A 60,296-nucleotide genomic window follows, 5' to 3' on the forward strand; every position below is an offset into this window, starting at 1 on the left:
AGATTCCTTTCAAAGCAGTCAGACTCAAAAGGGTCCTCGCAAACAACAGAATTTCTATGAAAGGGGAGTGTTTCTAAAGTGAGACCTGTTCCCCAAGTTGTGTAGCCACTATTTAGCAAGTCATTTACATTACTCAGTTGTTGGCAATGGAACACAGAAAAAATGCTTTTCCTTATTATCACATGTATTATTTTTGCAACCATAAGCTTTGCACTCCAGCATGTTTCAACAATATTTTGTACATCCAGCTACATTGCGGTGTCAGAAGCAGTGATCCAATCAAGAGACAGGAAGCCTATCAATGATACGATATCATGCTGACCTTCGACACGGGCAATGTGGCTGTGCCCTTTAGTGAGCTCAATTAATGAATAAGCGTAATGATTATCTTGTGTGTTATCACCATCTGGTGGGTGGAGAAATTTGTACTCCTTGAATGCAATCTTACTGTATTATCTTGCTGAATTTGGTTGAGCTACCAATGTTTCCATATGTTGGTATTTTAATTGTAATCAGACCCAAATGTTGCATTTTCACTGATGCTTTTCTCTTTGTAAATCATTCTGAGGTTTAGATGTCTAACAAAAACAAGCCTCAGTGTGGGATTGATATTTATGGAAGGATGATTGTTGTATTTAGTTAATATTGTGCCTCACTGCCTTCTACACATTTTCTCACCATATTTACTGAAGTCCAAATGTTTTTAAATTAAAAATTAAAAAAGTGCCGCTCTCGCTTTGACAGTGAACTGAATGTAAAAAAATGCATAAAATATTACATTTGAACAATATTTATATACATATAAATACAAAGTAGAAATGAGCATTGATGTCTGTGTGAATTTTAATTTTGTATAAAGTCATTTGTAACACTTAGTTAAATGACAGAAATAAACATTTTTGTCATTCCTAATATCTCAGTCATCTTTTCTCAGTGGTTACATGCATTACAGAGTTTCCAGTTTATTGATTCTGATTGAAAATCAGATTAAATTGGATTAAAATCATGAGAACATAAGAACATCATATCTGAAGCACACACACACTTTATTAGGAATGCCTTCACACCTGCACATTCATGTATATCTCTAATCAGCCAATCATATGGGAGCAGCACTATGCATAAAATGCAGATACAGGTCAAGAGCTTAACTTAATGTTTCCATCAAACATCAGAATTAAGAAGAAGTGTGATCTCTGACTTTAACTCTGAGATGGTGCCAGATCAACTCATTTGAGTATTTCAGAAACTGCTCATCTCTTGAGATTTTCACACACAACTGTCTCTCGAGTTTAGACAGAATGGTGTGAAAAACCAAAACATTGAGTGAGTAACAGTTCTGTGGGTGGAAACGCATTGCTAAGAGACATCAGAGGAAAATGGCCAGTGCCAAGTTTCCCAAAACCATCATTGCACAAAGATCATCGTTAAATGGTAGAGTGCACAGCACAATGAATGCTCCCTCTCCTACAACCCCGATTCCAAAATAGTTGGGACAAGGTACAAATTGTAAATAAAAACGGAATGCAATGATGTGGAAGTTTCAAAATTCCGTATTTTATTCAGAATAGAACATAGATGACATATCAAATGTTTAAACTGAGAAAATGTATCATTTAAAGAGAAAAATTAGGTGATTTTAAATTTCATGACAACCACACATCTCAAAAAAGTTGGGACAAGGCCATGTTTACCACTGTGAGACATCCCCTTTTCTCTTTACAACAGTCTGTAAACGTCTGGGGACTGAGGAGACAAGTTGCTCAAGTTTAGGGATAGGAATGTTAACCCATTCTTGTCTAATGTAGGATTCTCGTTGCTCAACTGTCTTAGGTCTTTTTTGTCGTATCTTCCGTTTTATGATGCGCCAAATGTTTTCTATGGGTGAAAGATCTGGACTGCAGGCTGGCCAGTTCAGTACCTGGACCCTTCTTCTACGCAGCCATGATGCTGTAATTGATGCAGTATGTGGTTTGGCATTGTCATGTTGGAAAATGCAAGGTCTTCCCTGAAAGAGACGTTGTCTGGATGGGAGCATATGTTGCTCTAGAACCTGGATATACCTTTCAGCATTGATGGTGTCTTTCCAGATGTGTAAGCTGCCCATGCCACACGCACTAATGCAACCCCATACCATCAGAGATGCAGGCTTCTGAACTGAGCGCTGATAACAACTTGGGTCGTCCTTCTCCTCTTTAGTCCGAATGACACGGCATCCCTGATTTCCATAAAGAACTTCAAATTTTGATTCGTCTGACCACAGAACAGTTTTCCACTTTGCCACAGTCCATTTTAAATGAGCCTTGGCCCAGAGAAGACGTCTGCGCTTCTGGATCATGTTTAGATATGGCTTCTTCTTTGAACTATAGAGTTTTAGCTGGCAACGGCGGATGGCACGGTGAATTGTGTTCATAGATAATGTTCTCTGGAAATATTCCTGAGCCCATTTTGTGATTTCCAATACAGAAGCATGCCTGTATGTGATGCAGTGCCGTCTAAGGGCCCGAAGATCACGGGCACCCAGTATGGTTTTCCGGCCTTGACCCTTGCGCACAGAGATTCTTCCAGATTCTCTGAATCTTTTGATGAGATTATGCACTGTAGATGATGATATGTTCAAACTCTTTGCAATTTTACACTGTCGAACTCCTTTCTGATATTGCTCCACTATTTGTCGGCGCAGAATTAGGGGGATTGGTGATCCTCTTCCCATCTTTACTTCTGAGAGCTGCTGCCACTCCAAGATGCTCTTTTTATACCCAGTCATGTTAATGACCTATTGCCAATTGACCTAATGAGCTGCAATTTGGTCCTCCAGCTGTTCCTTTTTTGTACCTTTAACTTTTCCAGCCTCTTATTGCCCCTGTCCCAACTTTTTTGAGATGTGTTGCTGTCATGAAATTTCAAATGAGCCAATATTTGGCATGAAATTTCAAAATGTCTCACTTTCGACATTTGATATGTTGTCTATGTTCTATTGTGAATACAATATCAGTTTTTAAGATTTGTAAATTATTCCATTCCGTTTTTATTTACAATTTGTACTTTGTCCCAACTTTTTTGGAATCAGGGTTGTAGCTAAGATGCTCTTAGCATTAAGAGGCTTTTGGGAAACCTACCACAGATTGGTTTGAGCTGCCAGGAAAGATGTAAAAAGTCAAATAATCAGTCTTTACAACCATAGTGAGCAGAAACCCATCTCATAATGCAAAAACATTGAATCTTGAGGTGGATGAACTATACCATCAGAAGACTACATCAGGTTCTGCTCCTGTCAGCCAAGCACAGGAATCTCAGGCTATCATGGGCACAGACTCATCCTAAATGGACAGTTAAAGATCAGGGGGGAAAAAAAAAATCACCTTGTCTTTTTGCAATCTTCAACTGTCCAGTTTCAGTGAGTCTGTGCCCATGATAGCCTCAGACTCATGTTCTTGGCTGATAGGAGGGGAACCTGATGTGGTCTCCTACTGTTGTAGCCCATCCACCTCAAGGTTTGATGTGTTGCATGTTCCGAGATGCTTTTCTTCTCACCACAGTTGTAAAGAATAAAGAGTAAAAAGTGCTTATTTAAGTTACAGTACTATAGACTTTGTGAGCTCAGACCAGTCTGGTTGTTCTCCTTTGATATATCTTTTTAGAAAGGTGTTTCACCTTGCAGTCTGTCCTTGTACAGGATGTTTTTTTTTTTTTTTTAAATCCACATGAAAACCCCCAGAGATCAACAGTTTCTGAAATACTCAAACCAGCCCACCTGGCACCAAGATTCAGGCCATGTTTAAGGTCACTGAGAACAAATTTTCCTCATTCCAATGTTTGATGTGAATATTAACTGAAGCTCTTGACCTGTATTTGCATGATTTTTTGCAATGTGCTACTGCTGTAAGATCGGCTGATTAGCTAACTACATGAATGCACAGGTGTTCCTAGTAAAGTGGACAGTCAGTGTAGATTTACAATAATCATCAGTATGTTTCTGTAATTTAGGAGTATATTCTTCTTATTTCAAACAAACTTCTCAAAAATGTCTATATATTTAAGACAGCTTTCTATATGTGCCTTAGTAAGTACATTAAAAATTGCAGAATGTTTCTCAAGTCTGTCTATATGGTAATGCTGTTCTCTATTTTGCTTGGGCACAGATAGAAATACGTTGGTTCAAGACCCTTATTCTGTTTCTGAATTTCCTCCTCAATGTTGTTCAGATCCTGCCTAAAGTTGTCAATCATCTTTTGGGCTGCCGGCTCAGTGAAGTACTGTTCTTTGTACTGTCCCAGAGGTACCTGAGCATGAGAGATTGGGCAGAAAGGAGATCAACTAAAAACAGAGAAATTCTAAAAAGAAGGTAAAAATACTCAGCTGTACGTATAACATATAGAATTGAACAGATTAAGTAAGTAAGTAATAGTAATTGTGCTGGATTCCATCATTCCATCCAGTTTACTAAAAACCTACAGCCAATATCCTGTGCTTTATTTCTACATGTTATTTTGAGCCTGTTTTGCAATGACATCTTTCTGAAACCAATGGAGCAGACCACTTGAAGTGTCGACTCACTGCATCTGGCTGACTTCTTCCTAAAAGCCATGTGATTGCCATCTCCACACATGACTGGCTGACATCTGGGAGTGTGGTCATGATCATCTCCATTGTGACACTGTCCTTGTCTGTGGGTGGAGGCTGGCGCATGGTGCAAGGCATGTTGGGCACCCATGAACAAAAGTCAAACTAGAGAATAGTGGAAAATACACAAAAGGTCAATCTGAACAAGATGAAAATGTGCAAGAGTGTGTTATTAAAAAGGGACCCACTGGCCAAAATGTAAAATTTAATGATCAGTACATACACTTGCTTACTTGCCTCTTACAGCAATACACAGTTGCAGCTAGAGCTTTCTTAGTTTGGAAGACCACAAAGCATTAAAGGTGGGGAAACATCTCTCCTGCCCAATTACCCTCAGCACTGGAGGCTTCAGGGCTGTGTTCAGAGCCCCCTGCTGTACTCTCTGTACACTTATGACTGCATAGCCTCATCAGACACCACCACCACTGTCAAGTTTGCTGACAACACTGTTGTGGTAGGCCTGATCTCCAATAAAAATGAAGAGGCCTACCTGGAGGAGGTCAGAAACCTGAACTGATGCCAGGACAACAATCGCCTCTGAAACATCAGCAAGACAACAGAGCTGATCATGGACTTCTGCACAAAGCAAGTGAAGAACTACAAGCCCCTCTACATCTATGGGATCCCAGTGGAAAGAGTGGATAGTTTTCGGTACCTGGGCATTCACATCACGCAAGACCTGTCATGGTCTTGCCACATCAGTGCCCTGGTTAAGAAGGCCCAACAGCATCTCTTCCACCTAAGATGTCTCAGAGACTTCCATCTTATGCCGAGAGTACTGAGGAACTTTTACTCCTGCACCATCAAGAGCATCCTGACAGGAAATATCTCCACCTGGTTTGGGAACAACACCAAGCAGGACAGACAGGCTCTCCAGAGAGTGGTGCAATCAGCTGAGATCATCATCCACACCAAGCTCTGTGACCTGCAATCTATCTACACCAAGCGGTGATGGACCAAAGCCAGGAAGATAATGAAAGACCTCAGCCATCCCGACTATGGACTCTTCTCCCTGTTAAGGTCAGGGAAGTGCTTTTGCTCCCTTAAGGTCAACACTGAGAGAATAAGGAGGAGCTTCTTCCCTCAGGCCATTTGGTCTCTTAACCAGGACAATAACTAGGTCTCGTCACCACTTCACCCTCATCCCCCCATTTCTTTCACCTCTTCATGCAATTTCATTTCACTACAGTGCAATATATACACATTTCCATTGCAATTGTACAGGACCTCTCTGTGCAATTTAATTTTACTGCGGTGCAATATATATGTCAACTGTCAGTGCATCTTTTTTGGTGAGATATTATTCTGTATATATTCTGCAGAGTACTCTATTACATTTTATTTTTAGTCTATTTATCGCATTCTATTTTACTCTTTCTCTTTTTACTAACTTTCCTTTTTTAACTCTCTTTATTACTTACGGAGCATTGCATGAAGTATTTCACTGCACTTCATACTCTGTATGATTGTGAATGTGACATCATTTGAATTTGACTTCTGAGACACATCTACTGTTTAGGGTGGCTATTTGTTTGCAGGATAGTTTGATTTTTATTTCCCATAACTGCCACCTACAGCATGATTGGCTCAAGTAATTATACTATAACACTATAAATAAGTTGCTTGCTGTGGGATTAGATATTGTAGTAACAGAACACTGGTGGATGAATACAATAATTGCGCAATGCTGAATTTTGCCAAATCATTTGGGGTGATAAATACAGTATTATATATTAATGGAAATAGTAGTCAGTGTTAGTTTTATGTTGATACTTCCCTTTATGGTTTATTATACATGGGTACTTGGTTTAGATCTAATTTCATAAAAGAATACAACAATGATATATCACTCACCTGTCCATTGTTGACTGCTGCATGTTGTGCAGTGCTGATGAAGATGATCACACTCAAAAGTGTGATCAGCTCTTGTTTATTCTTTAGTTCATTAAGTAGCCCTGTCACACATTAATTATAAGAATAACGTTAATTGCATTGCATAAGGATAAATGTAATCAGAGCTTTTGCATGTAGTACAATGTTACATTTGAGATAATTTAAATGATCTCATGTCTGGTCATAGAAATAATTGATTATGAAATATTTAATTGTTTTTCATAATAATTTGTTGTTTTTCATAATTAGCCTTGAGCACTGAACCACCACTACTCCACAGGTGATAGCATGATACCAGTATTATACAATAAGTTTCATAAGAACAACTCTGTTTCCAAAAAAGTTGGAATGCTAAGTAAAATGTAATAAAAACAGGATGCAATGATTTGCAAATCATGGAAAACCCATATTTAATTGAAAAAAAAAATCCAGAAAAATGGGGATATTTTCCAAAATCCCATTAAAAAAAACATGCGATTTTTTAATTCGCATGAATATTTATTTAACAGACAAAAGTACAAAGAAAATATTTTTGATAGTTTTACTGGCCAACTTAATCGTATGTTGCAAATATAAACAAAGTTAGAATTTGATGCCTGCAACATGCTCAAGTTGGGACAGAGGCAAAATAAGACTGAAAAACATATTTATAGGATATTCAAGTAACACAATTTTGTTTCCAATAATTTTATTCCACAATAAACAGGTTAACTGTTAACAGATGAGGGTATCATGATTGTATATAAAAGGAACATGCACCAAAGGCTCAGGTTTTGCAAGCAAAGATGGGTCGTGACTCATTTGTTTGTGCCAAAATTTGTGAGAGAATTGTTAGTCAATTCAAAAATAACATTTTTAACCAAGATTGCAGAGAATTTAAATCTTTCAAAATCTATCGTACATCCATCCATTATCCGTAACCGCTTATCCTATGCAGGGTCACACAACTTGGAGCCTATCCCAGCTGACTGTGGGCAAGAGGTGGAGTACACCCTGGACAAGTCACCAGGTCATCACAGGGCTGACACACAGAGACAAACAACCATTCACATTCACACCTACAGTCAATTTAGATCCACCAATTAATCTAACCTGCATGTTTTTGTACTGTGGGAGAAACCGGAGCACCTGGAGGAAACCCACGCAGACATGGGCAGAACATGCAAACTCCAAACAGAAAGGCCCCTGTTGCCACTGGGCTCAAACTCAGAGCTTTCTTGCTGTGAGGTAACAGTGTTAAGCACTACACCACCACGCCACCCAGTTTCAGGTACAATTTGTGTAATTTTATAAAGAAATTAGATGGCAAGTTTTATTGAGCATCCTGCAGAATTAGCCACAGTTCTTCTGTAGACTTTGACTGTTACACTGTGCCACCCTCTACAGTACATAATATTCAGATAAAGATTCAGGAAATTAGCAGACATCTCGGTGCATAAAGGTCAAGATTGGAGACCACCTTTGAACATGCATGACCTTTGAGCCCTCAGGTGGCACTGCCTGAGAAACTATCATGCTAAAGTGACAAATATATCCACATAGGCTCGGGAGTACTCCAGAAAACCGTGGTCACTTAGAACATTCAGAAATGCAACTTGAAACCATATTACACAAGGAGGAAGCCATTCATCAATTCTATGCAGAAACACTGCTGATTTCTCTGGGCCCAAACTCATCTCAGATGGACTGAAAAACAGTGGAACCGTGTGCTGTGGTCAGAGGAGTACACATTTCAGCTTGTTTTCGGGAAAACTGGATGTCGAGTTCTCAGTGCCAAAGGTGAACATGACCATCCAATTTATCAGAGAAAAGTGCAAAAGCCAGCATCTGTGGTGGTGTTGGGCACATCAGTGCCCATGGTATGGGCGAATTGCATGTGTGTGAAGGTACCACTGACGTGGAGGCATATATTGGGATTATAGAGAGACATATGCTGCCATCAAGGTGACATCTCTTTGTGGGAAGTCTGTGCTTATTTCAACAGGAAAATGCCAAGCTGCATGGGCTACAGCAGTGTGGCTTCATAGACACAGAGTGCATGTGCTTGACTGGTCTGCTGCCAGTCAAGATCTGTCTCCTATTTACAGTAGAATGGATGGCACATCACAAAGAAGAGAATCAGACAACGGTGACCATGAACTGTTGAGCAGCTGAAGTCTTGTATCAAGCAAGAATGGGCAAAAATTCCAGTTGCAAGACTGCAACAATTAGTATTCTCTGATCCCATACGATTAAAAAGTGTTATTACAAGGAAAGGTGATCAAATATGATTTCTATGAAAGACTACAAGGGCAAATCATGCAACAATTTAAGGATAATGTTCCTCAATGTGTAACTGCAAAGATTTTGGGGATCACATCATCTACGGTACAAGATATCATTAAAGGATTCAGAGAATATGGGGAAATCTCTGTACGCAAGAGACAAGGCCAAAAACAAATATTGGAGTCCAGTGATCTTCGGGCCCTCAGGCAGCACTGCATTAAAAACAGACAAGATTTGCAAGTGGAAATTGCTATATTTTCTCAGGAACACTAATGAAAACTATCATCTGTGAACATAGTTTGTCACTGCATCCACAAAGGCAAGTTAAACCTCTACCATGCAAAGAAGAAATAATATATATATAAATATTATCCAGAAATACCACTGCGTTCTCTGGGCCCAAGCTCATTTATGATGGACTGAGGTAAAGTGGAAAACTGTACTGTAGTTTGATAAATCAAAATTTGAAATTCTTTTTGGAACTCATGGATACAGTGTCCTTGAGCCTAAAGAGGAGAAGGACCATCCAGGTTGTTATCAGCTCACAGTACAAAAGCTAGCATCCATCATGGGATGGAGTGCATTAGTGCAAATGGCATGGGTAGCTTGCAAATCTGGGAAGGCACATTAATGCTGAACAATATATCCAGGTTTTGGAGCAACATCTGCTGCCATCCAGATGATGTCTTTTTCAGGGAAGGCTTTGCTTATTTCAAACAGACAATGCCAAACTGCATTTGGAATATATTACAACTACATGGTAAGACAGTTTGGGTTCTAAAAGTGGCCTACCTGCAGTCCAGACCTGTTTACCACTGAAAACATTTGGTGCATTATGAACTGAAAAATACGATGAAGGACACCCCATACTGTTGAGCAGCCAAAATCTTATCAGGAAAGAATGGAACAACATTTCACTTTCAAAACTATAGAAATTGGATTCCTTATTTCCCAAATGTTTACAGAGTGTTGGTAAAAGAAGAGGTGATGAAACACAGTGGTAAACATGTCTCTATCCCAACTTCAAAATTCAAAATAAGCATGCATTTTTCAAACAGCAACAAAATATCTTAGTTTCAACATTTGATATGTTGTCTTTGTACCATTTTCAATGAAATAAGGTTTCCATGATTTCCAAATCATCGCATTCTGTTTTTATTTATATTTTGTGAAGTGTCCCAACTTTTTTGGAAACTGGGTTATATTTGGGCTGACACAATCTTCATAATTTTGGCTTTGTATATGACCACATGTATGGATTTGAAAGGAAGCATTTAAAATGATTCATGTGATTGAAGTCTAGACTTTCAGTTTTAATTCAAGTGGCACAGCAAAAATATTCGATTCACCATTTCGGGATTACAGCCATTTTTGACATAGTCTCTCTATTTTCACAGGATATACTATCCTGTCCAAAAACAAACCCAAGATCTTCTTGAGTCAGTCACAGAACCTCAACCCAACTGAGTATGCTTGTCATTGACTGAAGACAAAATGGGTGGCAGAAAGACCAACAAACAAAGAGAAACTGAAGGCAGCTGCAGTAAAGGCCTGGCAAAGCATCTCAGGGGGGGAAATTCAGGCCTTGGTGATGTTTATGGGTTTCAGGCTTCGGGCAGTCATTGACTGCAAAAGATTTGCAACCAGATATTAAAAATAATCCTTATAATTGTTACTTTGTCCACTTACTTTTGAGCCTGTGGAAATGGAAGGACTGTAAAAAATGGCTGTAACTCCTAAACAGTCCATGCAAGATTTTTGTTAAAGACCTTGAATTAAAGCCAAAAGCCTATACTTCAATCACATCCTGAATGCTTTATTTCAAAGCCATTGTGGTGCTGTACTGTGGCAAAGTTACTAAAATTGTGTCCCTGTGACCATATATTTTTAGTTCAGGCAACTAACCAAAGTGAGGGACATTTAAAAAGCCTTCCTCAACCACATCCTTAATCCATGCCTGAAGTTCTGAATCCTGAACTACGTCACTGTCACTTCCATAATACAGAGACACTATGCTGGAGACAAACCTGTAGGTGGGACGGAAAGAGGAGCTATCAAGACTTGTGAATTCAAAATGAAGCAAACAAAATGCAGAATATGGTTAAACTTCATTTCAGTGTCTAATAATGACAGGAAATAGTAGCGCTAGTGCATTGCATTGTGCCTGGACTATTACTTTTCAGTGGCATCCCAGAGCATCAGACCGTGGTCTCTGTAGAAGTATTTTTTGAGTTTGGTAACACCACGGTCGATGAAATCCCAACGGGGTTGGAGAGAGTGGTAGGTCAGGACCTGGAACTCCTTTTGAGACAGCACCAGCAGCCCATCACCACCTGTGGACACCACCTGCCAGGAAAACATTCCTCCTTATCTACTACTGATCGACAGGGTGTACAAAAAGTCAGGAACCAATGGGAAATATGTTGAAGAAATATCTTAATCCAATTACAGTGGTGCTTGAAAGTTTGTGAACCCTTTAGAATTTTCTAGATATCTGCATAAATATGACCTAAAACATCATCAGATTTTCACACAAGTCCTAAAAGTAGATAAAGAAAACCCAGCTAAAAAATTAGGCAAAAATATTATACTTGGTCATTTACAACCCCGATTCCAAAAAAGTTGGGACAAAGTACAAATTGTAAATAAAAACAGAATGCAATGATGTGGAAGTTTCAAAATTCCATATTTTATTCAGAATAGAACATAGATGACATATCAAATGTTTAAACTGAGAAAATGTATCATTTAAAGAGAAAAATTAGGTGATTTTAAATTTCATGAAATCAACACATCTCAAAAAAGTTGGGACAAGGCCATGTTTACCACTGTGAGACATCCCCTTTTCTCTTTAACAGTCTGTAAACGTCTGGGGACTGAGGAGACAAGTTGCTCAAGTTTAGGGATAGGAATGTTAACCCGTTCTTGTCTAATGTAGGATTCTAGTTGCTCAAATGTCTTAGGTCTTTTTTGTCGTATCTTCCGTTTTATGATGCGCCAAATGTTTTCTATGGGTGAAAGATCTGGACTGCAGGCTGGACAGTTCAGTACCCGGACCCTTCTTCTACGCAGCCATGATGCTGTAATTGATGCAGTATGTGGTTTGGCATTGTCATGTTGGAAAATGCAAGGTCTTCCCTGAAAGAGACGTCGTCTGGATGGGAGCATATGTTGCTCTAGAACCTGGATATATCTTTCAGCATTGATGGTGTCTTTCCAGATGTTTAAGCTGCCCATGCCACATGCAATAATGCAACCCCATCCCATCAGAGATGCAGGCTTCTGAACTGAGTGCTGATAACAACTTGGGTCGTCCTTCTCCTCTTTAGTCCGAATGACACGGCATCCATGATTTCCATAAAGAACTTCAAATTTTGATTCATCTGACAACAGAACAGTTTTCCACTTTGCCACAGTCCATTTTAAATGAGCCTTGGCCCAGAGAAGACGTCTGCGCTTCTGGATCATGTTTAGATATGGCTTCTTCTTTGAACTATAGAGTTCTAGCTGGCAACAGCGGATGGCACGGTGAATTGTGTTCACAGATAATGTTCTCTGGAAATATTCCTGAGCCCATTTTGTGATTTCCAATACAGAAGCATGCCTGTATGTGATGCAGTGCCGTCTAAGGGCCCGAAGATCACGGGCACCCAGTATGGTTTTCCAGCCTTGACCCTTATGCACAGAGATTCTTCCATATTCTCTGAATCTTTTGATGATATTATACACTGTAGATGATGATATGTTCAAACTCTTTGCCATTTTACACTGTCAAACTCCTTTCTGATATTGCTCCACTATTTGTCGGTGCAGAATTAGGGGGATTGGTGATCCTCTTCTCATCTTTACTTCTGAGAGCTGCTGCCACTCCCAGATGCTCTTTTTATACCCAGTCATGTGATTGACCTATTGCCAATTGACCTAATGAGTTGCAATTTGGTCCTCCAGCTGTTCCTTTTTTGTACCTTTAACTTCTCCAGCCTCTTATTGCCCCTGTCCCAACTTTTTTGAGATATGTTGCTGTCATGAAATATCAAATGAGCCAATATTTGGCATTAAATTTAAAAATGTCTCACTTTCGACATTTGATATGTTGTCTATGATCTATTGTGAATACAATGTCAGTTTTTGAAATTTGTAAATTATTGCATTCCATTTTAATTTACAATTTGTACTTTGTCCCAAGTTTTTTGGAATCAGGGTTGTATTTATTGAGGAAAATGGTCCAATATTACATATCTGTGAGTGGCAAAAGTATGTGAACCTTTGCTTTCAGTATCTGGTGTGACCCCTTTGTGCAGCAATAACTGCAACAAAACATTTTCGGTAACTGCTGATCAATCCTGCACACCGGCTTGGAGGAATTTTAGCCCATTCCTCTGGACAGAACAGCTTCAACTCTGAGATATTGCTGGGTTTCCTTACATGAACTGCTCACTTCAGGTCCTTCCACAACATTTCGATTGGATTAAGGTTAGGACTTTGACTTGGCCATTCCAAAACATTAACTTCATTCTTCTTTAACCATTCTTTGGTAGAACGACTTGTGTGCTTAGGGTCATTGTCTTGCTGCATGACCCAACTTCTCTTGAGATTCTGTTCATGGACAGATGTCCTGACATTTTCCTTTAGAATTTGCTGGTATAATTCAGAATTCATTGTTCCATCAATGATGGCAAGCCGTCCTGGCCCAGATGCAGCAAAACAGGCCCAAACCATGATACAACCACCACCATGTTTCACAGATGGGATAAGGTTCTTATGCTGGAATGCAGTGTTTTCCTTTCTCCAAACATAACGCTTCTCATTTAAACCAAAAAGTTATATTTTGGTCTCATCCGTCCACAAGACACTTTTTCCAATAGCCTTCTGGCTTGTCCACATGATCTTTAGCAAACTGCAGACAAGCACCAATGTTCTTTTTGGAGAGCAGTGGCTTTCTCCTTGCAACCCTGCCATGCACACCATTGTTGTTCAGTGTTCTCTTGATGGTGAACTCATGAACATTAGCCAATGTGAGAGAGGCCTTCAGTTGCTTAGAAGATACCCTGGGGTCCTTTGTGACCTCGCCGACTATTACACGCCTTGCTCTTGGAGTGATCTTTGTTGGTTGACCACTCCTGGGGAGGGTAACAATGGTCTTGAATTTCCTCCATTTGTACACAATCTGTCTGACTGTGGATTGGTGGAGTCCAAACTCTTTAGAGATGGTTTTGTAACCTTTTCCAGCCTGATGAGCATCAACAACGCTTTTTCTGAGGTCTTCAGAAATATCCTTTGTTCGTGCCATGATACACTTCCACAAACATGTGTTTGTGAAGATCAGACTTTGATAGATCCCTGTTCTTTAAATAAAACAGGGTGCCCACTCACACCTGATTGTCATCCCATTGATTGAAAACACCTGACTCTAATTTCACCTTCAAATTAACTGCTAATCCTAGAGGTTCACATACTTTTGTCACTCACAGATATGTAATATTGGATCATTTTCCTCAATAAATAAATGACTAAGTATAATATTTTTGACTCATTTGTTTATCTGGGTTCTCTTTATCTACTTTTAGGGCTTGTGTGAAAATCTGATGATGTTTTAGGTCATATTTATGCAGAAAAATAGAAAATTCTAAATGGTTCACAAACTTTCAAGCACGACTGTATGTTGCGCACAATCCACAAAAGCATGATAGAAAAAATGTGTACGGGACAAGGGTCAACATATAGAGCATATGTTGTAAATAATAAACCCCAAATTAAGCAAATGTAATTTCACTCTCGTTGGTTCTGACTTTTCAGACACCCTGTGCTTACCTAGCTCATTCCTTGACTATGTAAGCAGTATTAAGTAAAACCTGGCATTTAAATGGATCAAAAATACCAAATGTTTTCAAGTAACTTCAGTCTATATATTGTCTGTAGCTGAAGCTCACCCTTTTGAAGATGCCATCAGGAGAGATGAGCTGTGAGCGTGCTCGGCAGTTTATCTCCAGAGTGTACTTCAGATGAGGATTGAGCAGCTGTAGCAGAGACAGAGGGATGGAGAAAGAGAAAGACTTACTGCCATTCCTGACACTTTTAGCTTTAAAGAAAGCTAATCTATACTTTCCCACTAACCTTCTTTATAGGGTGGACTTCAGGGAGGTGACGCAGTGTGGCCACACAGAACACCTCCGCTATGAGGTGAGTTCGCAGCAGGTGCGATAGCACCTGGAAGACCTGAAATTCAGCATGACGGACCCACATTTTAGCCAATAACCAAGCCAGAGGTGAATCATTAGGGAGGAAGATGGGTGTGTCCTTGCTAGCGTTCTGTTCAAGCTGAGAAAAAGGAAAAGGGAAAGGAATGAACTGTTTCATGAGGCATATTTTCATCAGGCCTCTGCTGAACAGATTTGGTGAAAACATTACCTGTATAGCGATAGGAATGAGTCCGTTGTCTGGATGCTCATATAGTAAACACAAAGGAGCTGCTATATGCTGCTTATTTCCTTCAATCACATTCTCAGGGACACCATCCAGTATAGCATAGTCAACAAGGTATACATTCCCAGCCTTCACAGAGAGAAAGAGAGATTCTTATAGTTTTTAAAATACCAGGACAGATGTGTTACCTATAGTACTGGTACATGGATGGATTATTGCTAATTTTTCTGTCTGGTTAAACTCATCACATTACAGCAGGTTTTGTGCTAAACCCAACTCACTGAGCCTGATAAAATCATGGCATGCAAACAGGGGTGTTTCCAAGATGTGAAAACATCTGGGGCTTTTAAGGATGTCCCCTCCCTGCACCATTTAAGAATTTTTAAGATGCTGTGTGATGACCAAAATGAACCAACGTGAATTCTTATTCACAAAGTACACGAACAAATCATGTGTAGGTGGGGGGTACCATTTTCTGATTAGCACCTTGTTTACCTTTACCTCTTGTTCTGTCTCTACCTGACACACACAATTCAATTAATTTCTATTCAATTCAGTTCAATTCAATTGTATAGTACTTTTATCAATGGACACTGCCACAAAGCAGCTCTACAGAAATATATGAATTCCGAATATAAATTTTACACACACACACACACACAGCTCTGGGTGTGTGTGTGTTCACTGCTTCAGATGGGTTAAATGCAGAGGATGCATTTCACTGTGCTCGAGTGTGCATGTGACAAATAAAGGTTTCTTCTTATTATTATAGTTTTATCCGTAATGAGCAAGCCAGAGCTGACAATAGCAAGGATAAATTCCCTGAGAGGACGTGAAGAAAAACCCTTGAGAGGAACCAGACTCAAAAGGGAACCCATCCTCCTTTGGGTGATGCTACAGAGTGTGATTATAAATAACTCACTTCGGTAACTGTGCTATATGGTTAAAAAATGTGATCATGTAACCAGGAAATTTATTATAGTTTTAATATGAAGTCTATTTTGATGAAATTATCATCTGTTCACTAGAGGTTTTTGTGGCAATTCCATCCATAACCACTTATCTTGTGCAGGGTTGCGGGCAAGCTGGATCCTATCCCAGCTGACTATGGGCGAGAGGTGGGGTACACCCTGGGCAAGTCGACAATTCATTGCACGGCTCTTTTGTGGCAATTGCAGTTCTAAAAAGTTATCATAGCAATTGTAATCCTAAGCAAGAGCAAAACTGTATCTATTGCAGTCCAAAGCCAGTTTCTCTCTCTCTTTCTTTCTCTCTCTCTCACACACACACACACACACATGATCCTGGCTCTGCTGAATTTGCAGTGCAAACACTGACAACAATAAAATGCCATAAAACACAAAACTCCAAAGAACTGATGAAAAATAACTGAAATCTTTCACTAAACCTTTCATTAATGCCACTTACCCATTACAGCACATCAGTCAGTGTAGACACCAACTAACTCCTTCTTTTATAGGGCACTATTTATTTAAAACAAAATTCTTAATCAGTTGGCATGTGCAGTTTAATTAAATAAGCTATTTAAAATTGACAACATAATAAAAATGCACAGCGGCTAGCGCTGTCGCCTCACAGCAAGAAGGTCTGGGTTCGAGCCCGTGGCCGGTTTCCCCCACAGTCCAAAGACATGCAGGTTAGGTTAACTGGTGACTCTAAATTGACCGTAGGTGTGAATGTGAGTGTGAATGGTTTTCCGTGTCTATGTGTCAGCCCTGTGATGACCTGACGACTTGTCCAGGGTGTACTCCGCCTTTCGCCTGTAGTCAGGTGGGATAGGCTCCAGCTTGCCTGCGACCCTGTAGAACGGGATAAAGTGGCTAGAGATAATGAGATGAGATAAAAATGTACTGCATGGCCAAAAAAAGTCACCATTTGAATTTAAATAACTAAATACTTAAGAGCCTTTGATTTGATAATTACTTCAGTGATTAATATGATTCATCTGGCACCAATTCTTTTAAGCCAAACTGATGCCGTGAGTAGCTTCTAATTTGTTCAACAACAATATTGAAAGACGTATACCATGGATGTGGAAAAGAAGGGATGTGTTTCAGGAGGGTCAAATTATTGGCCTGCATCAAGCAAAGAAAACAACAAAGGAAATTGTTGAAACTACTGGAATTGGGTTAAGAACTGTCCAACTCATTATTAAAATCTGGAAGGATAGCAGTGAACTGTTCCCAGAAGAAATGTGGTTGGAAAAAAAAAATCTTAACTCACTGATCAGAGATCACATAAAGTGGTGCTTGAATGTTTGTGAACCCTTTAGAATTTTCTATATTTCTGCATAAATATGACCTAAAACATCATCAGATTTTCACACAAGCCCTAAAAGTAGATAAAGAGAACCCAGATAAACAAATGAGACAAAAATATTATACTTAGTCATTTATTTATTGAGGAAAATGATCCAATATTACATATCTGTGAGTGACAAAAGTATGTGAACCTCTAGGATTAGCAGTTAATTTGAAGGTGAAATTAGAGTCAGGTGTTTTCAATCAATGGGATGACAATCAGGTGTGAGTGGGCACCCTGTTTTATTTAAAGAAAAGGGATCTATCAAAGTCTGATCTTCACAACATATGTTTGTGGAAGAGTGTCATGGCATGAACAAAGGAGATTTCTGAGGACCTCAGAAAAAGCATTGTTGATGCTCATCAGGCTGGAAAAGGTTACAAAACCATCTCTAAAGAGTTTGGACTCCACCAATCCACAGTCAGACAGATTGTGTACAAATGGAGGAAATTCAAGACCATTGTTACCCTCCCCAGGAGTGGTCAACCAACAAAGATCACTCCAAGAGCAAGGTGTGTAATAGGTGACAAGGTCATAAATGACCCCAGGGCAACTTCTAAGCAACTGAAGGCCTCGCTCACATTGGCTAATGTTAATATTCGTGAGTCCGCCATCAGGAGAACACTGGACAACAAAGGTGTGCATGGCAGGGTTGCAAGGAGAAAGCCACTGCTCTCCAAAAAGAATGTGGCTGCTTGTCTGCAGTTTCTAAAGATCATGTGGACAAGTCAGAAGGCTATTGGAAAAATGTTTTATGGATGGATGAGACCAAAATATAACTTTTTGGTTTAAATGAGAAGTGTTATGTTTGGAGAAAGGAAAACACTGCATTTCAGCATAAGAACCTTATCCCATCTGTGAAATATGGTGGTGGTCGTATCATGGTTTGGGACTGTTTTGCTGCATCGGGGCCAGAATGGCTTGCCATCATTGATGGAACAATGAATTCTGAATTATACCAGCAAATTCTCAAGGAAACTGTCAGGACATTTGTCCATGAACTGAATCTCAAGAGAAGGTGGGTCATGCAGCAAGACAATGACCCTAAGCACACAAGTCGTTCTACCAAAGAATGGTTAAAGAAGAATAAAGTTAATGTATTGGAATGGCCAAGTCAAAGTCCTGACCTTAATCCAATCGAAATGTTGTGGAAGGACCTGAAGCGAGTAATTCATGTGAGGAAACCCACCAACATCTCAGAGTTGAAGCTGTTCTGTCCAGAGGAATGGGCTAAAATTCCTTCGAGCCGGTGTGCAGGACTGATCAACAGTTACCAGAAACGTTTAGTTGCAGTTATTGCTGCACAAGGGGGTCACACCAGATACTGAAAGCAAAGGTTCATATACTTTTGCCACTCACAGATATGTAATATTGGATCATTTTCCTCAATAAATAAATGACCAAGTCTTTTTTGTCTCATTTGTTTAACTGGGTTCTCTTTATCTACTTTTAGGACTTGTGTGAAAATCTGATGTTTTATGTCATATTTATGCAGAAATATAAAAAATTCTAAAGGGTTCACAAACTTTCAAGCACCACTGTAAATGCTTGATAAAGTCAAATTGTCATAAAATTGACAGTTGACTGCTATGAGCATTAAGATTGGACTCTGGCGCAATGGAAAAAGTCATGTGGTCTGATGTGTCCAAATTTACCCAATTCCAGTTGTGGTCTGTCAGTTGTCCAGAAGACAATTGTGGTAGAGAGAGAATGGTCGAGCATCGGCTGTGAACGACGAGGAGTCAGGTTGAACCAGTAGGTAATATGTGATGAACTGCTACTGTGTCTAATTACTGGCTGTCAATTAACCTGTGTCTCTGTGTATCTTTTTGACAGCCAGGAACAGGAGAGAAAGAGAGCTATGACACCCCATTGCGTGTATGTATGTTTATGTTTCATTATTAGGTCACTGAAAAGTGTGAACAATAAAAAGAACACACCTGTTCTGAAGCCTGCTCCCAGTTCCTCTGTTTCCCAAAGTCAGAGAGTTGTTACAATGATCATCGACACTCTTCACGAGGAATACTTTTATGTCATGCACACTGTGTAAATTGCATGAATTATTGGGGATCAATATGATTTGTACTAGTGTTTATCATCTGCAAACAGATGGGTTGTTTGAATGATTTCATGAAACACTTAAAAACATAATTTGTACGTTCGTTCACGGGGATGCTAAAAACTGAGACAGGTGGCTAGACCCTCTGTTGTTTGCTGTGCGTGAGGTCCTACAAGCCTCCACTGGGTTTTCCCCTTTTGAATTGCGGTATGGGTGCAAGCCCTGTGTTGTCTTAGACATCATTATAGAAAATTGGGAAGCGCGGTCTTCTCAAAGCAAATATGAAATTCAATACGTTCTTGACCTGAGAGCAAAACTCCATGCACTGATTCACATAACCAAGGAGAATTTGTTACAAGCCCAAGAACATCAATCTCACCTGTACAACAGAGGGACATGGCTAAATGAATTTGCACTGGGAGATAAAGTCCTCATTTTACTGCCCACCTCAAGCTCAACATTACTTGCCAAGTTGCAAGGGCCTTTTGAGGTCACATGGCAAATTGGGAGGCCGTCTATGATGTCAAATGTCCAGATAGGGGCAATACATGTCAAATTTACCACCTTAATCTCCTGAAACTGTGGAGAGAGGAGGTTCCTGTGGCTTTGGCAATGGTAGTTCTGGAGAGGGCGGAGCTGGGACCAGAGGCACGCTGGGCTCACAGCAAACCCAAAAAAGTGTGCAGTTGGATGGGTGGAATTACGCTATCTGGGCTTCCACTTGGGTCGTGAGCAGATGCATCCCAACATTGATAAGACTGGAGCAATTGCGGCCTGCTCGAGACTTAAGACCAAAAAGGGGTGAGGCAGTTCCTGGGGCTGGCTGGCAATTATAGGCGGTTTGTGCCTAACTTTTCGGACTTCACCAGCCTGCTGGCTGACCTCACTAAAAAGGGGGCACCAGATCCATTCAAGTCAATGGAGCCATGTGAACAGGCTTTTGCTCAGGTAAAGCCAGTTTTGTGTGGGGGCCCACTGTTGCATTCTCCTGACTTTTCTTTCCCTTTTATTTTACAGACTGACACATCAAACAGATGGCTGGGGGCTGTTTTGTCCCAGGTAGTGAAGGGGGAGGAGTGTCCGGTGCTGTACATCAGCCACAAGCTCTCCATGCAAGAGCAAAAGTAGAGCATCATTGAAAATTACTTTCTGGCCATCAAGTGGGCAGTCCTCACTCTCTGGTACTACCTGCTAGGATGCTCATTCACCCTCTGTTCCTACCATGTCCTGCTCCAGTGGCTCCACTACATGAAGGATGCCAACATGCCAATCACTCATTGCCAACATGCCAATAACTCCCTTGTCATTGCAGGCTGCTTGCTTGCATGTCTGTGTTTCCGGCTGGATCATATTAAATTTTCAGGCATGGAGCAGCGATCTTGCAGAGGCTTCATTTGCAAATCCCAAGCTGAGGCACGGGCTTACCGACCTGAGAATGTGCACTTTCGAAGGGGGAGGCTTAGAGGGAGGTGCCTGTAAAATTTGGCTTCATTTTGAGCTCTATTGGCTGAGTTATTAATTTTTAAAGCCGGCTGGATCATGTTCAATTTTTAGGTGTGGAGCAGAGCTTTCGGGGGGCTTTCATTTGTGAACACCGGGCCAAGGCGCAGCCCTACTGACCTGAGACCATGCTCAATTGAAGGGGAAGGCTTAGACGGAGGTATCTGTAAAATTTGGCTTCACTGTTAGCTCTCCTGGCCGAGTTGTTAATTTTTGAAGCCATGTGGATCATATTAAATCTAACAGTGTTTGCTTTACAAAAAATTTTCTGCTTCAGTCAAATACTATTGAGAATTATTTTTCTAACAAATGAATACCTGAAACACAAAATAATTGATAGTGAGTATGAAAAAGGCTTTGGATGAAATTTCTCAACTATCAGATGAAGTGGCATTGGACGAAATGGTCATTGGATGAAGTGTCTTGATCCCGTACCAGAGTTTTACACGTGCAGCAGCTAAAAGGATTGAATGTATAGTAATTTTGGAGTTACTATAAATTTGTTCATTGGGATTTCTTTTGAGTGATATTAATTCCAGATCTGGTAATATTTTCAAAGTGAATAATCAGATGTTGCCCTGCTTATGCAGGTATTTTATTATTATTATTATTATTATTATTACTCGCCTGTTCCCATGTTTCAGCATCCACCCCATTCAGGGAACTATTACAATAAATAAACACAGCTTTGGATGTAAATAAATGTTATATTGAATAAGGTTGTCGAAACAGTGTCACAGGGAATGCCCGTTGTAATCAATGCTATAGTGAAATATTAGTGTGGAACTTTTTTTTGGCCAGGCAGAGTATAAAAGTGACGTCATGCCAGTTGCTTGAGTTGAAGTTTATCCAGGTTCAGATTTGTGAGATAGTGAGGAAGATTTTCTGATTATGATGTCAGAAATTCTTTTTTTTTCTCTTCTGTTGGGAAAAAAAAATACTTCTGATTAGAATTTCTCCAAAAGTTTCAGCATCCATGTGTCAAGTGCACGAGGGAGACGGATGTATGTGTAGAAGTGTTTTATTGAACAAAGTGCGATCTATACAAAAAGTGCAGGCAAGGTCATAAACATGAAAACAGGCAAATGGTCAGTCGAGGCGCAAACAGGATGTCTGAGGCAAAACGAGAATGAGAACTAGAAATGGAACAGGAGTTGAGACACCAGAAAAAACAAAAACAGGAAAAAAGGCTAGGTAATGTGCACTGAACATGGTGTAATACTTTGCATTGTATTTGCATCACCGCAGTCCTTAAATAGCCCAACACATAGTTCTCTAATTGAGTTCAGGTGTGCTTTGTTCATGGAGCATGTGATGGAGCTTACTCAGCATGCACGCAGCCTGAGGCATGCCTTCTTGTGCACGCGCCACAGTGCGCAGGACTGACAGAACCTCCGGGAGTGAAAATCCATCCTACTTGGCCCTGGTGGGGGTTTGGGATCAGGCTCAGGCTCTGGACACGACTTGGGTTCTTGGCTCAGAGTAGGCCTGACCTCAGGACTTGATGTGGACTCTGGACTGGGCTCAAGCTCTGGAGACGACTTGAGCTCTGGAGATGGCTTGAGCTCTGGACTGCAGTCAGGTACAGACTTGAGCTCTGTAGATGGCTCTGGACTGGACTCAAGCTCTGTAGACAGCTCCAGGCTGGGCTCAGGCTCTGTAGATAGCTCAGGCTCTGTAGATGGCTCCGGACTGGGCTCGAGCTCTGTAGACGGCTTGGTCTCTGGACTGAACTTAGGCTCGAGCTCTGTAGACAGCTCGGTCTCTGGACTGGACTCGGGCTCGAGCTTGAGCTCTGTAGATGGCTCAGTCTCTGGACTAAACTCGGGCTCGAGCTCTGTAGACAGCTCGGGACAGGGCTTGGGCTCTGGAGACAGCTCGGGACAGGGCTTGGGCTCTGGAGACGGCACTGGTTCCGGAGTAGACCCGAACGCTGGCTCCGGCATAGACGCTGGCTCCGGCACTGGTTCCGGAGTAGATGCAGATGCTGGCTCCAGCGTAGACACTGGCTCCGGCCCTGGAGTGGGCCCTGGCACTGGAGCAGGCTTTGATGCAGGCTCTGGCACTGGAGCGGGCCCTGACACAGCCTCTGGCATGGGAGCAGGCGCTGGCGCTGGCTCCGCCTCTGGCACGGGAGCAGGCACTGGCACAGGAAAAGATGCTGGCACAGGTTCAGCCATGGATTCAGGTGCTGGTTCTGGCTGAGAAACCAGCTCAAAAGAGGCAGCCTCCTCTGCTGTCTCTATATCAGCCACTGAGGGGAGCTCTGGGGCAACGGTCTCCTCAGCTGAGTTGGCCACTGGAGGGAGCTTGGGAGCGATGACCTCCTCAGCTGAGTCAGCCACTGGAGTGGTTGTCTTTAGGAGGCGCTCTAGAGCAACGGTCTCCTCTGCTGCATCAACCACTGGCCTGATTGCCCCTCCCCAAAAATTTTCAAGGGGTTCCTCCTTTACTAAGGATTCATATATAAACTTGAGCATGGCAAAGAAAGTCTGAGAGTTACGAAGGCATGGGTGTTCCACCCGAATCAGATAGTCCACCCATCTGTGTGCTCGCCCACCAATGAACGTCAGGATGAGACTTACCCAGATGGGTTTGGGTGGCTTGGGCTCTTGGAAGTCATCATAGAGGACCCCACACTGGATGTGGAATCCACATGGGTGATATTCTCCATTGTAGGGCATAGGAGGGTGAGCATCGGTACGTTGGTGGAAATATGAGGTTTGTAGCAGGGACAGGGAAACCCGGAAGTGGCATGGAATCACGTATTGAAACAAATCTGCTACATCCATAGTACGGTGAAGTATTCTGTCAAGTGCACGAGGGAGGCGGATGTATGTGCAGAAGTGTTTTATTGAACAAAGTGCAATTTATACAAAAAGTGCATGAAACACACACAAAGCAAACAGTCCAAATCAGTAGGCAAGGTCATAAACATGAAAACAGGCAAAGGGTTGGTCGAGGCGCAAACAGGATGTCAGAGGCAAAACGAGAATTAAAAACGGGAACAGGAGTCGAGACACCAGAAAAACCACAAACACAGGGAAAAAAGACTCGAAATGCACACTGAACGTAGCGTAATACTTCGCATTGTATTTGTATCAGCACAGTCCTTAAATAGCCCAACACATAGTTCTCTAATTGAGTTCAGGTGCGCTTTGTTCATGGCGCACGCACAGAGGCGGGCCTTCTAGTGCATGTGCCACAGCGCGCAGGACTGACACCAAGCAGGTTTTTTTTTTTTGTAATTAATTTTTTTTTTTGGGGGGGGTGAAAATGGGAAATGTGAGCAGTTTCCACCAATATCTCTCAGAAGTGCAGGATTTGCCGGCCACTTGACATCATTACAGGGAAAATTTTTTTTTTTTTAAATGGTCAGGCCAAAATCAGGATCTCCCGAATCTCCTGATGGCCCATCTGGGCCTGATGGTGCTGCAGGTAGGTGCCTCCTCACAGCTCCAGGGTTCCCTAAGGCTACATCCACATGACAACGGCAACGAGATGTTATTTAAAAATATATCGCATCCAAATGGGCAACGATCAGTAAAATATCAAGTCCATATGGCAACGCAACGCTTGCTGAAAACGAAGCAATACACATGCCACACCTCTAGGGGCGCTGTAAGATGGTCCCTTCGGAGACACCAGAACAATAGAAGAAGTAAGGATGCATGCGCATAAACTATTATGCGCGAGACTTCATATTAGCCACAAAGTCAGGAAAATCTGTTTGTAAAATTACATTATAATGACCAAATACAATGAAAAGTATTTTTCCAGTCTCACCTGTGAAAGGTAATCCCATGTGATCTCGTTTGGACGGCAAACCTGTTGGTACAGTTAAACGTAGCTAATCTTTATTCTCCACTTTGACCTATCCAATATGGCGGCAAGGATGACGTATGATTCTACGCGGAAGGCGGCGTCTTTAATGGTCCGGAATAAATTGAATGCTACACGTTGATGGATTAATTTGTTGTTTCTCACCTGTGAAAGGTAATCCCATGTGATCTCGTTTGGACGGTAAACCTGTTGGTACAGTTAAACGCAGCACATGAATCTTTATTTTCCGCTTTGACCTATCCAATATGGCGGCAAGGATGACGTATGATTCTACGCGGAAGGCGGCGTCTTTAATGGTCCGGAATAAATTGAATGCTACACGTTGATGGATTAATTTGCTCTTCTACGCCCTTTTTGAGGAATGTATTGTAGGACTTAAACCAACATATGAAGAGGTGAGATCGCTCCTTTTTTTCCCTATTTTTGCTGGCGGGATTGACTCTGCCCTAAGGGCAGAGTCTCTCTCTCTCTCTCTCTCTCACTTTGCACCATTACACAATAAATATTCACAGTGAAAATATTTTGTAAGTGCGTTTCATGAACCAAGTTATAGGATTTGTTGACAACTCGCATCGAGTTCGTTACACTTCTACCCGGCGTGAAGCACTCACAGTCATGTGGTTGTGACGTCATCGTAAACAAATCCGTTCTACTCATCCAGACGACTTTGCAATGGCAACGTTGCCAGATCTTTCCACTCTGGACCCCGTTCTCAAAAAGATTGCGTTTTGGGCACCCAAAACGCCGGTGCCGTGTGGACGCCAGGCCTAAACGATAAACAATTGTATCGGAGTCACCTGAATCCGTTGCTGTGTGGACAGGGCCTAAGTTTAGGGTACCACAAATGAAATGTATGTTTCTTCAATTTATTTCAGTCATTGCCTTTAAAATTGTTGCAGTAATCCATATCATCTGATTGTTAAACACCACTAGCTGTGACTGTGAGTGCATGGTGGCCCTGTGCTGTACTGAAGGATTCAGGGTGACCAGGAGAAAGTGGATACTGAAGATGAGTATTAATTTTTCAAAAGGTGTATGAAATCATTGCAGAAATTATGCATGACACTTCACCTTGAGCTCTTTGTCCAGGGTGGTGTTGGGGCTTAAGAAGGCCTGCACCATGTGTCCAGAGACAGGAAAGTTGGAGGGTAGTTTCTCGCACCTCTGGATCATCCGTGGATTTGCCCCATTCAGGAACTGATGGCCAAAAAACCAGTCCTCCTTCCAGTGTTCCATAACATATTCTAAAAACAGTCATAAGGCATTTATATTCAATTAGATAGTATTATTATGTGTTATTTACAGCTGAAGCATGAGGTTTAAATACAGTGATGCTTGAAAGTTTGTGAACCCTTTAGAATTTTCTATATTTCTGCATAAATATGACCCAAAACATCATCAGATTTTCACACAAGTCCTAAAAGTAGATAAAGAGAACCCAGTTAAACAAACGAGACAAAAATATTATACTTGGTCATTTATTTATTGAGGAAAATGATCCTTCTTCTTCTTCTTCTTTTGGCTGCTCCCGATTAGGGGTCGCCACAGCGGATCTTTCGTCTCCATTGCTCCCTGTCTTCCGCATCTTTCTCGACCACACCTGCCACTTTCATGTCCTCTCTCACCACATCCATGTATTTCCTCTTTGGCCTTCCTTGTTTTCGTTTGCCTGGCAGCTCCATCCTCAACATTCTCCTTCCAACATGCTCTGCATCTCTTCTCAGGATGTACCCATACCATCTCAGTCTCATCTCTCTAAGCTTAATTCCCAAGCTCTCCACATGTGCTGTCCCTCTGATGTGCTTGTTCCTTATCCTGTCCAACCTTGTCACTCCCATCACAAACCTTAACATCCTCAACTCCGCCACCTCCAACTTTGCCTCCTGTCTCTTCGTTAAGGATACTATCTCCAATCCATACATCACAGCTGGTCTCATTACTGTCTTATACATCTTACCTTTCACTTTTGCTGGGACTTTCCTATCATAAATCAAATCAAATCAAGTTTATTTGTACAGCGCTTTTAACAATAAACATTGTCGCAAAGCAGCTTTACAGAATTTGAACGACTTAAAACATGAGCTAATTTTATTCCTAATCTATCCCCAATGAGCAAGCCTATGGCGACGGTGGCAAGGAAAAACTCCCTCAGACGACATGAGGAAGAAACCTCGAGAGGAACCAGACTCAAAAGGGAACCCATCCTCATTTGGGCAACAACAGACAGCCTGACTATAATATTAACAGTTTTAACATGTATAACCCTCAACTGTCCTCATGGGGCCATCCTTCACAGGAGTGGGGCGATAAAACTCCGACCAGACACAGGGCACCAGGATGGATCAAGCAGGTCCGAGGGGCAGAAGAGGCCAGCATCTCAATCCCAGGATCAACATGTAACTCAGAGGGACAGATTGGGGGGGGGAAGAGAGAGAGAGAAAGAAAACACATTGTTAGGTATGCCCTAAAAATGACTCCCAAAATCCTTCTCCAACTGTTCCACCCTGCCTGCACTCTCTTTCTCACCTCACTATCGCAGCCCCCATTTTCCTGCACAGTTGATCCCAGGTATTGAATTCACCAACTAACTTTATGTCTACTCCTTGCATCTTCACTACACTCTCATCCCCATTCTCATTGATGCACATTTACTCTGTTTTGCTACTGCTCACCTTCATTCCTCTTTGTTCCAATGCATACCTCCATCTCTCCAAACCCAACTCAACCTCCTTTCTACTTTCACCACATATCACAATATCATCCGCAAACATCATGTTCCATGGTGACTCTTGCCTCACTTCGTCCGTCAAGCTATCCATCACTATGGCAAACAAAAAAGGACTCAAAGCAGATCCTTGATGGAGTCCTGACCTTGAACCATTCAGTTGTTCCAACTGCACATCTCACTGCTGTTTCACTGTTCTCATACATGTCTTGCACCACTCTAATGTACTTCTCATTCACTCCACTCTTCCTCATACAATGCCATAACTCATCTCTCAGCACGCTATCGTATGCCTTCTCCAGGTCTACAAACACACAATGTAGCTTTCTCTGGCCTTCTCTGTACTTCTCCATTAACATTCTTAAAGCAAAAATTGCATCCGACGTGCTCTTCCTTGGCATAAACCCATAGTGCTGTTCACAGATTGCTACCTCTCTTCTCAATCTCGCCTCCAATACCCTTTCCCATAGCTTCATGGTGTGGCTCATCAATTTTATTCCTCTGTAATTATTGTAGCTCTGTACATCTCCCTTATTCTTGTATACTGGGACTAGCACACAGTTTCTCCATTCATTTGGCATTTTCTCATTCTCTAGGATCTTATTAAACAATCTCGTTAGGAATTCCACAGCTGTCTCACCCAAACATCTCCGAGCCTCAATCGGGATACCATCTGGTCCGACTGCTTTCCCAGTCTTCATTCTTTTCATGGCTGCCCTCACCTCATCCTTACTAACCAACTCTGCTTCCTGATTTGCTGTCTCCAATGAATCTGACCTTTTCTCTCTTGGATTCTCCTCATTTAATAAATCCTCAAAGTACTCTTTCCACCTTCTTAATACACTTTCTTTGTCAGCATATTTCCATTTCCATCTTTCATCACTCTTACCTGCTGTACATCCCTCGCTTCCCTGTTTCTCTGCCTAGCTAGTCTGTACAGGTCTTTCTCTCCTTCTTTGATGTCCAGGTTTTCGTACAACTCCTGGTATGCATCTGCTTTCACCTTCACTACCACTCTTTTTGCCTTCTGTCTCATCTCTCTGTATAACCGCCTGCTTTCCTCGTCTCTCTGATCATCCCAATTCTTCTTTGCTAGCCTCTTCTCTTTTATAATTTCCTGCACTTCTTTGTTCCACCACCATGTCTCCTTGTCTTCCTTCTTTCTTCCCGATGACCATCCTAGGCAAGGCAAGGCAAGTTTATTTATATAGCGCATTTCATACACAGTGGCAGTTCAATGTGCTTTACAGAGGTAAAGGGAAAACAGTAAACAATAGAAAATAAAATTACATAAAATAAAGGGGGAAGAAGAGAGAAAAATAAAAATAAAAATAAGAATTAAACAATAGTAGAAATAAAATAATAAAATGAAGTAAAAGTTCAGTAAAAAACAGCAGAATAAAATAGAATAAAAGTTAAGTAAAGTTTAAAACATGACCACCCTAGCACCTTCCTTGCTGCTTCTCTTACTAGTACAGCAGTAGTATTCCAATCTTCTGGCAGACTTCCATGACCACTCAATGCTTGTCTCATTTCTTCCCTAAACTTCTTCTGATGTTCAACCTCTTTTAGTTTCCACCACTTAATTTTCGGCTCCACTATTTCATGCTTCCTCTTTTTCACTTTCAAGCTCATCCTGCACATGACCGCTTGATGTTGTCTAGCTACACTCTCCCCTGCCATCACTTTACAGTCTCCAGTCTCCTTCAGGTTACCCCTTCTGCAGAGTATGTAGTCCACCTGTGTAGATCTTCCTCCACTCTTAAACGTCACCCTGTGCTGCTCTTTCTTCTCAAAGTATGTATTGACTATTGTCAAATTCATCCTCTTTGAAAAATCAACCACCATTTGCCCTTCCACATTTCTCTCTCTCTTACACCATATCTGCCCATCACGTCCTCATCTCCTCTGTTTCCCTTGCCAGTATGTCCGTTGAAATCTGCTCCTATCAGCACATGCTCCTCCCTCCATATGTTTTCTACCACTTCATCCATCTTTTCCCAGAAAGACACTTTCTCTTCAGACTCACATCCAACCTGTGGAGCGTACGCACACACAACATTGGTTACCAGGAATCCTCAATTTATTGAGGAAAATTATCCAATAGGGCGGCACGGTGGTGTAGTGGTTAGCGCTGTCGCCTCACAGCAAGAAGGTCCTGGGTTCGAGCCCTGGGGCCGGCGAGGGCCTTTCTGTGCGGAGTTTGCATGTTCTCCCCGTGTCCGCGTGGGTTTCCTCCGGGTGCTCCGGTTTCCCCCACAGTCCAAAGACATGCAGGTTAGGTTAACTGGTGACTCTAAATTGACCGTAGGTGTGAATGTGAGTGTGAATGGTTGTCTGTGTCTATGTGTCAGCCCTGTGATGACCTGGCGACTTGTTCAGGGTGTACCCCGCCTTTCGCCCGTAGTCAGCTGGGATAGGCTCCAGCTTGCCTGCGACCCTGTAGAAGGATAAAGCGGCTAGAGATAATGAGATGAGATGAAATTATCCAATATTACATATCTGTGTGTGGCAAAAGTATGTGAACCTCTCAGATTAGCAGTTAATTTGAAGGTGAAATTAGAGTCAGGTGTTTTCAATCAATGGGATGACAATCAGGTGTGAGTTGGCACCCTGTTTTATTTAAAGAACAGGGATCTATCAAAGTCTGATCTTCACAACACATGTTTGTGGAAGTGTATCATGGCATGAACAAAGGAGATTTCTGAGGACTTCAGAAAAAGCATTGTTGATGCTCATCAGGCTGGAATAGCTTACAAAACCATCTCTAAAGAGTTTGGACTCCACCAATCCACAGTCAGACAGATTGTGTACAAATGGAGGAAATTCAAGACCAATGTTACTCCCCAGGAGTGGTCGACCAACAAAGATCACTACAAGAGCAAGGCATGTAATAGTCAGTGAGGTCACAAAGGACCCCAGAGTAACTTCTAAGCAACTGAAGGCCTCTCTCACATTGGCTAATGCTAATGTTCATGAGTCAACCATCAGGAAAACACTGAAGAACAATGGTGTGCATGGCAGGGTTGCAAGGAGAAAGCCACTGCTCTCCAAAAAGAACATTGCTGCTCATCTGCAGTTTGCTAAAGATCATATTAACAAGCCAGAAGGCTATTGGAAAAATGTTTTGTGGATGGATGAGACCAAAATATAACTTTTTGGTTTAAATGAAAAGCGTTATGTTTGGAGAAAGGAAAAGACTGCATTCCAGCATAAGAACCTTATCTCATCTGTGAAACATGGTGATGGTAGTATCATGGTTTGGGCCTGTTTTGCTGCATCTGGGCCAGCATGGCTTGCCATCATTGATAGAACAATGAATTCTGAATTTTACCAGCAAATTCTAAAGGAAGATGTCAGGACACCTGTCCATGAACTGAATCTCAAGAGAAGGTGGGTCATGCAGCAAGACAATGACCCTAAGCACACAAGTCGTTCTACCAAAGAATGGTTAAAGAAGAACAAAGTTAATGTTTTGGAATGGCCAAATCAAAGTCCTGACCTTAATCCAATCGAAATGTTGTGGAAGGACCTGAAGCAAGCAATTCATGTGAGGAAACCCACCAACATCTCAGAGTTGAAGCTGTTCTGTCCGGAGGAACGGGCTAAAATTCCTCCAATCCGGTTTGCAGGACTGAACAACAGTTACCGGAAACGTTTAGTTGCACTTATTGCTGCACAAGGGGGTCACACCAGATACTGAAAGCAAATGTTCACATACTTTTGCCACTCACAGATATGTAATATTGGATCATTTTCCTCAATAAATAAATGACCAAGTCTAATATTTTTGTCTCATTTGTTTAACTGGGTTCTCTTTATCTACTTTTAGGACTTGTGTGAAAATCTGATGATGTTTTAGGTCATATTTATGCAGAAATATAGAAAATTCTAAAGGGTTCACAAACTTTCAAGCACCACTCTAAATGTTTCTATTTACAGATAATATTTATTACTTTACTGTAACTTAATTGTAAGTTGAAAAGAATGCAGTTATTTGGCATAAAAAAGGGTATTGGACCATAAGTCAAAAGAAACACTAACAATACTCATCTTGTTGATTACACAAATGCTTTTCTAAATATTTTTGCGACAGTGAAGTTGATTAGAAATCACTTGTATATAACAGGGTTTAAAAAAAAAACAGCAACTACACCGGTAATGGGACTCCGTAATGTCCAAAATATTTGTTTAAAATCATCCAGATCTTTCCATGACTTCCCAATCCAGAAAACCATCTTCTTCAGAGACAGCTCCAAAATCCTGAGGGTGATTAAATTAAAAACATAATATGTACAGATGTGCATGACACACATGCTTTTATGACTGCTTAAATGTAGATGCTCACGCATATTGAAGTGATCCTTCAAAGTCACAGCGCTTCTCATTGGCAAAGCAAACATCCTGGGGTAGGTCTGCCACTGAGTTGGCATCTATGCATTTGGGAATTCCTGAATCCCAGGTTTTCCATCTAACAATATAATACAATAAAATAATCTAATTTAACACAAATAAACATCAGTAACATAAAGAAAACAGCAAACAGAAGTTGTAAAATAGGTCAGGTATGTCATTAAGATCCATAAACAATTATTTTAAAACATTTCTACAAAAGTTTCCAACCTCTAACTGAATACAATAGAAGTCAGAATTAAGTGACCATCAACATATTACATTTTTTCACATAATTTTCAGATATAATGGGAAGTAACACATGTAAGAACCCACTCTTCTGCAGCAATTCAAAAACAGAAAAGATCCTGTAGTAGCAGAAGTTCTCAGTTGCACAGACCCCTGTATAAGAAAACTGCTGATGGCTTTGCACCAACTGACTTTCATTTCATGTATGCAGACAGACAGTCTTGTTTCTGGGCAGGACTCTGGTGATATCAAAGGCATTTCATAACTTTGAGTTCTACGCAAACAGTTTTAGTGGGCTTCCTTTCCACTTGCCAAATTTCTTTTTGTCTAGGCCCTCCACATAGGGTCCTTGAATACAGTCATACCCCTGGGTAATGCTCCAATGAAATCCACACCAAAGGGCTATCAGACAGACTTTGAGTTTCAAGTTTAAAAGGGGGGGAATATGCCATATCCAAACAGAGCAGATAAGAAAGTAATATAATCATAACCTTTCAAAGCTGCTGAGGCAGGTAGACATGTCAGGAAAAAGAATGTACATATAAAAAATAAACATCTTTGTGATTTTCTTCATATGAATGTAGTGCCTGCTGGCACACATCATAGAAAATGCAAGAAACAGTAGCTTGACAGGTTAACCAGGCACATTGCATTTTGCATCAGTGCTCCTGATACCATGTGGTTTGTGCACTAATTCTCCTGCTTAAGCCAACTGATACACGACTTACAAACTCTTTCAAAATCTCAGAATTGCTACCTTTTCAACACAACTTTAAATCACTTGCAATCAGTTGTTTGGTGTTGTAGTGGAGTGCACACTAGATCATCACTCATAGAAGTGTTACACACTGCATGATCTTTCACCTTGAGCGATTGCCACCGAAATTAGCTAGCGACTGGGAAATTGGGGCCAAAACTGTGTAGTATGCATTAGCCCTTCCTGATGTTGCATACTGATTACTGACTGATACCCTGCCCCCATCCTCTCCCAACTATTTTCCAACAGTGTAAGTGCCCATTCACTAACTCCAAGTAAACTCCAGATCCTATTACTACCAGAATGCAAAGTCCTTATTGCCACTCCACAAATACTTCTAGAGCTGTAATCATCACACAATGCAAATAATATTATAAAAAATGACAATGCACAAGATAAAATATCTTTATAAAGTATATAAAAGTAATGTGGAATTGAGGGAAACAAAATAAACTACAGGATAAACAGAAGGTGTACTCAAAAATCCAAAGAGATTTCAACCTTCTGGAAAAGATTTCAGTAAAAAAAAAAAAGCAACAGGAGAAAATGGGAGAGAGTGAGAGAGAAAGAATTTTCAGTGACATTCTGATATAAATAATGCTGTGCCAAGTAATTTATCTCTCCAGTAATAATGCATTTAGTTAGATTACAACTGGGGTAGCACCATATGAATCAGCGAAAATGCTCACTTTGTATTCTTTGTAAATTTCTAATGATTCTGTACCTTGTATATATTATTTGCGATCCATCTAAAATAAGAAAAGACAAAAGTATGTGCTAGCATGTTTGACTGTAAGTAAGCACCTATATTGTGAGTTCTTTTAAATTGTGAAGAACAGGTAGCTACATAAGCAGTGTTGTGTACTGTTGGGCTAACTGTGACCTGTTAGTTGTGTACTATATTGCTAAAAATGGTCTCAGTAACTGTCCTCGAGTGTAGAGCCTCCAATTGTGTAAATGCAAAAGGACAAGTGGTAATCTATCCATCCATTATCTGTAGCTGCTTATCCTGTCCTAGAGGGTCACAGGCAAGCTGGAGCCTATCCCAGTTGACTATGGGCGAGAGGCAGGGTACACCCTGGACAAGTCGCCAGGTCATCACAGGGCCCTGCACATAGACACAGACAACCATCCACACTCACATTCACACCTACGGTCAATTTAGAGTCACCAGTTAACCTAACCTGCATGTCTTTGGACTGTGGGGGAAACCGGAGCACCCAGAGGAAACCCACGCAGACACAGGGAGAACATGCAAACTCCTAACAGTGGTAAACTATGCAAAATACAGACATCTAGTGCTGGAATATACACACCGGAAAGTTTTCTGTCTCTCCTGCAGCTGTGCCTTTCTATGAGTCAGCTCCTGAGGCAGGATCTCATCACACAGCTTTTTCGCTGTTGAAGAAGTGAGAAAGAAGCCACCCTTAGGAATCTTAAGCTTGAATTGGGGTGAGATAAAATCCTCACTGGGGCAGATGCTAGGACTGACCTGTGCCATCACGGACTTCTACTTTACTATCCCCCACTAACCAACAGTAGCAGGGGAAGGTTTGTGTGTTTTTCCCTCCTGGTGGTGTGACTTTCACATAATTGCAATACCAGTTATCTTCCACAAAGTACTTCTGTTTCTCCAAGCGTACCAGGAGCACACGACCTAGAGGACCTGAGCTCTGGACAATGTATTCATCACCCTGTAGAAGAAAGAAATAAGAGAAATACAATTTGTGTATAATAATGAGAAACAATGCCTATTAAAAAGAAGCAATTTCATGATATAGTTTAACATGGATAAAAGACAGGCCAGTTTCCAAAATTGTACAAGTTCAAATCCCAGGACTCAATCCCAGACACTGTTGAGCCCTTAAGAAAGTTTTGATTGCTCAGTTAGATGCTTGGGTTGTATCCTCAATTGTATGTTACTCTTAATAAAAGCATATGAAAAAAAAAGTAAATTTGCTACATATTCTGTACAATCATTTCTCTACACTTACTGTGCCTCTACACAGATCCAAGCCTGGGTTGTCCAACATCGTCTTCTCACTCTCTCCATTCTCCCCCACCAGGGTTATGTAGACATAGTTATTAGTACCCGAGTACTCTAAGGTTCCTGTAGCCACAGTCACTTTGTATTCCATCTGCACACACAATTCACATCAACTCTTGCAATAGGAAATGACCACTATATTACAATTTCTCACAGCTGCTGATTTCAATTTTAAACGATTGATTTCAGAATTTCAAATATATGTTTTCTCACCCAGAAATCCTAAAGCTGCCATGTCTGTGCAAACCTGCAAATCTGGATCTTTTACAATAGCATATTTATACATGCCTGGCTGCATCCTTATGGTATGTTATGGTATGTTCCTTATGGAGAAATGTTAAAATGGAGCAAAATTTTGGAAATGCTCTAGAGAGAATGTTTATCAATGTTCGACTTATGAATGGGCAAAAAGACATTTTTATCGATCATAAAAAATAAATCAATAAATGCATGCAACTGAAAATGTAGTGTTTTATATTCTGGGGGGAAAAACTCATTAATTTTGCATGTGCAGTATGAAATTGGTAGTGCTACTTCTGTTGACATGAGAAATTCTGCTAAATATGTAAATGATTTCATATTAATTTGCATCCAGCTCACTAGCTAGAAAAAAAAGTTTTAGAAGTACATGCATTCACAATCATTTGATACCTTTTAAACAATTAAGAAACAGCCATTTCCTCTTTGGAGGCACCACTACACCAGCATCAGAAACAACAATAGTTGGTGCCTTTTATAAATACTTGGTGCTAGTTGTATATTTCTACCTGGGGTTATTTTTGTATTTTGGAAATAATTATATACAAGGGTTTATGAATAGTCAGGAACTAATGGGAATTAAACTACATTTATTTGATTTTTGTACGTATTATACAGAGATTCTCGGCTCCCGGTTGATATAGTTTAGAAAGAAATCAGCTCACAGTTAAGGTGAAGGAAGAAAACAGCCACACTCATAAGCAGCTTTACACACATGGCCACAAACAGAGAGTGACTTTTGTTAGTTACACAATTTCTTTTTATTGTTCACACTTTTCAGTTCAGGGTGGCATGGTGGTTAGCGCTGTTGCCTCACAGCAAGAAGGTCTGGGTTCAAGCCCCGTGGCCAGCAAGGGTCTTTTTGTGCAGAGTTTGCATGTTCTCCCCATGTCCACGTGGGTTTGCTCCAGTTTCCCCCGCAGTCCAAAGACATGCAGGTTAGGTGAATGGTTGTCTGTGTCAATGTGTCAGCCCTGTGATGACCTGGCGACTTGTCCAGGGTGTACCCCGCCTTTTGCCCGTAGTCAGCTGGGACAGGCTCCAGCTTGCCTGCGACCCTGTAGAACAGGATAAAGTGGCTAGAGATAATGAGATGAGATGACTTTTCAGTGACTAATAACAAAACATAAACACAATCCACATATACACACACGTGTGATGGAGTGTCACAGCTCTCTCTCTCGTTCCTGGCTGTATAAAAGAGACACACGTTAATATACAGCCAGTAATTAGACACAGGTACACTTTGTCACCGGTTACGTATTGGTTCAACCTGACTCCTGGCCATTCACAGCCAATGCTCCACCACACCCTCACTGCCACAATACCTTCTTAAATTAAAGCATAGTAATCAATATTTACCTTGTAAGCCTTGTTAGTGAACACTTGTGGGTTCTTTTATCCTGTCTCAACCGCTTCCTTTCTCTGGCTTTTGTGCAATTTGTATGTTATTTTTAGGTCAACTTTCCCCAACTTATATATCTTTTCTCTCAAGTTGTTCCTCCTTTCAGTCCTCCCCTTTCTCTCTGTATGACTACACATGTAATTGAGGAAGATTGAGGCACTGCCTAAAAGTGTAGCTCCCATCTGTTTCTGGGTTGTAGAATTTTCTTATATCATAGCCAGCCTCTTTTGTTTTATTTCTTTACCGTTATAGTTACTATACTGTTTCCTTATGTTGCACAAAATGTCGGGCGACAACAGCGACAAGTTACTCACTACTATACTGTCCCGACTACTACTCTACTTCACTGTTCACTTCATTAGTTGTTGGCTTTCCTGTGGTGGCAGAAACACACAGGACCAAAACCATCAGAAAACAACTTGATGGGTTTCTTTACCGTATGTTTCCACACCCTATACCCATGGGGCTCCGTTCTGCTATAAACATAGTGTGAATTAAAGGTGTGAATACAGTGAATTGTGCAGCATTTCTTTATTTAGGTTTTACTCTAGCTGTTTAAGCTATAAGTCACATTATGAGCTGCAAAAGAGGGTTTTTTAAGCTACTGTGTGAGTCCCTTTTGGAAAAAAAAAATCAATCAGTAATATATTTGGAAATGAAGCATAGCCTTATAATAAATCGATACTAACTACTCACATATAAGGCTCATTATATCACAGGTTTTTTTTCCCTGGTCTTTCTTAAATTTGTAGTTAAATCTAAGAAATTATTTCCACCATTTAAAGTTATAAAACTGTACATTGTAAAATAAAAGGCCTATACAGTCCTGTGCAAAAGTCTTAGGCCCCTTATTTTTTAGTACAAATTTTTGTTGTAGATTTCTATTTTATGACTTCTACATTCATTATTGAGTCTAAATGTTACAAAAACTTTCTAGAGTCCAAATTTTATTTTTTTCCCAGCACAAAATTAAATGTTACAAAAAAAACCCTGTATCTGAGCAGCATATTCCATAAGAGAGACTTTTCAGATTAAAAAAAACATAATGAAGGCTACTGGGTTTTGCTACAAAATGAAGAAGCGAGTGTGAGAGTCAAAGATGAACTGTGGCTGGTTCTGTATACTCGGACTTGAAGCTCCCCACCGACATCTGGTTTGTATACGCGGACTTGAAGTGAGCCATCCTGCAGTGTGTCGGCTGCTCCCCAGAACAACACCATCAGTGCTTCCAGATGCTGACATTAGAGGAGGTTGACCGGCCTTTTGCATTCAGCCAACATCTCTGGGACGCCTGCCGGAAGTGGCTGAGACTGAACGACCACAACGCTGAGGGAATCCTTGACCTGGCGACACTGGAACAGTTTGTCGCGTGACTTCCAGAAGGAATGGCGGAGTGGGTCCAGTGTCATCACCCAGCATCATCACTGGAACAATCCATCAAATCCACATTCACTGGATATAAGCAGTCGCATGCAGTGATTGGCTACTCTACTACTAGACAGGGTTTTCCCCAAAGTGCGGATACGTGACACTCCTCTGCACTGCGTGACATCAGCGCTGCGCTGTCACTTACAGACCAAAAAAAGAAAAAAAAATCAATACCATAAATTGAATAATGCAGAGTACTTTCCACACCTAAATATCTCCTATTCCCCTCTGAAAATGAGTAATAACTATAGAAATAGGAAGATATTGTATAGATCTAGACCTGGGCTATTCAATTGGCGGCCCTCGAGCCAGGTCTGGCCCACGAGGCAATTTGTACCAGCCCTTTAAATAGTGTGTAAAAAAAAAAAAGTCCAGACGCATGTGCTGCTCTCCACTCTCGTCTTCTAACTATGGTCCTATTCCTGCTGGCACGTTAGACAAAATGTCTCTTTCTACTTTAAAAAAGTGAAAAGTTGACACAGAAAACAGGCAATTCAACAGTGAAGGGACAGAGAAGTACCCTTTCTGTGTGAATAATGACAGAGTTTGCACTGAAAGCAAAGGAGCTGGTAACATCATTAAATGAAGCATCTTTACAACTTGAACTCCTTGACATTCAGTCATCAGATGACCTGCGACAGTCAGGTCATCTGAATGGCAGGTCAGAATCAGTTGGCAGGTTCTGAATAGTTTTGGACTCACGATGTCAGCCACGAGAAACTCCCTCATTCAAGGGATTTTGCTTTTTTTTATCCTCACAATGTTTGGCAGTACTTACACATGCGAATCGTCATTCTCACACATGAATATCATTAAAACTAATAATTGCGCATCCCTCACTGCCCAGAAGCTGCACCATTGTATGCGTATTGCCCTGACCACACATACACCTGATTTCACTGCTCTTGCTAAATAGAACAAATGTAATTTCTCTCATTAGATGGTAAATATTAGCTGATTTTTGAAATGTCTGATGCAATTGTAATAGAATTACTTTAACTTAAGAAAAAACACTGCACTGATATGTTGTCTTATAATTCCCCAGAGGAAAATATTGCTTTTGACAACTGTCTCATCTTTCTCTTTCAGAAACAAATCAGCTCTTACATTGCTTGTGCTCTCTCTCTCTCTCTCCTAAAGGGGTTTTAGGATGAACAAGTCAGAATTCAGTAAGATCTGGCCAATGTCTCATCATGTTACTTCTTAATTTAAACTTCAAAGAACTAGCCTAGGGCGGCATGGTGGTGTAGTGGTTAGCGCTGTCGCCTCACAGCAAGAAGGTCTGGGTTTGAGCCCCATGGCTGGCGAGGGCCTTTCTGTGTGGAGTTTGCATGTTCTCCCGGGTGCTCCGGTTTACCCCACAGTCTAAAGACATGCAGGTTAGGTTAACTGGTGACTCTAAATTGACTGTAGGTGTGAATGGTTGTCTATGTGTCAGCCCTGTGATGACCTGGCGACTTGTCCAGGGTGTACCCCGCCTTTCACCTGTAGTCAGCTGGGATAGGCTCCAGCTTGCCTGCAACCCTGTTACAGGATAAAGTGGCTAGAGATGAGAAATAGTCTATTGTCAAAGCTCAATTAAGTCCAACTTAAGATCTTGAAATACCGTTCTGCTATTATTTTGCTCCTAAAGGGATTTTAGGAGAAACAGATCAGAATTCAGTAAGATCTTATTTATTTATGTGAGACAAAGACAAGACTGTTGTGAGCAGTAATATTTTCCTCTGGGTCATTCCATACTGTGCACTTGTCTTTTTTTTTTTTTGGTACAGTTGTGTGCAATAAAGTCTTAGTTAAATGAATGAAATTCTAAATGTGATATGGCTCATCTGGACTGATTTCCTAACATGCCATTTGAATGTAGAAAGGCTTGGGCCTTTGTCTTTAAACAATACAATGCACTGACATTGTTATGCAGTTACAAAATAGACTATATATAAGAACTCCAATGTTGTTGTTGTACTTTACTGTATCTGTTAATGTGGTTACTCATATACTCAATCATATAGAATATGGATGAGTCTGTGCTGTATGTACTTTATCTCATGCCACAGTACCTGAGTGAATTTCTGGTCCTTTATGACTCATCACAACAACTTAGATCAAAAGGTGCAGGCTATCTGTTGGTACCTCAAATAGTTAAGGCTCCAGCAGAGGGACGGCCTTCTCTCACAAATCCCCCCAGTTATGGAACAGCCTTCCAAGTAGTGTTCAGGTCTCAGACACAGTCTCAATGTTTAAGTCTTGGCTGAAAATATAGTTGTTTTGTCAAGCCTTTTTATTACATAAAGTAGCACATCTGGAGGATTCTTGGGCAGAGAGTGTTTTGATAAGTGTTTTGAAGAGTATTTTGAAGTGCCCTTGACCCCCAACTGCTCTGCAGGCTGCTCTAGGTATGTTGTATGTCGATCTGTGAAATGCCTGTAATGTAATGTCATGTAATGGTAAAATGGGATGTTTGGATGCTGTCCCCTCCCTTACATGTTCACTCAGGTTTGTTGACAGTAGAGTGGACTTATGTACACTTTATGTATCACGGTGCCCTCAAGTCTCTGTTACATTCTGACTCTCCCTTTTAGTTATGCTGTCATATTTAGTCTTGCCGGAGTCCCCACTAGCACTCAGCACACAATGTACACTGTTCGTAACCATTACATGACAGTGAGCAAACCAAATCTCTCTCTATTGTGCTACATGTGCCACTCCTGAGATACAGTTAGGTCCATAAATATTTGGACAGAGGCAACATTTTTCTAATTTTGGTTCTGTACATTACCACAATGAATTGTGAACAAAACAATTCAGATGCAGTTGAAGTTCAGACTTTCAGCTTTAATTCAGTGGGTTGAACAAAATGATTGCATAAAAATGTGAGGAACTAAAGCATTTTTTAAACACAATCCCTTCATTTCAGGGGCTCAAAAGTAATTGGACAAATTAAATAATTGTAAATAAAATGTGAATTTCTAATACTTGGTTGAAAACCCTTTGTTGGCAATGACTGCCTGAAGTCTTGAACTCATGGACATCACCAGACGCTGTGTTTCCTCCTTTTTAATGCTCTGCCAGGCCTTTACTGCAGCAGTTTTCAGTTGCTGTTTGTTTGTGGGCCTTTCTGTCTGAAGTTTAGTCTTTAACAAGTGAAATGCATCCTCAATTGGGTTGAGATCAGGTGACTGACTTGGCCATTCAAGAATATTCCACTTCTTTGCTTTAATAAACTCCTGGGTTGCTTTGGCTTTATGTTTTGGGTCATTGTCCATCTGTATTATGAAATGCCGACCAATCAGTTTGGCTGCATTTGAGCACACAGTATGTCTCTGAATACCTCAGAATTCATCCGGCTGCTTCTGTCCTGTATCACATCAATAAACACTAGTGACCCAGTGCCACTGGCAGCCATGCATGCCCAAGCCATCACACTGCCGCCGCCGTGTTTTACAGATGATGTGGTATGCTTTGGATCATGAGCTGTACCATGCCTTCTCCATACTTTTTTCTTTCCATCATTCTGGTAGAGGTTGAGCTTGGTTTCGTCTGTCCAAAGAATGTTCTTCCAGAACTGTGCTGGCTTTTTTAGATGTTTTTAGCAAAGTCCAATCTAGCCTTTTTATTCTTGAGGCTTATGAGTGGCTTGCACCGTGCAGTGAACCCTCTGTATTTACTTTCATGCAGTCTTCTCTTTATGGTAGATTTGTATATTGATAGGCCTACCTCCTGGAGAGTGTTGTTCACTTGGTTGGCTGTTGTGAAGGGGTATCTCTTCACCATGGAAATTATTCTGCGATCATCCACCACTGTTGTCTTCTGTGGGCGTCCAGGTCTTTTTGCATTGATGAGTTCACCAGTGCTTTCTTTCTTTCTCAGGATGTACCAAACTGTAGATTTTGCCACTCCTAATATTGTAGCAATTTCTTGGATGGGTTGTTTTCGCAGCTTAAGGCTGGCTTGTTTCACCTGCATGGAGAGCTCCTTTGACTGCATGTTTTCTTCACAGCAAAATCTTCCAAATGCAAGCACCACACCTCAAATCAATTCCAGGCATTTTATCTGCTTAATTGAGAATGACATAACGAAGGAATTTCCCACACCTGCCCATGAAATAGCCTTTGAGTCAATTGTCCAATTACTTTTGGTCCCTTTAAAAACAGGGTGGCACATGTTAAGGAGCTGAAACTCCTAAACCCTTCATCCAATTTTAATGTGGATACCCTCAAATGAAAGCTGAAAGTCTGGACTTTATGTCCATTATATAACTATAACCTGACTATGTTTCAGTAACACGGGCGATTGCTCTAAGACAACAAGGGAGGCTCAGCCTCCTCTAAAAATGACAAACATCGTGTAGGATGAATTGCGCTAGGCTTATGTTATAGCCGACCTTATAACATTGCTATTTCAGATCCAGAATCATAGAAATATATGTGCTCAACCCAACTACAGTGCGAAATCATTCTGTTATAACTTTCCCCAGTTCGCCTAATGTGTGCGTGTGTTTTTCCCCCTTGTGACAGCGCGATGCAGCCCAGCCTCAGTGGATTGAGAGCTCTGTGCTTGTCAATCTCAAAATGCAAGACGATTATTGGACAAATACTGCGAAAATACCCACCCACGGAGTCTCATGGACTCCCAGCCTCAGTGGACTTCAACGGCATTTGGGAGCTATGTGCTTTTCAATCTCAAAATGCAAGACAGTTATTGGACAAATACTGCGAAAATGCCCACCCACGGACTCCAAGCCTCACATGGGAGGGACATGGCAGTTTCCGCGAGGAGACTGGTGATTGGTGAAAGCGGCCGGATATTTTCTTTGATTGACAGCTAGTTTCAACTATAGACAGGCAGCGGTACAGTGTTGCCAGATTGGGCGGTTTTAAGTGCATTTTGGTGGGTTTTGAACATATTTTGGGCTGGATAACGTCAGCAGTATCTGGCAACATCAGTTCAGTCCCATGCGGATTCGCAAGTGCTGTGGTGTATTGTAAGAGATCAGCTTACATTTCGATTTCATTCATTACATATGGTTTCTACCAGCTTTTTTAGTTTGTATATATTTTCATTGTAAATAAAGTGTAAATATAGTGTTGTCAAGTTTGCTATCTTAGTTCCAGAAATTTTGTTTATTTGAGTGACTGAACTTGAGGGGGCTAGTCAGCTAGCAAGAAAGCTGCGCACGGATGACAAGCATCGCTGATTTAATTTTGGTGAAGCCATTTGCCAGTCTTCCTTTCAAGGAAAAAATTTAAATTAAAGAGGAGGGTAGACCAACACCTCAAATTGACTTGGTGAAAAAGGTAGGGAATAATACTCGTTCCTTTCAGCTCTCCTGGTACGAGAAAGTGAATTGGCTAACAGCAAGTGACCCACATCAACAACAGTAAATAGGCTACTTTAGTAATATGTCATGGATGGACCAAAAATATAGAATCTATTTAAAATGTTTATGCTGAGTATATTATATTGGAATATATGTTTTTCTGGATATGAATTAAACACAGCTACAACTTGGAAAACATTTTTAAACAAAAACACAGCCGAGGTCAATTTTTAAACAACATGCCACAATTTTAAAATATAAAATGTTAAAATATACTCCCCCCCCAACACCACCATTATGTATATTGGACAGTAGGCTAATGGGCCAAAAGAACCTGTTATTTCACAGTTTGTGATGCTGCCAACAATCAGCCAGATCAGAGGCAAGAGTATGGGCAAAACTGATGTGTTTTTTCTTTTAAAATCTGGAAATATCGTAACCAATCAGCCTCCCCTGTTTGAAAGACTACCAGCCGCCACTGTTCAGTAAACAGGTAAAAAAATTTGTGTCAGTGTCCAAATATATATATGGACCTAACTGTACCAGTGATGCTGACCTGATGTGTTACTTCTGGCTGAAGTTCTCATCACTTCACTCCTGTGGAGGATGACGCCTTATGGACAGCCTAAAGATCCACTTAGAAGATAGTTTTGGAGAATTAATACAAAAGTTTTGCTATGATGGCTCAGGACTGCAGTTGCCATGAACAGATTTACATTCAAGTCTCAATCAGTACGCAGTTGATAATGTAGGTGCATTTAGTAATTATTAAGTGATCTCATTAAATCAGTCTCATTAAATTTGAAGGTTAATAATTAAAATGAATCAGTCTCATTTGAAGTGAATCACTCAAGTGAATCGAATCAGTGAATCATTCAAAGTGAATCAGTGAATCTCATCTCATTATCTCTAGCCGCTTTATCCTTCTACAGGGTCGCAGGCAAGCTGGAGCCTATCCCAGCTGACTACAGGCGAAAGGCAGGGTACACCCTGGACAAGTCGCCAGGTCATCACAGGGCTGACACATAGACACAGACAACCATTCACACTCAATTTAGAGTCACCAGTTAACCTAACCTGCATGTCTTTGGACTGCGGGGGAAACCGGAGCACACCCACGCAGACACGGGGAGAACATGCAAACTCCACACAGAAAGGCCCTCGCCAGCCCTGGGGCTCGAACCCAGGACCTTCTTGCTGTGAGGCGACAGTGCTAACCACTACACCACCGTGCCGCCCCAAATCAGTGAATCATTCAAAGTAAATCATACCATTAATCCTGGTGCTTAATAATAAATTACCAAACAGCTAAATTATGGTATATTCCAAATTATTATGATCACTTACCATATTACATAAATCATCTGCACCTTTTTGAATTCTCTGAGAGATTGGGGACTTCAGATATTGTTCACACAAATAAAACACAGTTTGTTTAATAAATGAATTTATTATAACAAAGATAAAAATGGATAATCAGTTGGAATCATTATATACAAATATGATATGGTGTATGTGTGTGTAAGAGCGTGTGTGTGTGTGTGTGTGAGGGAGAGCAAGGGTGTGTGTGTGTGTGTGTGTGTGAGGGGGATGTAAAGTTTGGAATGTTATCTGAGGTGTTGGGGGAAGGTGAATCCCCTCATGGTTTGCCTTGAGACAAAGCAATTCCACCTACTTATAACATTATCAAATCCCCTGAAATCTTGATAATAATGAAACTAAGAGTGTTGGAAAAGATAGCAAAGAAGCATGCAGCAATCTATCTATTAAAACAATTGAGAGAACATAGAACAAAATTAATCAACATGCTGCGTGTTTAACAGATAAACCTGGGTTTAAATTCACACTATTTCATCTCATTATCTCTAGCCGCTTTATCCTTCTACAGGGTCGCAGGCAAGCTGGAGCCTATCCCAGCTGACTACGGGTGAAAGGCAGGGTACACCCTGGACAAGTCGCCAGGTCATCACAGGGCTGACACATAGACAACCATTCACACTCAATTTAGAGTCACCAGTTAACCTAACCTGCATGTCTTTGGACTGTGGGGGAAACCGGAGCAAACCCACACGGACAACATGCAAACTCCACACAGAAAGGCCCTCGCCGGCCCCGAACCCAGGACCTTCTTGCTGTGAGGCAACAGCGCTAACCACTACACCACCGTGCCGCCCACACTATTTCAATAAAAGCTAAATTCCTAAGACTGATCTTTATGTATGCCCAAAATGTTTCAGTCTTACTTCCAGTATTTTGCTTATATGCGAGATTATGGAGATGTTCTAAAACTTCTGAGTCTCGCCATTGTGGAGCACGTGAGTCGATTCCGTGAGTCGATTCCGTGGACAGAGAACTTCTTGATCCGATGACGGTCGTGATGGAAATCAAAGTCTCTGATTAATACTGTGCACAGCGCTTTAATCAGGAGGAATTCTGGTCGCTCCTAATTATAAATTAACTGCTTTGAGCTGCAGTCGTATGTACTTAATGAATGAAACCGGTTGTAACTCACTGAGTTTAAAATCATGCTATTCTGGATTTTTACCGTGGCCAGTGGTAAACAAGAAATCGCGCTAACTCATGGATCTTGCAAGAAAGAAAAAGAAAAGACGTCTTTATCTGGTTTTCTGGTGGAGGGTCTCTTTATGCGTCCAGACCGCTTGGAATCCGGACACGAGAGACCAAGAGCTAGGAGCTTCCAGGTGGGTTATGCCTTCCTGGAGGATGACGTAGATGATCTCGCCCCGGCATGACGCAGGTCAACACGGAAGTGGGCTGATGGGAAATGTAGTTTCTAAAAGGGACTGTACCTACAATCCCCCTTTTGGTCTCAGGGGTATGATGGAGTCGTAGCACTGAGAGCACAGTACCGTACAGTCCGCATGTCCATAGTCCTTGAGGTAGCCTTGCTTTGCACAGTCCATGGTGTCCTGCGAAAACTGTGTAAACTCATGAGTTCCAGTAAGACAGTTGGAGCCAGAGGCATTTTGGGCATATAATCACTATAGGCATTTTGGGCATATGATCACTATCTAACTAACTAGATCAAAATCACATCTAAAAAAAAAAAATAAACAGTAAACATGAAGCATGTAGTGTTTAATTTCCTATGCATAAAAAAACAAGAAAAGAGAAGAAATGAAGGAAGGAAAGAAGTATTAGTGTTTGGGTTGGCAAACCTAATCTTCTAGAGGAGTAATAGCAGTGGGTGGTCTGGCCGGAAAGCGTGCGCTACTGCGGTTAAAGCTATCAGGGATGCAGACCATCTTATCCAGCTTGGCGTGTAGTGTTATGTATGGATCATCTGGGCAGACCCAGTGGATGTCTTTAGTGGAGGTGCACATCTCTAAGTCTTGTGGATTCACAAAAATGAGGATAGCACTGCCAAGACTATATGCCAGGTGTATTTGCGATGAATACACACTAGTAATAATAGCGGATTTTAGTATTTCATCTACCATGTTATACCGAAGGGTTATTACTTCATTGGGTTGGTGAAGTCTGACCGGGAATGTTAGTGTACGCTTATGGGTGAGTGATGCGTACAAGCTAGGTGGACAGGATGGGCCTAGCTATCGTCCACCCCCTTTTGGAGTGAGGACTGTTCAAAAGGTTTGCTTCAATTATTATGGACCCATTGATATGAGAGCATTTGATTAGGTCTGGATGTCCTAATGCGATACGCGATGGGGAACGGTTTTCCCACGATCGAAAGGTCTCGACCAGTGTGGTAGGAACTTTTTTTTTTTAAAACTCCTACCGGTTTGGTAAAGTTAAAATATAGGACTTTGTCACCTATTTGATATTTGTGATGGGAGGCTTTTCGGTCATAGTAGGCCTTTTGTTCTTTACGCTCATTTCGATTTATTTTGTTGAGGGGTCTGACCTCTTTTGTAACAGTTCTTTAATCTCAGCCAACTGGGCTTTTAAAGAATCCAGCTCTGAGCGGATCTTACCAGGTTGGTCTGAGTCACTGTGTTGGTCATCTCTACCCTTACGTTTAGATCTACGGTCGGAACGCTCCTGCCGTCTCTGGCCAGAGCGGGGATGACGGTCTTGCTGCCAACCGCCTTGTTCCCTACGACCCTTTTCATGTAATGGGCGGTTGCCATAGTCACTGTGGACTTGCCTTCGGTCCCTCCTGGCCTTACCTTGCCGATTTTTTTGCTCACCCTGGTGATGGCTCGGCAAGGGGTGGTTTGGACCGGGATTTCTCCAGGGGGGTCCCCCTTTTGGAGCTTCACCTCCTTCTAAGGCTAGTGGGGGCTCATCTGCATCCTGGAGCTTAAGGACTCTGGGGTCATCATCGTTTCCATTTGCGGTTTTGACGATGGTCTCCCAGGTCATTTGGGCTAGTTGCCTAATTTTCCTCATTGAGTGGAAACCCTGTCGACACGCTAGTGTGACTTGAGTCCGCACGCTTGGGTGGAGGTTATGTAAGAAGAGGGATTTGAAGCCTCTATCTTCTTCCAAGCATGGTGCGCTACTACCCTGGAAATAGGCAGTATGTAGCTGTCTATAATATTCATGAGGTGCCTCGGACCATTTTTGTTTGATTTGTATAGCACACAATGTCGTGGAGGTTTCATCCGTGTACAGCGCATATTCTTCCCTCATGTAATTGCGAAGTTTCGAGTAACTATCGCGAATGTTTGGGGGTAGAGTCTCTAAAAAGGCACGAACACTGCTACTGGAGGTCTTCCAGATTAGTTTAAGTTTTTCTCGCTTTGTGGCGTTCGGCAGGTCCATCAGGCATCGGTCAATTTCTCGCAAATAATCATTCACATTTGTTCTTTGATTGTTGGGATCAAATCGTTTGACATCTTTGGCAAGTAGGTCAATTTGCCATAAGCAAAGGGTTTGGTGCACGTCCTTGTGCAACCTTCTTGGCTCTTCTGAGCACTCACTATCTAAGCTACTCTGGTGTTGCTCCCGTTTCGCACTAGATTCATAGCCTGATTCATCCAAAGATTGATCAGGGATACTGTAGCACACTGACCTGGGTGTGCTATGGTCCTGGGCTCGGGATGAGCACAGTATGGCTCCACCCTGGCTAAACGACGAAGTCGTGTAGCGGGTTGGAGTTTGTCGGGGTGTCTGGTTCTCGACCAGGTCATCTACGGTGTCCGGTTTGGACGCCTCTTCCCGCTCTGAACTTTGGCACATTGTTGGGGGTCTTTCATGCCCCTCGCGCTCTTCTTGGGGGGTCTGCTCCTGGGCAGCCTTCTTGTCAGCCATTTCGGCTTTCTCTAGCCATTCGGCGCAACCATCAAGGGAGGTCTTCAAGAGCTCACGCTCCCTATGTAAATTATTATTATCGGCTGCCAGCTCGGCGTTGCTGGTGGTCAGCCTTTCAACCTCTCCGCGGAGGCGTCTGATTTCTGAATCAGTATCTCAGAAGTATGATAAGAATAGCTTACCGAGTGCTGCTTGGACACCAATAGTTGTTCTCTTTGAATCTCTCATATGTTTTATTGAGTTGATTATGTTAATTTGGCATTCACGCCTACTCATGTCCTTAATGCTTGCCCTTTCGGAGTCAGAGCAGTGAATGAGGTCTGCGATGACCTCAAAGAGAGACACGTCTTGAGTGTTGTCTTCAATTCCTGAGACACGAGGGGATGCCATTTTGCTTAGGCTGGGTACTAGATAATTAATTAATCAATGAGTTAATTATTAATTAATTTTTTATTAATTAATATTAACCATGTAATTAATTAAAAAGGTTTATTTGTTTGGAAATGCTCTCTTATCCTAAGTTATGAATAGGTTATGAGTATTTGTGATATGGTTATCATGCTACTGTTAACCGTTTTACACACCTGGGGATATACCTTAGCAGTTGCTGAATTAAACTGATGGTTTATCTGTTGTTGCAACAATATTCAAGAAGTCAACAAACCAATCTCCTCACACGGGGCACCAATTTACTGTAGGTGCATTTAGTAATTATTAAGTGATCTCATTAAATCAGTCTCATTAAATTTGAAGGTTAATAATTAAAATGAATCAGTCTCATTTGAATCGTTTGAAGTGAATCACTCAAGTGAATCGTTCAAGTGAATCAAATCAGTGAATCATTCAAAGTGAATCAGTGACTCATTCAAAGTAAATCATCCCATTAATCCTGGTGCTTAATAATAAATTACCAAACAGCTAAATTATGGTATATTCCAAATTATTACAATCACTTACCATATTACATAAATCATCTGCACCTTTTTGAATTCTTTGGGAGATTGGGGACTTCAGATATTGTTCACACAAATAAAACACAGTTTGTTTAATAAATGAATTTATTATCTCTGAGCGTGTGTGTGTGTGTGTGTGAGTGAGGGGGATGTAAAGTTTGGAATGTTATCCGAGGTGTTGGGGGAAGATGAAGATCCCCTCATGGTTTGCCTTGAGACAAAGGAATTCCACCTACTTATAACATTATCAAATCCCCTGAAATCTTGATAATAATGAAACTAAGGGTGTTGGAAAAGATAGCAAAGAAGCATGCAGCAATCTATCTATTAAAACAATTGAGAGAACATAGAACAAAATAAATCAACACGCTGCGTGTTTAACAGTGTAACAGATAAACCTGGGTTTAAATTCACACTATTTCAATAAAAGCTAAATTCCTAAGACTGATCTTTATGTATGCCCAAAATGTTTCAGTCTTACTTCCAGTATTTTGCTTATATGCGAGATTATGGAGATGTTCTAAAACTTCTGAGTCTCGCCGTTGTGGAGCACATGAGTCGATTCCATGAGTTGAATCCATGGACAGAGAACTGATTGATCCGATGACAGTCGTGATGGAAATCAAAGTCTCTGATTAATACTGTGCACAGCGCTTTAATCAGGAGGAATTCTGGTCGCTCCTAATTATAAATTAACTGCTTTGAGCTGCAGTCGTACGTACTTAATGAATGAAACCGGTTGTAACTCACTGAGTTTAAAATCATGCTATTCTGGATTTTTACCGTGGCCAGTGGTAAACAAGAAATCGCGCTAACTCATGGATCTTGCAAGAAAGAAAAAGAAAAGACATCTTTATCTGGTTTTCTGGTGTAGGGTATCTCTTTATGCGTCCAGACCGCTTGGAATCCGGACACGAGAGACCAAGAGCTAGGCGCTTCCAGGCGGGTTATGCCTTCCTGGAGGATGACGTAGATGATCCCGCCCTGGCGTGATGCAGGTCAATGCGGAAGTGGGCTGATGGGAAATGTAGTTTCTAGAAGGGACTCTACCTACAATAACTTCAACAAAATAGGCTTCATGCCAAAACTGCAATGAATTTCCTGGTTACACAGTTGCCCCTTTGCACTATATAGGGCACAGTTATAGAAGTGAGATATTTATAATCACGCTGTCTGTTATCACCCAAATGAGGATGGGTTCCCTCAAGGTTTCTTCATTTTGTCGTCTCAAGAGTTGCCACTTTCACCTCAGGTTTGCTCAACTGGCATAAATTTATATCTGGCTTTGATATAGCTCTGTAAAGTTGCTTTGCAACAATGTCTATTGTTAAAAGTGCTATACAAATAAAATTGAATTGAATGTAAAGCCAGGATGCTGCAGCAACTCAATCTGACAACACTGTAAGTGACACTATCATGTGATGTTGTGGGGGCGGAGCTTCATGATGCTTCTTGAACCTTTATGATGTTTCCATATTAGCTTACAGAAAATCCTCAGAATATTTTAATTCAGCTAAGACCATTCATCATGTTCACTGTTATATTAATATGTCTGTGGCTTTCACTTGGTGAGTTTTGATTTTTTCTTTTAATTCAAAAATATGTGTTGAATTAATGATTAATTAATCTGTGTGGTTTTAAGAAACAGCAGAATGGGGGGCTGACTTGTGTAGTTCTGGCTTGATTATGTAAAGGTTAAAAACATTATGTCCTCTATGACAGGTGACTCCATGGCAGATTCAATAGAGCCACTTTTCACTCGTGAAGTTGGACATGAAGGTGATGATGTCACTCTGTCCTGCAGCTACAGAAAATTCACTGGTACAGTCAACAACCTGCAATGGTACATACAGCATCCAAAATCTACACCTGAGTTCCTACTTTATATTGTTCAAACTTCCTCCAAGAATGTCTGCTAAAGTTGATGAAAAGAAGAAATAAGTGGATCTGCTCATCTCCTCTGCTGCTGTATCAGACTCTGCACTATACTACTGTGCTCTGCAGCCCACAGTGACAGGAAATCCAACTGCACTGTACAAAAACTTTCACACAGTTTTGTTTATACTGTAGGCAGTTCTGCTGATGATTTTTAGAAATTTTGATGAGAGTCTCTCTTTCTGTCTGAATATTTATAAAGGGATTATATTGATGCAGCATGTTGTATAATAGTATCATAAAACAGTAAAGCAGTTTTATTATACTGAAGACAAATGAACTAATAAGATCCATAATTTGCATGCTCTTCGAACCTAATTTTACTGAATTCTCTTTTTTTAAAATTTTTATTTATAAACCTTTTTTCACGTTAGGAACAGCTAGTAAGAAGCAGTTAAGAAAAAAGCACAAAGGAAAAAAGAGAGAAATAACGAGATCATGTGACGATCAGTAAATAAACATAGATTTGCCTAATTCAAAACAGAATATCCAGACAGAGAATAATTATGGAAAAACACACCAGTTTCCCACAGTTTTTCTCCCAGCTCTTTTTGGAGCCGTATGGAGGAAGTCACCTGTTGGAGAAGGTGTAGTTGTTTAACAATATTGACAAAGAAGGCAACAGGCAATTTTTCTCAAGCCAGTATTATGTAATGGCTTTTTTTTATTGTGGCCAACACTGTCTTTTGGAGGAAAGTGTCATCTTTACTTAATCCATCAGCAATATGTCCAAGATAGAGGGATGTGAAAATTGTACTGATATTAAAACCCCAATATTTTTAAATGGTTGTTGCCATTTCCTTCCAGAAAGTCTGAATATCGGGACAAGACCAGAAAACATGAGCATTCAACCTTTTTCCTGATTCAGTTTTTACTTTTCACAACAGTCCTACAATGTGCATTTTATTTTTTTTATTTTTTTTATTTTTGCAAGAATAATATGCGATAAATAGTAGTGAAGAAAAAAATGCAGCTTACACAGAAACACAGTGATTATAAAAATAGGTGAAACTTGTGGAATTCCACTAAATGGTCACAAGTATAAACAAAAATAATGGCCATCATTTACCAATCTTGTATAGAAACCAGGTCTGAGTGTAGAAATCAGAATACGACAGTGTTCATGTGTGATTCGTGAAACATTCCTATCTGACCAATCACGGCATAAGAATGGTTGGCCATTGATAAATGTGGCATCTGAAAACCATCGTCATTTAAATATCACACCCCTAAATATTCTCGGTTCAGAGGCTGTGCCCAAGACTTTCCAACATGGAGAGGTGTGATACGTTCAAGAAGAAACATTTCTCCACCCTCCAAATAGAAGCTCAAATGTCCAACTGAACAAATTATTTCTATTTGGCAGCCAGAAAAGTAGCATCATAGAAAGTAAGAAAAAATGCAGTATTGAAATCACTGCTGCGGTCAACAGCATTGCCATTGACAATTGAAATACAGCTGTTTGATTATTTAATTTATATATCCATGAGATATATAGCCTATATTCTGTCCAGAATAATAAGGATATAATAGCTTATATCACAAATCTTTAGGTGTGGGTGAAGAAATAATTGTCAGATCTCAAACATGCCACAAAAATTACACAGTTGTGGCATTTCTTATTTCCTCATTTTTGTGATGTTTCAGGCAGCAGTGGTGTTCAGCCTTCAGTGAGACAAACTGGTCTGGAGCCACCCACAGAGCCAAGCAACCACGAACCCTTAAAAATAAACAACCAACCAATGGAAACTCAGGCATGGTTCCAGAGAGCAACAAACAAGTCAGAAGGGGCAGTTTGGTGGCTTGTGGTAGTTGGATAAACCCTAACATACCACAGGGGAATTGGCTTAAGTGGTAGAGTGCTTGTTTCAGAATCAGAAGCACTTTATTGCCAGGTATGTTACACACACGAGGAATTTGACTCCGGTTCGACTTAGCTTTCATAGTACAGACAGAAGAAAGTATAGGAAAAAAAACACACAGAGAGAGTGTCTCACTGCAGTGAACTCCAGGGGGAGAATCGTGTTTCTACAGCGACGGCCTTGAAGGCAGTGCTGGGAGAGCCAAGATAAGATTGGAATTTGTTTAGACTTAAGATGGGTAGACGTGTCCTTTTTCGCTTAACCCGCTTGTCCATTCTGGCCACCAGAATGTAACAACATGTAAGCAGTAGTGGGATCGGTGCCCCCGTTCTTCAAAACAGCAACTATCACCTTGCTTGCATTTTAAAGAGAAAAAATTTGTCATCTTGCAAACCATCTGAATCATCTGCACTTTCAGCCAAGTCAAGATCAAATTTCTTTCACCACATTCAAAGCAGCACATCTGTGAAAACAGCCACTACTTGGATTAAACCCACAACCTTGGCACTGTTTGCAACAATGACCAAATCAACTAACTGCACACTACTTTTCTGCTGATTTGCTCCTCTGATGAGCTCCGAAGGTTAGCTATCACAGATTCCTTTCAGTTTGCTTGTCTTTATTTCTTGAATTGCTGACTGACCTCAGTATCTCCGACTCACATTTTTCAACAGGCTTGTCATATTCCCACCATCCACTATGAAATTCCAACTCTCACTCATGTGCAAAGTCAGCTGAGACAGCTTGTACAAACTGAAAATACGATGCTTACCTGCTTGTATTCTTAAACCTACTGGTGAAAAGCAAGCTGCTGTCCTGAAAAGGCACTTTTCACCACCTTCCACCCAACTGCTCTCATTGAACAATGAAGCAACAAATGCTTCCTGAGGCATGCCCCAAAAGTGTGAGAAGCATGCCAGGGACTCCATGTGAGGAGATTGGGTTGTTTTAGTGGCAAAACCCTTGAAGCTTACCACCTGGTATTCATGCAAACGGGAGTCAAAATACACTCCCCCAGAATAAAATCCGCTTCTGGGCAGTCGCTCACTTGAAAATAAACAAACAACCAATGGAAACTCAGACATGGTTCCAGAGAGCAACAAGCAGGTCAAGAAGGGCAGTTTGGAGGGCTTGCGGTAGTTAGTTGGACAAACCCTGAGACACAGCAGGGAAATTAGCTCAAGTGGTAGAGTGTTGCTTAAAATGTAAGAGGGTGTGGGATTGATGCCCATGTTCTCCAAAACAGCAACTGCCACCTTACTTGCATTTTATAGAGAAAAAATTTTGTCAGCTTGCAAACCATCTGAATCATCTGCACTTTCAGCCAAGTTAAGATCAAATTTCTTTCACCACATTCAAAGCAGCACATCTGTGAAAACAGCCACTATTTGGATTAAACCCACAACTTTGGCACTGTTCGCACCAATGACCAAATCAACTAACTGCACACTACTGAGGTCAGCCAGCAATTCAAGAAATAAAGACAAGCAAACTGAAAGGAATCTGTGTAAGCTAACCTTCGGAGCTCATCAGAGGAGCAAATCAGCAGAAACGTAGTGTGCAGTTAGTTGATTTGGTCATTGTTGCAAACAGTGCCAAGGTTGTGGGTTTAATCCAAGTAGTGGCTGTTTTCACAGATGTGCTGCTTTGAATGTGGTGAAAGAAATTTGATCTTGACTTGGCTGAAAGTGCAGATGATTCAGATGGTTTGCAAGATGACAAGAAAGTTTTTCATTCTAAAATGCAAGCAAGGTGGCAGTTGCTGTTTTGGAAAACATGAGCATCAATCCCACTACCACTTACCTACAAAGCAAGCACTCTACTACTTGAGCTAATGCCCCAGCTGCATAGCAGGGTTTGTCCAACTAACTACCACAGGGCCCCCAAACTGCCCTTCCTGGCCTGCTCTCTGGAACCATGCCTAAGTTTCCATTGGTTGTTTGTTTATTTTTAAGCGAGCGACTGCACCAGAAATGGACTTTTATTCTGGGGGAGTGTATTTTGACTCCCATTTGCATGAAAAGCAATTGGTGAGCTTCAAGGGTTTTGCAAATAAAACAACCCAATCTCCTGACATGGAGTCTCTGGCATGCTTCTCACACTTTTGGGGCATGCATCAGGAAGCATTTGTTGCTTCATTGTTCAATGAGAGCAGTTGGGTAGAAGATGGTGAAAAGTGCTTTTTCAGGACAGGTGCTTGCTTTTTACGAGCAGGTTTAAGAATACAAGCAGTAAGCATCGTAGTTTCAGTTTGTAAAAGCTGTCTAAGCTGACTTTGCACATGATCCAGAATTAGAATTTTACAATGGATGGTGGGAATATTTCATATTTTTTCCCATTCTATTTGGTGAACATTAACTGAAGCTCTTCATTTGTATCTGCACAATTGTATGCATTGTGCTGCTGTCAAGGGATTGGCTGATTAGATAACTGCATAAAACTGTTGGTGTATGGGTGTTCCTAATAAAGAGGCCAGTGAGTGTACATGTCAATTTCCTGAGAAAATAATGAGTGGAAACATCTCATCTCATTATCTCTAGCCGCTTTATCCTGTTCTGCAGGCAAGCTGGAGTCTATCCCAGCTGACTACGGGCGAAAGGCAGGGTACACCCTGGACAAGTCGCCAGGTCATCACAGGGCTGACACATAGACAACCATTCACACTCACGGTCAATTTAGAGTCACCAGTTAACCTAACCTGCATGTCTTTGGACTGTGGGGGAAACCCACGCGGACACAGGGAGAACATGCAAACTCCGCACAGAAAGGCCCTCACCGGCCACGGGGCTCAAACCTGGACCTTCTTGCTGTGAGGCGACGGCGCTAACCACTACACCACCGTGCTGCCCCTGAGTGGAAACATGTTAAACCAAATTTGTATTTCTAAAACCATTTCCATTAAAATCTGTTGCTGTTTTTTCCCCCCTCTCCAAAAATCTATTTCCCCCAGAATCAAAAGTCTCAGGTTCCAGATAACCTGCTTTCATGAAATTTTACATGTTCAGTAAATTTCCATATGTAGAAGGATATTACAGAGGATTTATATCACATTTTATAATCAAAATGAAAAAAAATAGAAGCTGTGACTGCCTATTATGTTTTCTGCGTTAAACAAAGAAATGATTTTCCAATAAACTGTACTGCAGAGGCCTCTCTATTGAGTGTGTCTTAACTGAACAATTTAACTGTAACAGTGTGAGTAAACAATTTAACTGTAACATCCAAATACAGAATTTTTGGCTTTATGTTTCCAAATTCATACATATTTACTGATTTTCTACTTTCCATTGGACACTTGTTTCAAGTGATGAAATCTTAAGGATATCACGGTGTATTCTGACACTTCTGATCAGAGCAGCAAATATATGTTTGAATGAATTATGACCAGAAAATGAATGTTTTAATTTCCTTGTCACAATTGCACCATTTGTTTATCTGTTTGTAAAACTGATTCCTCAATCAATTCAGGTTCATAAAATTTTATTTTGTATTTATGTTTTTTTCTTGTTCTTCTTAATTTTATCTGTTCATACAGAATTGTAGAAAAAAATAATTTGGAAAATATATAATATAAAATTTCTAATATGTTTATACAATATAGAATATGTTGATGGTAAAATTGGAGGTTTTTTTAAAATCCTGTTACTGAAATTTGATTTGTTTATGTCATTAATAAAAATGCAACAAATAAATGACTTTAAATGTGTCACTGAGGAGAAAGTAAAAACTTAAATCAGTGAAAATGTGTCCCAAATTAACAATGTAATTAAAAAATGGTTGAACAAACAGTAAGCCATGCTTCTTTAGAATATGCTCTCGACATTTTTCTTTCATATTTAGCGAGTCAACAACTCCAGAAATGTATTGTGTGTTGGATATTTTGTTTTAGTATAAATATGGAGGTGATTATCAGAAATCGTGCACTGATTGATCACGAAACTCGGATTATTTCTCGATAATCACCTCGAGAGACTTGGCAAAATGGCGGCCAATCGCTTTGTCACTGTAAGTGAGGAAGAATTACAGATTATGAAAAAAAAATTGCTGTTCTTAAAGCACTAAAGATGCAATGAAATTTGGACTAAAACTATTCAAAAGTACGGTGGAATTGTGATTTATTTATCTATTTCAAAATAAAGTATTTTATGTGAGTCGGCATAGATAAGTGACACACGTCTGTGTGCATTACATTTGCCTGCTGCTTTTGAAATAAATGATTTTTAAATGATTTTTTTTTAAATAATCACTTGTGTATTTATACTAAAACAATTATCCGCCTGAAGCTCAGTGAATATCGGTGAATAATAACTGGGATGAAGTTGAATAATTGTTCGAATAATTGTTAATTATCATTCAAATCATTTTTACGCCGTTTTGATTGGCTGAGCGAACTGTAAATAACTGCCTACAAATAATGGTCTGCTCATGCGCAGGTACATTGCACTTTTGTTAACGTGCATCAATTTATTTGTCATCGTTTGAATTGTCACACAAACTTTATAATCAGTATTTCAAAAAAATGAATGATAAAACGATTATTGAACTCAGTTTTCACAAAATATTGTGATTTACTGGTGTCTTGCAAACAACTATTTGCCTCTGCTTTCGGCATCAACAAATAATTAATTGCTTGCTCGCCACTAACAAATCACAATATTTTGTTCAACCTTGTCCAATAGTGATGGCCAAATGAGGCTCTGAAGTGTGTATCGAGAATAAGAGGGTGTGGCAGATGAAGCCCCACTTCGAGTTGTGATTCACTAAAAGGTTCATTACTCTGAGTCTCATTCAGCAGACTTCACTCGCTGCCTACTGCTAACAGAAGGGTGCAGCATGTTTTAATTTCTACCTGAACTGTAACCGCTAGCAGTTCAATGTTTTTACTGCAATGCTGCTCCTTTACCCTGATGTGCCCCGGGTTACACTGCCTGTCATTCACAAACATCGCTATATCCCCTCCTTTCCGCTTACCGCTCTCTTTGGCTTTCCTGTCCGCTCTCACGAGTTGAAATCCGTCCAGAGTGACGTGTGAGTCCGGTGAGAGTTCATTCAGCCAAGTCTCACAGGAAAGACCGGTGATCCCTGTGGAATTAAGGAGAAGGGGATGCAGAGCTGGATTGAAGTGCCAGGAGAAGAAAAGACGGTATAAACCATGCATACCATCTGTCATCATGGGAAACGTAAGATCTCTCCCTAATAAGATGGAGGCGCTAACCAGGCTGCAGAGGGAGTACCGGGAGTGTGGCCTTATGTGCTTCAGGTTGCACAGTGCTAACAGCTGCTCCCGAGTGTAAACAATGGAGCCGTGGCTAAAAGGGTCCGCTGATGCCGATTTAAGTAGCCCCAGAAAGAAAAAGAGAACAATACAAATGCACAGTCTCGCGAGTAGTGCATCCCTAGATGCTAGGGCGTAATTTTGGGTAGGGACACTAGGGACGTGTCCCTACCAATATTCAGCCGCTACTGTGTAATCACGATCAATAAAACCGATGTCCTAACCTGAGCAATGATTATATGGCACACAAAGGGTTAAATGTATGACACTGCTAATAATCCCCCCTCTAACATAGATATCATTCTCTGATTAGCTACCTGTTTCTCGCTAACTTACATGGTTGGCTATCCCAGCTGTCACTCCATCTGCTGTAAAAGCAGCACACTTCCCACAGCAGCCGTGACTGCCCATCAACCCCCCGTATCTCACACGTACACACCTGACCTACCCCACGCACCCCCCACTCTCCGTCAGCCTACAAATTGAGCTGGACTTCGATGTCCATGCATGCTTGCCCTATGACTCGCATGCTGACTTGAGTATCATGGATGACGGCCCCCCTCCCAAGAAACGAGATATTCGTTTATTCTTCTTCAAAGTCAAGAATGTAAGTGCAGGGTTTCCGTCGAGCTTTAAAAACTCAACAAAATCCTTTTGATGTATGGAAACCCTTCATAAAAGTATTGCTGCGGCTCCTTAGGCAGGTTTAGCAACGTGACAGGACGCATCAGAGCTAGGCTACTGCATAGCTGCAGAGAAAAGGAATGCTGGAGCAATGTAACTTGGTGTTAGATAATATCCTCGATGAATGAATGTCAAATTTATAGACCTAATGGTTTTACAGAATGTAAGTAGTCAGATGTAGGCTACTGCATGGCCATGCAGATGTGCGACTTGCATTTCAGAATCAACAGTGTGACAGCTGCTGAGTCTGCTGCGTTCACCGTTTTACAGAGACCTCTTTCTACTACTACCAGGCTTGGCTAGATACAACAAATCCATGGTCATTTACTGCCACCTACAGACGAATATTGTTAACTGCAGCACGAACATAAAAGAAGTCACAAACACATCTGCAGTGAAAATCATAACACACGTTACGAACACAGAAACAGGCAACAAAAAGACATAATATGGAAAATGGAGGGGCAACAAAAAGACAAAAAAATGGGGGGTATACTACAAATGCAATACTAATGTAATCATAATCATGCTATAATAGGCAATCACTAAATTATATATCCAAATATCATTTTAACTAAATTTGAGCTTAATTACAGAATAGAAAATGCCACCAGGAGCACCTATTTATGAGTGTCTCAATAAGGCACTCAATAAGTGAATTTTGAGACACCCCTCCCCAATGTCAAACAATACAGATATTGAATTAAAAAAAAACAATATTTAATGCTAAAAATGCTTAAAGTTTTTAATTCTTATTTTCATGTATTTCTGTGGAAGAGACAGAACGACTGCTTAAACACAAATTAGGAATTGTGTGGTGTAAAAGTAATAAATCAGCAGATT

The 60,296-nt window shown here is 40.9% G+C and overlaps 1 protein-coding gene across 1 annotated transcript; it reads right to left on the reverse strand.

Moving 5' to 3' along the window:
- Window positions 1-4,038: 4,038 nt before the first annotated feature.
- Window positions 4,039-35,189, reverse strand: LOC132886932 (polyunsaturated fatty acid lipoxygenase ALOX12-like). Its single transcript, XM_060922165.1, has 14 exons — window positions 35,046-35,189; window positions 34,544-34,745; window positions 34,368-34,449; window positions 32,002-32,124; window positions 31,810-31,916; window positions 26,000-26,172; window positions 15,190-15,333; window positions 14,896-15,099; window positions 14,712-14,798; window positions 10,958-11,127; window positions 10,687-10,808; window positions 6,478-6,578; window positions 4,558-4,728; window positions 4,039-4,283 (listed from the first exon to the last, which is right to left on the reverse strand). Exons 1-14 carry the CDS (start codon window positions 35,187-35,189, stop codon window positions 4,104-4,106), a joined length of 2,010 nt encoding a protein of 669 aa, XP_060778148.1. The 3' UTR covers window positions 4,039-4,103.
- Between the last annotated feature and the right edge of the window lie 25,107 nt (window positions 35,190-60,296).

This window comes from Neoarius graeffei, chromosome 1 (genome assembly GCF_027579695.1).
Source record: "Neoarius graeffei isolate fNeoGra1 chromosome 1, fNeoGra1.pri, whole genome shotgun sequence".
Taxonomy (NCBI): domain Eukaryota; kingdom Metazoa; phylum Chordata; class Actinopteri; order Siluriformes; family Ariidae; genus Neoarius; species Neoarius graeffei.

Excerpts from the sequence above, each read along its gene's own strand:
- LOC132886932 (XM_060922165.1), bottom strand. The coding sequence starts at position 35,189 with ATGGAATACAAAGTGACTGTGGCTACAGGAACCTTAGAGTACTCGGGT. Across the intron at positions 34,450-34,543 it reads AGAAGTCCGTGATGGCACAG|CGAAAAAGCTGTGTGATGAG; the intron begins GTCAGTCCTAGC and ends CTTCTTCAACAG. Across the intron at positions 10,809-10,957 it reads CTCTGGGATGCCACTGAAAA|GTTTGTCTCCAGCATAGTGT; the intron begins GTAATAGTCCAG and ends TCCCACCTACAG.